Below are 72,089 nucleotides of genomic sequence, written 5' to 3'. Positions count from 1 at the left end.
TCTTGCTTCTCTAAGCCTCCTTGGCCAGACATCTCTCCCAGGGTGGGTATTACAGCCTCCTGACCCCCACCAATATCCACGCTGAGGGCCAGGCCATCTGTGGTTCATCCTTGGGACCTCCGTGTTGATAAAGGTGAAACCAGGAGAGCAGCAGCAGGGACAAGCTGGAGAAGGGAGCATCCCTGAGCCAAACCTGGGGACTGAGTGGGGAGGTGGCCTTGGTGCCCCAGAGGGAGGTTTAGGAGAGGGGTGATGCTATCACAAGGATGGCTGTGTTTAAGCAGGCATTAGTAGACCACAGGAGCAAGGAAAGCCTTCTGGAAAACAAGAGTAATGCCATTTGCAAGGCTATCCTTGGTTCCCTCCTGACTGGGCTTGTTCCCCACGGGGTGCTAACAGCAGCACCAGGACTCAGCATGGGGCTCAGCCCCCCAAACTCTTTCTCCTGGCTCTCCTCTGCCCCTGCTCCAGCTCCTCTGACGGTGTCCCACCAGTAGATGGCAAGACAAGCCCACATTTTGGGGTGACAGCCGCACTGAGCCCCAGGAAGAGAGCTCTGTGCCAGGGAGGGACTTCTCTGGTGTCTAATATGGGGTTCAGCTCACCTTGGGGCATATCTCTCTCACTCCTTCAAGCTGTCCTGGCCCCAAAATTTCTACAGACTTGGCATTTTTTGTCTCCCTAGCCCTCAGTGCAGCCTGGCTGAAATTAATCATGGGATGTATGGAATGCTGGGGGAGCGCTGATGGGCAGACAGACAAGCAGTCAGGCATGTAATGTTTGGTTTCCTTAGGGAGTGGTAGGTAATGACTTTAAACTAAAAGAAGGTCAATTTAGACTAGATATAAGGAAGAAGTTTTTCATGACGAGGGTGATGAAACCCTGTCCCAAGCTGCCCAGAATGGTGGTCAATGCCCCATCCCTGGAAACACCCCAGGTCAGGTTGGACGGGGCTCTGAGCAACCTGCTCTGGTTGAAGATGTCCCTGCTCGCTGCAGGGGTGGGACTAGATGACCTTGAAAGATCCCTTCCCACCCAAACTATTTTAGGATTCTGTGAATCTAAGTAGGCTAAAAAAAAAACCCTATGGCACTGGAGCTTTGGGAGGAGCAAGGGGGAATGGCCAGATTGTAAATCCTTTAGAAAAATAACAGAAAGAGCAATTCTGGCCCCATGCAAACACCCTTGCAGGTCACCTGGCTGCGTTCCCTGCTTGAATTTGGCCTTCTCAGGGGAGATTTGGTTCACACACCCCCAGTTCCCACTTTTAATACTTCTGGGTTTTATTCCAGGAACCACTTTCCTCTCTCTCCATAAGCTTCCCATCCTGTCCTCCTTACTTACAGGGCCACGAGGTATCATGCACGGTTTAGGGCAGGAAATCTCCTCTCCCCAGGGCTGGGGACCACGGCTGCTAACCTCTCCCGGCTGCTGCCATAGGTTCGGCAGCAGCGTGGCACTTGCTTTTCTCCAACGGTGCCTGGAGCCACTTTGGGGGTTGCAAAAGCCGCAGCGTGACTGGGGGTCCCCAAGTTATCACTGTGCACACGGACCTTATCAGACACCTAAGTTTAACATATGGAAGAGATAAAGGGGAAAATGAAAGCTTAAAGCAAAACGCATCATGTTGCAGAGTAACTGCACTGCTCAGGTTATAGAGTAACGTTAGATTCACCCTGAAATGTTGATCCACAGCTGGACAGGGAAAAAAGGCAAGGAAAACAGTGACAACGTTTGCTTAAAAAAGTTATTGGGAAAAGGAGAGCTGGTTTCACATAAATGTGTGTATCCCAGCTGTGCACAATCATCACTTTCCCTTAAAAAACACAAACAAACAAACAAAATCCAGTATTTGGGAAGTTTTGCATCATCAGTCTCTGCAATACATCATGCAACAAGGCCTTCAAAATCCAGGGTGGAGAGAGGAGAGGACGTGGCAATGCAAAGCAGCTTTTTTGGCGTGGGCTGTCTGTCTGAGGATGGAGAATGTCCCACCTCCCCGCTTCTCTGAAATCGCTCCTTGAGCAACTCCCCTGAGGTCACAGAAGAAACCTGGACCAGGTGTACCTCCGACACCAGCCTGGGCCATGAAAAAGCCTTTTCCAAAGACTACTGCTCCAGCAGTGTTGCTTGCCCCACGCACGCCCCAAATCGAGGCACTCGCTGCACACCCAAGTGTCTTCCGCGCCCAGAGGAGCAGCAGTACTCGCCACCTCCACTTCTGCCTCCCGACCAAAGACAGCGCTAATTAATTAATGGCTTCTGGGGAGAGGACAAGTCAAGCCTTAAATTAAACTTCCACTTCAACAGGCGTCTCAGCAGGGATGGAGACCCTTGCCCTGGCCAAATGACCAATAAAGCTGCAACAGGCTCCACGTGTCTCAGAAGAGATGGAGACGTGGCTCATGGTGTGGCAGGTGGCTACGATGGGAAGGGATTTGGAAACTAGCATGGAAGCAGCTCAGGCCTTGGGCTCAGCAAATATCTAATCACCATCCCTGGAAAAAAAATCCATCATGAAGAAATGTCGGCCAGAGCAATGAGCAGAAATTTCTTGGCAATAACTGCAAGGTGTTGGAAGAGCATCTGGGCTTTGAGTTCCCCAATGGAGCTGCCAGCAGCATGGCTGCCAGTGTAAGTGGCACTCCTCTCACTATCTTTTTATCACTCAGAAGGTTTAAAGAGGGCTTTTCTTTCAAAAATGCTGCCTGGCCCTGAATAAAGAGTGTGTACTTTTAAGAAAGAAAATGATCCCTGAAAATTTTTACGTATTAAAACTCTGCAATTTGGTTAAAAGAAAATAACTTTATTTATTTATTTCAATTACAATTTTTAATGTAAACATATAACACCAGAAGATTGAAGAGAAAAAAAGAAACAACCCAGCGTCAATGTCATAAACAATTTTTTCCCTCCTTTGATGATGGAGAGTGCTGGGAGTGGGAAGAAATTTGGAAAAATCTTCCCAACTAAAGCTGAATCCAACCATGTTACCTTTGGTTTGCACTCCCTGCAAAGGTGAGAGGGTGGAGGGCACCACCAGTGCTCCCACTGATGTGTTTGTAGTGGAGCTGGGACACTGAAAGGGAGTTGTGGTGAGGTGGGGATTGGTCTCTTCTCCCAAGTAACCAGTGATAGGACGAGAGGAAATGGCGTCAAGTTGTGCCAGGGGAGGTTTAGATTAAATATTAGGAAAAATTTCTTCACCGAGAGAGTGGTCAAGCATTGGAACAGGCTGCCCAGGGAGGTGGTGGAGTCACCATCACTGGAAGTGTTCAAAAGATGTGTGGATGTGGCACTTCAGGACATGGTTTAGTGGGCATGGTGGTGTTGGGTTAACAGTTGGACTTGATGATCTTGAAGGTCCTTTCCAACCTTAGTGATTCTGTGATTCTGTGACTGTGTGTGCTTAGTTTTTTGGGAAGGACAGCTGGCAGAGAGCTCTGATCACCCCATATCACTGGTTACCCCAACTCCCATAAACCCTCTGGGAAGGTCTCAAGTTCTTATGTTCTATCTAGACAACATTTTTATGGAAATCCAAAACACCAGGGCAGAGGCTGACAGCCAAATTTCATGTCTTCCTCCTCCCACCTCTTTGCCTTCCTCTCTGGGCTCCCCATTGCACACCCATTTCAGCTGTGGCCAACTCCAGGACCCCCCAGTGTCCCAGCTACATGTGGCCTTCACACCTTCTCCACTTGGCCTCTTTAGATGGTCCACAGAGTATTATTGAATGGTTTAGGGAGAGAGACACAGAGAGATTGAAGTAGGGACAAGCAATAGGGAGACTTTGGTTTCTGTGTTTCTACCAAATGAGATGGCAGAGGGATGCACGTCAAGGTCATGTCCGAGCCCCAAAACGGCCAGCCAAGGGAAATCCAATGGTGGCGGGTCACAGCCTCCAGCAGATAGTTTAGGGGCTATGGTTCAGGGTCCCTCCTCCTCCCTGGGTTCCCAACCCAATGACACCTTTTTCCTCTTGTGCATGGTGCAACTGCCCTTCCCCATCACAACTCCCTTCACCATGGTGGCTGTAGCTCTGTTGCAATCTTTGGAGATTCAAAACCCCTCCGAATTGCCTTGGACCCTTGCACAGACACACACTGGATGGGGCCACGGTGTGTCCCCAGGGACTGAGGTACAACCATTCCCATGCAATGAGGATCTTGCTGGCCCCACTCTCCTGCCAGTTGAGGACCTGTGGGGTCACTGGCAGACGTACATGCCTGGGGTTGGGTGGGAGACATCCCCCTCCTCTCTCCCAAAGGCTCAGTGTCATCTTGGGCAAATGTCCCAGGCCCTGTTGCCAGGCAGGGAGGCTGGAGGTGGAAAATCAGCTCCTGGCACTGATCCCAGGACATGCTGACAACAGAGCAAATACCTCAGGCAGCCACGGGTCATTGGCAGCTCAAACATCTGCTCTGTCATCTCTGGCGTGTCTCAAGTGAGACCCTGCTGCTCTTCTGCAATGGATGGGGCAGTTTTTCCACCCTGAAAGAAGACAGCAAGCCTGAGGGTCAGCCAGATGAAGAAATACAGGTATTCTGGGCAGCTCAGCAGGGAAAGCAGCTGAACAAGACTCTGGGTAGGTCCTGTCCTCTGCTCAGTGTCATCACAAGGCTTTGCGAGTCCTTTGCCATTAGTGGAGGAGGAGATACTAATGGAAAAGTGCTGAAAGAGGGGTGGTGCCACGGTGCTCCAGGAAGGCTGCTTCATGGTCTGGTGGGAAAACTAGAGGACCAGCTGTCCTGGGCTTGGACGAGCAGGATCTGCACCTCATCGACTCCTTCTCCTGCTCTCAGCACTGGTAAAGATGGCTGTTATCTGAGCAGGGATTTTTTTGTTATATATATCAGGTTTCATACCACCTTCAAATGGAGAAGAGATTGCAAGAGGAATTGGGATTATTCCCAGTTTCCAAAGCGTGTTTGACTTCAGCAGGGCCAGCTGTGACAGCTACTGGGCCTTGGCACAACTTCAAGTCTGCTTAATCCACATATAACCATGGAAAAAAAGAAGTAGATGTAGGAGGAGAGATGACATAAAAAAGGAATAATATGAAGAAAGAGAAACTTCTCATTTATTGACCTTTCCTCCCTTCGCATTCATCAAAGGCGAGTGCAATGGGGAAGAGTGTGGAGGGACACGTGTGTCTGGCCGTGAGGGGGCTGGACTCAGGCAGAGGGAGGAGATGTCTATTTGCAAAAGGAGCATTTTTTATTTTATTATTAGACAGAATCACAGAATCACAGAATCACTAGGTTGGAAAGGACCTTCAAGATCATCAAGTCCAACCATTAATCCAGCGCCACCATGTCCCCTAAACCATGTCCTGAAGTGCCACATCCACACGTTTTTTGAACACCTCCAGTGATGGTGACTCCACCACCTCCCTGGGCAGCCTGACCATCCTTTCAGTGAAGAAATTTTTCCTAATATCCAATCTAAACCTCCCCGCTGCAAGACACAAATCCATACCAAACCATGTTTCCCTAGTGCTGGAACTCAATATACCACTTATTCCATGAAACGGCATCCTTGGGGTGATGTTTCTGTGTAACTAAGGACACTCCAACACTCTGTGATGAGCTCCCTATAAGGCACTCTACAGAAAATGTCATTTTAGCAGTTCATCAGGATTTAGGAAATGGTGGCAAACCATATCTGAGCAATAGCAGTGTAATTCCTCTATTTACCAAAGGAATGTATGAATATTGCTGTGGCCATACAGTAAAAAACTGTGAGTCCACAAAATTGAGATAATTAAAATATAAACAATGTTTATAAATAAAATATCGCTTAAATATTAAATGACTGCACTACTTAAATTAATCACAGATTTTTGAGCTCATACAATTCATACTAATTTTCAGAAGATTTTTTTCTTGAAATTATAAGGGTTAGAAAAATAAGGATTGTTTCTAAACCTCAGAGCCTCTCAGAATCACAAGACTCCAAGAGGCAGGCCTTTAAAAATGCACCAAAACTCATGAATCTTGGGCTTCAGATGCAAAGAACCGGCAGCACCGGTTGAAGGGAAAGCGGATGGTCAGCCCGTGAACTCTGGACTTTGCTTTCTCTGCTCTGACATGTTGCTTTTGCAATAGCTCTGCTGATGACGGGTCTTTACCCTGAGATTACGGAAAGGCTGAGAGATTAAGGACCTATTGCACCAGATGGGTAAGGAAAGCTCATCCTTGCAGCAATGCTCCTTTCTTGCCAAAAAATGATTGGCTTGCTGGTGTCCTTGGAGCTGCACTCTGACATCCCCTGCCAAAAACCTCCTCTGTTGAGGATTGGTCTAAAGGTCATCCCACCCATCCAGGAACACAGCGTGACCTCACTGCAGGAGAGAAATTCCTGGGGCTAGGTTTATCCTGCCAGGAGCATGGTCTCAGCCTTTTCCCCTGGGCAAGGAGGGGGCTGTGGAGGCCCACAGGACCGGGAACAAAGGCAGGGACATGCCAAGCAACCAGCAGCAAGGTAGAAGATACATCTGTTGAGCTTGAGGGCCAGGGGACATATGTTTTGGTTAGGGGAAGATATTCAAGAGCCTTCTCATGATTCTTCCCAAGTGTGGTTGGATGGCCAAGTCCCAGGACCTTGGTGGAAAGGCTAAACTACGGATGGCCAAGCCTGTTGATGTGAGGCCCCAAGGTGGCACATCCCAATCTTCACTGCTGTGCCAGATCCCCTTTCTCCTGCTTCTTGGCTCCCCATGCTGGACACTGAGACACCCGCACAGAGAGTGCAAGACTAACCTGAGCAGAGCCTGGGCCCTCTCTGGCTGGCACAGTCTTGCTATAACCATATATTGGACTTGTATTTGCCCTCCAACACAAGGTCACTGCATCAAAATTGCCTGCTGGGTATGGTTCTTGCTCTGGACTAATCACAGAATCATAGAATCATGGAATTTTTGGATTGGAAGGGACCTTTAAAAGCCATCTAGTTTAACCCCCTGCAGTGAGCAGGGACATCTTCACCCAGAGCAGGTTGCTCAGAGCCCCGTCCAGCCTGACCTGGGCTGTTTCCAGGGATGGGGCATCTACCACCTCTCTGGGCAACCTGGGACAGGGGTTCACCACCCTCATTGCGAAAAATTCCTTCCTTCTATCTAGTCTGAATCTGCCCTCTTTTAGTTTAAAACCGTTACCCCTTGTCCTGTCGCTACAGGCCCTGCTAAACAGTCTGTCCCCATCTTTCTCCTCAGCCCCTCCAAGCCCTGGCAGCTGCACTAAGGTCTCCCCGGAGCCTTCTCTGCTCCAGGCTGAGCCCCCCCAGCTCTCCCAGCCTGTCCTCCCAGCAGAGCTGTTCCAGCCCTCGGAGCGTTGCTGGGGCCTCCTCTGGCCCCGCTCCAACAGGTCCATGTCTCTCCTGTGCCGAGGGCTCCAGAGCTGGACGCAGCACTGCAGGGGGGTCTCCCCAGAGTGGGGCAGAGGGGCAGAATCCCCTCCCTCGCCCTGCTGGCCACGCTGCTTTGGGGGCAGCCCAGGACATGGGTGGCTTCTGGGCTGTGAGCGCACATTGCCGGCTCCTGTCCAGTTTTTCACCCACCAGGACCCCCAAGTGCTTCTCCATGGGGCTGCTCTCCATCTCTTCATCCCCCAGCCTGTGCTGATACCTGGAGTTGCCCCAACCCAGGTGCAGGACCCCGTACTTGGCCTTGTTGTACCTCATGATGTCCACATGAGGTTCCTGACCTAATCCCTAACCTATTCCCAGGAATGGGGTTGGCAGGTAATGTGATGAGAACAGACATCAGCTGTCATCTGGGTTAAACAGTGCTGTTCCTCCCAGTCCCAAATCCCCTTCTTACCCCAGGGCTATTTTCTTCACTCCCAAACTGACAGGGATTCGGACCCTCAGCTGCTTTCTTCCTCAGAAGAGCGGCAGATGGTGTCACTCAAAGCCATGGATCCACAGACACCCACAACCATGCACAGTCTGGGAGCTAACTCACAGGAAGGGTCTCATTTGCTCCTCTGGGAAAGCTTGGCTGAGAAACCTGAGGTTACAGCTGTGCTAAGAAATAACCCCTCCTGCAGCTGTTTTCCATTCAGCTTTATCTAAACCTTCAGAAGAGCTGAGGAGACGTACAGAGTTGTCTTCTAACCAACCAGGCCTATCTGACTCCAACCAGGATTCCAAGCCTGTTTTCCTTTCCTCTTCCATCTGTCCCTATCCACCTCTCATGTGGGGATCGCTCTGTATTTAAAGACCAGAGTGACTACAATAATATAGAGGAACAAGAAGACCTTCAAGCACTGACATCTGTAAGGGGTTTCTGCTTTTCCTGGTGCTCAGATAAGGTGTGCCCAAGCAGCCTGGGAAGATGTGACAGTTAGAGAAATTAGTGTTTCTGTGCTGGGGAAATGCTTTCTGGATCAGGAAAGGAGTGAAATTTCTCACATCTGAAATCCTCTGAGGCGAAACACATTTCAAAATAAAAGGCTGCTCTGGAAAAATAAAATTGAACATCCTGTCCTACTTCTATAGGGGAATTTTCTGAGTTCACACAAAAAAATGTCATTTATAGGAGATCTATACATTTTCCACATGAAATGACACTGAAACCAGCACTTTTCCATATTTTTTAAGATTGGCACTTTCATCTAGAAAAACACTTAGCAGTGAGGGCCTGCAGCAGCTCCAAGAAGATCTTAGTGGGCCCTTGAACTGGCTGGAGAATCTCACACCTCCATTGGAAGAATGAGAGATAAGCAGGGTGGCACCAGGCTTTACAGGGAGGCTAAAGGGAGAGAGAAGCAGAATAGAAATACTGAATGGCTTGTAGGACTTTGCTTCGCGTGATATAGGACCTCTACTTGAGGTCAGAAGAAATATTATCATGCCCTTTAGGTCTTCTCTGCTGTGGGGACCCATCTGAGAGAGGGCAGCACCGTGTGTAGATGGCACTCTGCCATTTATATTTTTTGGCAAGGAGATGAAATCCCCTCAAAGCTGAACGCTAACCTGGGCGCTGCACCTTCTCAGGAGCTTCAGTTTGCCTCTTTAGGAAGACTGCAGAAATGACATCTACTGGAAGATATTAAATGTATAGAAGCAACCCCTGGGTCAGGATGGATGGTGGTTGTACTGGACAACCACCCCAGTACTAAACTGGATTTCAGTTGGCTTGAGTCCTCAAAAACACACAGATAGTCACTGCCAGTTTGAAGGAAAACATCCTAAACTGCTCTCATTTGCAGCGTCAGGCGCAGGAAACGAATTTCTTTTCTGGCTGAGCAATGCCCACCCTAGATTTGAGTTCCACAATGGCGCTGCTGAAGCATAAATGTCTCTTGAATCCTGTCTCCTGCGGCAAAAGCCAGCCGTGTGTGTGCCAACTCTCTTAGCTGCTGTATGGCGTTACTGTCATCTTTAAAAAACCCGGTTTTATTCCAGAAGCTGGCCCTGGCTTGAAGAGGTAGGCATCAGCACAGCCTTCCCAGTGCAACGTAAGCGAAGCACGCAGGAAGGACAGCAACAGAGTATTTCTTATGACGCTGCTACCCAGGGGGTATGCACGAGCCCACTCCTCCGCACCCCTGCACGTCCCCTCAGCCCCAGCGTGCCACAGGTGCTCAGACCCGCGGCGAATTCAGGATCACGGACAATTATGGTATGAAGTCAAAAATAGCCTGAAGAGCACTCGTCTGGCCTGAGCCTCCAGGAGAAGGGCAAAGGTTTCGCAACGCCAGCTACCATTCACCTCAAATAGAAACAACCTGCCCTGAGGGTGTCAGGAAAGCCCCCAACCCTGCCCAAAACGTGGGGTGTCATGAGTGAGGGGGGCTGCCAGGCAAGCGTCCCAGCCCTCAGAGCTCCTGCCCTCTGGCTAACCCTGGTGCTCTCCTCTCTCCAGCTCCCCAGAGGCACGCAGGGCTCGCCAGAAATGGTATGTTAGAGCCTGACTCCCACCCGAGGAGCAAAAGGAGGGGTTTTCCAAAAGCACAGAGGTTAATCACCTGCAGCCCTCACGCTGTGTCACTGAGGGAAGAAGATTCCTCCTCTTCTGCAGCTCTCCAATGTCTTAAGCAGCTAAGAGCGGAAAGCAGCTACGTCTGTATGGGCTGAAACAAAGGAATTAAGTTTAACATCTTAGGAATTAATCATTGCAACAGGACCCAGACCCAGGCAGGATTTGCATTTTTATCCAAGGCTTGGGCAGTGACTTTGGGGATGAGAGAAAGAGCCTTTCCCTGGGTCCGGTTTCAAATTCAGCAGTCTGGGTATTAATAGTGCATCGCTACAGCAGCACATTAGTTCAGTCCCGACTTCAAAACCAAGGGGAAGCTGAACAAACACGCTCTGTCGGCACCCACACCTTGAGGAGCAGAGCTCCTTCCTTTAAAGCTTTTTAGTGTACGCCTGCCGATAACCACGGTGTCAGCGTTGCTTCAGCTCTGCGCGTTCCCTCTTATATGGGAACAGCGAAGTGAGGACAAGGAAGCCAGTCGCTGGCTCCAAGGCAAGCCAGCAAAGGAAATCTGAGAATTAAAAGCAAAAACGTTTGGAAGACTTTTGGTTTCGCTGCATGAATCTGATTATAGGGTTAAATATTCTTAAATCGCTGAAGAACAGGGTGAAGAGAAAAGGAGAACAATGGAGTAGTTGTTGTATAGAAGCCAGACTGAGCATGTGTAAAGAGTCAAACTAATGATCAAAGTGAAGTAGCTGGAAAGAGCACGGTGCTGCAACACCGGCACCTGTTCTGCAAGAAACTTAATGGGTGCATGAGTCATTAAGTCATGGGCAAGCGGAATGCTTCCTCCACAAGAAGTTCCCATCATTAGAAAGTTGAGGCGTAGGAGGAGGGAAAGGCCTTGTTCAACCTGAAGGGCATGTTTATCCATTGATTAACGAGGCAGGGTGGGCCCACAGTACGTTATTTGGAGCACACTCATTCTCACTGGTGTCTGCACAAACTTCTCCGGGTGACCAACACCACTGGTTGTGCAGCAGCTGGAGTCAGGCCCTGCACAGAAGCAGAAACGAGGACCCTACGGTCTTAAATTCTTGGCCTGTGTTTTTTAAAGCACCATTGCTCTTTTCTTGCTGTTTCAAAGCTGCACGTATCTAAAGAGCAACAGAAACACGGCTGAAGACGGAGCAGCTGGCTTCTCAACACGAGAAAGGGCTAAGAAATCTAGAAGCAACAGAGGAATATTTGAAACCCGGCGCCTTCTGGACAGCTGCCATTTACAAGCACAGCCCATACACCTGCCTACCAGCTCACTGAAGATGAAAGGGTAACCATGCTGTATCTGCCTGCGAGCAGCGGTCTGCTACACCAAGCAACTGGAATATTCAGCAGAAAGTTAAACGTACATACAAATGTTTGAGAGTCCCTGCACAGGCTGGGGGGGCTGTATCTTCCTCTGTGCCTCAAATCACGCATCGCTCTGCAGCTGAAGAAAAGGCTTCAGCACTAACCAGAATCCATCATCACTGCTCTTACATGCTCTAAACAAGGATGACAAAACAAGGATACATCTGCATAGGATTTTATTAAAGTAGGCATCATCCACAACTTACAATATTTGAAAAAATATTCTTTAACAACTTTTTTTTTCCCCCGAACAGGTAATTTAACAGCTACAATGCTCAAATGTCATGAGAGAAGTCTCTGCCCAGAAGTCAAACAGGTAGCAAAAGTTATGACATTTTGTACCACATCAAATTGGTTTAATACAGAAAATACTGTAACATAGTTACAACATAAGGTAATGGTGAAGATATGGAAAGAAACACATGCATCATTGGTCACAGGTTGAAAACTAGAATTTCAAACAGGACTCAGACCTTGTAGACATCTCTAATCACATTCCCTGACTATCACCACCTTGTTACCTCCAAACTCCTCTCTGTTGCCATATGGTTTATTTCAGATTTTACAAAATATAAGTTTCTTAAATGGCAGCTCCTAAAATGGTCAGCAACTTTTGGCAGGGGGAAAAAAAGAAAAAAAAAGAAAATTTTGTTGAAAATGCCATAGGTTTGAATTTTACCTTCACTGTAACACCTTATCCAAAGTTTTTGGCAACACCGCAACCAAGGACAGCGTGTTTCAAAAGAACATTCTTGCTCATCACTGGGGAGCTCTGAACAAGGGTGAGGGGAGCAGAGCCCCTGACTTTGATGGAAGTAAAGAAATGGAGTGAGACCCGTCAACAGCTCTTTATTTTAGATGTCTCATGGAACGGAGGCAATGAGGAGTCTCCAGGGTCTGAATTATGGGAGACTGTAACGGATGAGACACTTCAGCTCGTATTAAAGCCCTTCATCTGACAGCTCAGTATAACAGTTTACTAGGAGATAATCCTGGTTTGGCAGGGCAGAGGACAAAACCCAAGCCAGTCTCTCCTTGGAGGGTATGAATGGAGGGACAACTTTGCTGGCCCATTGGGCCAAATATTACACTTGAACAATGTGATAGTTACAACAGCGGCCAAAGGTTAAAAACTTCTCTTTTCACAAATGTAAACAATAAAAAAAAAGTTTCAATAACAGGCCACAACCTTAGAGGTTTTTGGGCTTAAATACCTGGGAAACGCATACTTTGCCAACGGATGAAACAATAAGATACATACAAAACCAGGAGATACAAGTTTAACAAGTGTTTAAAATAACTGGGTTTCACCACAGAATCTTCATTTGAAGGTTACTTTCATGAGAAAACATATTCCCTGCAGCATGTAGACTCCTTCACAAAGAGACAGAAATCTGGTCATGTCAGTTATCCACTTACTGAGGAAACACCACAAGGTTACAGAGTGTAACAGACTCGCAACTACCAAAGCATCACCACAGAAAACATAGCAGAAGTGTTGCAGGCAAAAAAATAAAATACTTGAATGTGTTCACCTACACACACTATTGGAGTATACAAGACAAAAAAGATGGAGAGCTTCATATAGGGAGTTTCCAGTCATTTTGAAAATGAAAGATATTTTTTCTTTGGAAAAAAACCAAACAAACAAACAAAAAAACCCCAAAAGTCCCCAGATGTTGTTTCTCAAGGCATGGTATAGCTATAGTAGCTGATGGCGCAGATTCACATCCATGGAAACTTGATATTTTACCTAAAATGGCTTTCCTGTCTCTCCTATTTGTCATTTCTCAAAGTCTCCTAAGTAGCTTTTGAATAGACATATCTTCTTTGCATGCATCTACTAAGACTCCCTTGTTAATCCCAGAATGTCTTGTGCATGAAACTCCATGAGCAGAACAGCCCTTAACTGTAGCTAGAAGATGGTTTCAGCTTCTGGATCCCTCTCTAAAGAATAAAAGCGTATGACAGTTACACATATATAGCATCTACAAATATACTTCCAGCACGTGTGGAAAATGCAGTGAATGTGAACAGATTTCAAAGGCTGACTTGACTCTACCATAAGGCTCCATCACCAGCCCACCTTTAAAACTTGCTCCAGGCAGTATGTCATTGTGCTAGCACAGGAAACAACTGGGATAACCAAAAGTAGTGCTAATTAACAATAAACCCATACCTGGGCATCACCTTCTTGAAATATGCCCCAGATTCACGTACATGTTACAGCTCTTCAGATTTCAGATCTACCTCCGAGGTTAAACCAAAGGCAGCAGCACTTTCAAAGAACAGGACAAAGCTTACCTTGTAAACTCTGTTTTTTTTAAAGCATAATAAGAATTCAAGTCCTATTCCCCTTCACATTTACAAGCATTATAAGAATAATGCTACTTTGTACGCCCTATGTTTAGAAAAGTGGATGTTTATACAGCACTATATATATACATACACATATAGGAACTATCGACCAAAGTTTGATTTCAAACCAGAATTGCAATGACCCCTGCAATTTGGGAACATGAAGTAGCTCTTCTGATCTCTCTTTTGTAAGCAAAGAGTAGAAAGGATCATATCTTACTACAATCTAACATCCTCCCACCAGGAAAACGAAAAACGTATCGTTAACTTTCTAGGATATGCCCAAAACACCAAGTTTGACAATATTGCCCCATGTTGTTTGCCAAAGAAGAGGCAGGCAGCAGGAATGACTGGAGAGTCATCAGCCAGGAGTAAGTGCTTTTTTTTTTCCTAGCTGTTTAAGTGTGAAAGTTCAAGAATTCTGTGTTTGTCATCAGTGCTGTGCTTAAGGACAGTACCAAATGATGTTGTTTACAGCTACAGTATGTTTCTGCCCAACTCTATTGCTACTTACGCAAATTAATAACTGACATGCTCTAAGACTTAAAAAATTATAAACTAATTTAGCCATTTCTTCCTGGTCCTCTGTGGAAATCTGGAAACATCTTACAAAGTACTTCAGTTAGCTTGAGCAATCCTGGAGTCAGACCCAAGGAAGCTAAACATCGTAGTCACCAACTCAGGGAGATCATAATCATGTTTCCAACCCCAATCCCTCCGGGCGTTCCCATCATCAAAGTTCATTGGCCAGCTGTCAGCTGCAGTGAATAGAGAGAAGAAACAAAGAGCATGTGGTTTAAGACAAATTTCTTTAAACTTCAAGATGCATCATCAGTGGCTATCTGAACTACTAAACCTGAATTTCAAACTTTAAGATTTGAACTGTACAGGAGCAGTTTGAAAGTGCCTAAAAAGAAAAGAAACTTTATTTTGCCCTTAACTCATAGCAATCTAAGTTCTTTTTCTTCCCCACTCCCAAGGAAGCTGATACTAACCTATGGCTTGCCTGACTGCATCCACATTGTAGGTCACCTGGAGCTCAGGAACATGCTTCTGCACCTCTTGCACCAGCTCTTCAGGAGTGAAGCTCATGGCACTGATGTTGTATGTCCTCATGCTCAGTGCCTCTGCAGGGGCCTCCATGACGTCTAGAGTCGCTTTCAGACAGTCATCAATATACATCATAGGGAGACGAGTGTCTGGCTTTAAGTTGCATTGAAATTTGCCAGTCTTTATGGCATCATGGAAAATCTGGACAGCATAATCTGTAGAAAAGAACAATGGATGCGTTTACTCATCTGCCTCAATCTGTTGTTTACTTCGTGACACCCAGCAATCCTCAGACCACCCCCCGAAGTCTCCTGTCTAAAATCTAGCAGCAGAACCCTGTGTTATTTATGCTGTATAGCAGGAGTGCAAGTCATTTTGAACTATTGCGATGCTATTCTAGCATTTGCACATTGCAGCAAGACAGCAGAGTTTAAAATGTTTTTAAAGGAAATGGTCTCAACGAGTGTAATTAATCCAAAATCTCTCAGATACTCTTTAAAGGCAAAGACTATGAAATTATGCCTTAGGCTGGAGTGGACAAAGTATTGTTCTAACACTGTTGAGAGTGCATCTCCACACTGATGCTCTATACTGCCACGGATTAGATTTCTACAAACACATTAAAAATTACTGTATTGGCTTATATTTTTGTTGTTCTTGCCTGCAATACTGAGACCAATGCACAAGTCGCTTACCAGTTGTTCCCCCACCAGGCTGAGAGTCAGCAGATATAATTCCTGGATACCTCAGGCAGCGGAAGTCTAGGCCATAGCGGTAATGGTAGTACTATGGAGGGAGGAGAGAAACATAGCATTACACATCAAGACTAGGCCACCCAACAAATTGATTTCATAGGAAAAATCTGCCACAGGATGAACCTTCATTCTGTAGCTGCTCCATGGCATGGATGAAAGAAAAGGAACTCCTGAACAGTCGCCATTCCCCACCAGGCAGCTGATCTCCCTGTTTGCCCTTTTCTAGTTTACATCCACATCAGTAGACATGGATTCTTGATATGGACTGGCTTCTAACATAGGGTCTAGATCTAGTGTTCAGAAACTGAAAATTCCTAAGTTTGTGAGATATTTCATGTTAATACAGTCTTCAGACCTGCCACTGATCTTCATAAATTTCAAGTGTGAGGAAATTGTATGTAAAAATATCAGCTTTAACAATGTTATGTTTATAAAAAACTACAAAGCCAAAAGAGAACCTGTGCATGTGCAGACTCCCATGGCTTTGACTTCAGCCTTTTTTTATTTGGGGGGGGGGGGGGGGCGGACCATGGGAGGGAGAGCAAAAGTCGTCATTGTCTAGCATGCTTTCGCAAGGCTTTGTATACTGTCATTTATGCAATGCCATTCATACTGGCAGATGAGGCAGACAGGCCAAAGTCAAAAGAACCAGGGAAAGAAATGATATTGAAAGTTAGATGTTTCCCAGCTTTCAATTCTTTGTACTTTTCCCCAGAAAACTCAAAAGAAGATATTTGTCCTTAAGAGCTGCCTCAGACTACTATTGAGTACTAAAGCCTGAAGGACGGAAAGAATGGGGAAAAGAACACTGCAGTGAGGAATCTTACAAAAGCAATGAAGTTCTCCCAGAACTTTCATGAAACAAAACAAAAAATTCTCACTTCTCCCATGAGCTCAGCGTGAACCTTGGAGACTCCATAGATTGTCCTTGGTCTCTGAATGCAGAGATCAGGAGTTGGATCTCGAGGAGAGGTGGGTCCAAAGGCTCCAATAGTGCTCGGAACAAAGAGTCTCAAATTATGCTCAGCTGCAATATCCAGAACATTGTGTAAACCTGGAACAAAAGGATTTATCAGAACATACACTGCACTTTCTCAAGCCTCTGTAGGAGTCATGAACTTGAAACCCTTGTCACATACCGGTAATATTTACAGCTCTGGCCAAAGGGACATTTGCTTCCCCAACAGCACTGAGCAAAGCACTATAGTGGAACAGCCAAGTTATCCGATTATTCACCACTATCTCACGTAAATTCTTGTAATCCAAGATATCCGCGAAGATAAAAGGACCTAGAAGAAATGGAACCAGTAGGGAATTGAATGCCAAGAAGAATGGATGTAAAAAAGTCCTACATGAAACTCAAATTGCTGCTTCTTGACCATACCTATATTCAGGATTTGACTGCATGGCAGAATGCACACCTAACAGCAGTGGTCAATAAATTAGTAAATAAACAGGAGAAATGAAGGGAAACTGCTGCCTTTACTTCAGCAACAGACTGATGCAAGAATGCCTGTTTTATCCAGTCAACAGCATGAAAACATGGAACATCTAGTATACACTATTCAAATGACTAAATACATCATTAAACAGTAATGACGAAGAAAAAGTTATGTAAGTTTCTAATGAACATAAAAGAATCCAAAAATCCTACTCTACATCCATCTTACCATAAAAATTGCCTGAGCATGGAAAAAACAAAGCACAAAATTAATTTCCAATTTGTTCCTTTCAAAAGAATAAATGCATCTCTTTTTACAGCAGGAGCACAACAGCCAAGCTCAACTTGACTCAAGTAGTTATTCTGGTCAACAAAGTGGCAAAGCAACAGTGGCAAAATATTTAGGAAAAGGGAAAAATAGACAGTAGAAATCAATGTACTGACAAGGTTTCAAAGCAGGAAGGCATTATCCAGAAGTTTAGAACAGGTTCAGTTTCCTCCACTTATCATTTAGACTTGGTAATTAGTCTATCAACGTCAGAGGTAAAGTCAAGATTTTTCTTCCATATGCTTCCCCAGTCACTTACCACTATAAAAAACATTATCCGCAGGCTTTCTAATGTCAGACAAGATCACATTGTTCTTTCCAAAGCGTTTCCTGTGTAAAAATACCCACATGGTATAATGAGTCCACAGTCTTCAACATAATTCCTAAGTTGCTATGCTGCTATTTTGTTTTGCAGGAGCAGTATCAGAAGAACAGTAATTTCTGCAATGAAATCATTTATTACACTAAAAAAACCCCCACTGATCCTTTAAATGTCAACGTAGCATCTTAGAAAATTAGTAAACTACTAGTAGCAGTGAAAGACTGTATAAGGAGAGGGAAATCCTGTAGAAAATGAAAATACATTAAGAAAGACCTTTCTACCCTCTTCTTTCTGAAAATATTACCGAAGAGATAACCTCCTCCCCTGCAGACAACAAAAAGCCACTGGGCTCTCTGTAACTGTAGCTACTTTTATATCAAAGTAAATACAACAGAGCAATCTCTGCCTTGTGCTTTTCTAATCAACAGAAGGCTGTCACAGAGAGCAAGTCTGACAGCATTGGAGTACATTCCAGCCTTCCATTATTTGGATGATTTTTAAACATATCATAGCAATGGTAGAAAACATTCAAACTGCAACACACTGTTGAATGCAGTGAGTTTGCTCACATTTGGTCATAGTCCAAATCCTCTGCAACAAACACTGCCTATGTGCAAACGATACTGTGGAGCTGAGTAGGCATGGATATGGGCCAGGGAGAGCTGTCGGAGCATTTTACATTTCTTGAAAAGATACCACGGAAAAAATAAGGTAACTGTGTACGTGAGGCAAGGGGAACAGAAAGTGACAAAAGAAATATGTTTTCTATTTACTCCTTTTGCTGCATCAGTCCATCTTTCACCAAATTATAAAAAACTTCAAGATCTTGTACCCTAATCTCTATTTTTGTTTGTACTTTACTAAATAGGACACCTTACTCCTGCAGTTACTTAACTGAAATTCTCAGAGATATAAAAGTCAGCAGCTGCAAAGCCAGGCAGCTGGGTAGTTAACAAAGGAATATGTATATTTTCAAGTGGATGTTTGTACTTTTTTCTCTCCCATAGAACCTGCACAAAATCACAGCCTTTGCCTCTCTATCAAGCACTCAAATCCAGCCTTATTTGGCTAGATCTAAAAAAAGAAAAGGGAAACTGACCACCCTCTGAGGATTCCGATTCTGAATACTTCCATTTAACTGGAAGCAAACTCAGCTCAGTGTCTAGTCTCTTAGACAAAATCATGTTATTTCGGGAATCATGACCAATGTACACACAGAAAGCATGTCAGTGAACCTAAACCAAGCACAGGAGTAAAAAATAAGATGATGGTGAAAATCTGAAATTATTTACAAAATTAAGAGGCAAAAAAAGAATCTGCAATCATCACTAGGATTCTTTTATAAAACAACTTTCCTGAAAATTATTGCTTCGAGAAGTGGTGGCTAAAGCTTGAATTCCCCACTAATAGCAAACCAGAGAATCCTGACATACCTCAGAAGCTTAGCAAGTCCCACTCCAAGCTGGCCAAGACCACCTAAAAGGCAACGCACAAGAGACAAAAATCATAGAAAATGTGGTATCAAAATACAGAGTTCCATTATTGCATGTGTCACGTCACAAATGAGTGCTATTTTTCTCAGCGAGTCAGAAAGCTTTTATATTTTTCCCAAGAAAAACCCAATGAACTCATTTTAGTAGATTTCCACAATAAAAACAGTAGGAAAGTTCACATGGCATTCTGATCTTGTCATCATACGGGGAAGATCATCATAATTCCAGAGTATCTGGCATATTTTTGCTTCCAGTATTCTGCTCACAAGGGAGGGAGGAGGGGAGTGGAAGACTCAATTGAGAAGCTGGAGCAGGAATACAGTTATGACAGGAATGCTGACCTGTAATTAGCACCCGAGGATGATCAGATTCGGAAAAAGAAACGGAGTGAAAGCTAGCATCGGAGGCCACCTGGCGGGGCGAGACTCCAATGCATCGAACAGGCACAATGGAAATCCCACATCCACAACCAGAGCTCTGAAGCAGCTGGCTGACAGCTCTGCTCACGTTTTTGACAATTGGCATCTTCCTCCTTCAGATATGCTGTCAGAATGAGAGAAAAGAGTCGTCACAAGTGACACAGCCATATTAAACGTTTTAAACACTCTCTTAGAAAACTCTGAAGGGTTTCAGAGAAGTGTGATGCAATCCAAGTCCTAGCTGACGTGCCAACCGAGAGCCACGTCTACTAAAAGCAGCCTGTGAAGTAACATGACTAGGGGTAATGCATTCACCAGAGTGAGCTCAGGAAAATAGCCCCAGCCCCAGCACAGAGTCCAGTATAATGAACAGTGAGAATATAGCTCAAGTTTAAGCCTTTTTAAAACAGTCACTAGAAACCTTGATTCCAAGCACAACAGACAGCAAATACGGAATTCAGTGGCTATGATTACACAGCTTCACTGTAGGTACTTCTGAGTGAAAGTCTTGCAGACTGCCATGAATAAGCAAACCTTCTTAGTATTGCATCAGCAAGATGCAGCTAAGCCAACACAGGCAGCAGTAAATCTCCTTAAAGAGCACTGCTTTGCTCAAACTTAATATGCATGATGGAAAGTACCCAGGAAGCAAACAAAGAAGCAGCAGTATTTATCCAGGACTCATGAAAATGTCCTAATTATTTCATAAAAAAAAAAAAAGACAAAAAGACATGATTCACTCATAATAACACACTGCAAAATATCCCTAAGTTACTCTGAGCTACATGAAAGTTTGGGTTTCCGTCTCTCCAAATCTTTCATATGGGGGAAGGAAATGGAGAATGTACCCCAAATAAATCCCACATGCATCCACAAATGGCCTTTTCCGAGGTTCCGGTTTACTTCTCTCAAATACAATTCTCAAAGGTTCCTCCTCATCCCCCTTCAAACAGCTTTTAACTCTCTTTCCCAAAGTGCTGGAATAAGTAAATTGACAGACAAAAACATATTTAAAATTAGCTTGTTCAAGATTACCCTGTCAACTACTTTCTTGTACATGTTCTTGCTGCATATATTATAAAAAGAGTCAAGGAGAAAGAAGACCACAACAAGAAATTACAGCAGCTAATTGCTGCAGATGAATTCCAGCACAACCAATTCTACTATGCATAGAAAAGCAAACAAGTAATTAATGTGGGTGTTCCTTTCACTTACGGCAACACACAAAGGTTGAGAATTTTCTGATACTTCAGGGAGTCCTGCTATTTAAGTACAGAAGACTTGCTCAACTACCTATCACATGCTTAATAAGATACCCCCCCACACACTGTGCATTATTAAAAAGCATATTTGCATATTTAAACTGAGCAAAGAGACTTATTCTGAGATGCATCCTGCTCCCCCTCTCAGACTCGTTTGCTCACTTGTTTATTGCCTTGAGAAGCATGGTCAATTAGTATCCTGATGAATTAGCCAAGCCTTTGCTGCAGCTCATAGCCACAAACCCATTAGAGGGATCAGTCTCCCCGATTACAGGCTTGATCTATTAAAGCTGTAGCTCTCCTGTCACAGCACTAGAGAAGCAATCACTCTGTCTTCTCTAGGCTTTGCACAAGTCTCTTGCAATTCCTTGTTATACACCAACATCTAACTCCACCTACAAAACAAGCTACTCCTTGAGCAGGGAAAGTGAAGTACAGGTCAGCTTATATTCAGCTTGTATTGCTGTTGGGCTACGAAGGTGATGAAGGGGACTGGAGCACCTCTCCTGTGAGCACAGGCTGAGAGAGCTGGGGCTGCACAGCCTGGAGAAGAGAAGGCTCTGGCAGGGGGAGGATCTTATCAATGTCTATAGATACCTGAAGGGAGGGTGCAAAGAGGACGGAGCCAGGCTCTTTTCAGTGGTGCCCAGTGCCAGGAGCAGAGGCCACGGGCACACAAAGAAACACAGGAGGTTCTCCTCTGAACATCAGAAAACACTTTACTGTGAGGGCGACCAAACACTGTCACAGGTTGCCCAGAGAGCTGGAAAAGTCACCATCTTTGGAGATCTTCAACAGCCATCTGGACACGGTCCTAGGCAACTGGCTTTGAGTGGCCCTGCTAGAGCAGGGGGTTGGACCAGATGACCTCCAGGTCCCTTCCAAACTCAACCATTCTCTGACATTCCACCAAGGCACTAATGAGATTTCGCTCCCCTGCAAGCCCACCTTCACAAAATAGACATACTCCTGCTATTTTTGAGACTCGGTCCCTGTCAAGCTTACTTGAAATTAGCCAATAGGTGCAAAAATAGGTAGCTGTGCAGGGGAAGAAGGCAACAGGCAGACATATCCAGACCATTCAATCTAGTAAGACATGTTTCTCCCTAGGAGACCAATGTTAAGAGTTAAAGGGCAGTGTCAGCCCTTTAAAGAGTTGTGACAATCCCTTCTTGTTTCAGAATGGGATAATAAACAACTCTTACAGCACTAAGAGAGACTCGCTGGTCTCTGTTGCAGAAAACTTCCCTTTTAAAGTACCTGAAAAGGCATTTTGAGCTCTTTAAACAAAGTACAAACTAAAATTAGTTGCTACTAAAAATGCCACGCTGGGATCAAATTCGTTTCCCACCCACTGGACTGGTTTCTCCAAATGCACCTGGAGTGAAACCACACAGGCTTAAGCTGAGATTTTACTTGCAAGTCCAGGCTGACTCAAAAGAACAGTAAACACGCTTTATACCAGACACTGAAAAAACCCTGGTTCACCAAGCAGCACAGCTGCCTGTAAAGATCATACCTACGACATGCATTTATTTCTATTTCAAGTATGAAGAGGGAAAAAAAATGGTGTAACTAGCTATTAAATTCTAAAATTGCCAACAAATGCACAGATATATAAAGAAATTACTAGTACACCTTAAAAACACTTCCCCAAACCAAGCATGAGATAAAGGTAGCCCTAACACACTGATTAACTCAAAAAAGCAGCTTGGACAGAAAAGCCCATTCTGCTAGATCAGAGTTTCCCATTTTAAATAACTTCAAGGAGATATTAACAGCTCTGAACACAAAAAGTATTCATTTAACTGATGCAAAAAGCCTTAAATTTTTTGATAGGTCTCTCTTTCTTACTATCCCAGAGAGGAATACTTCTGTACCGTTAGGAACCAAAGAGAAAAAAAAATTATACATATATACATATTTTCAGCACACACACACCCCCCCTCCCCCTTACCTTCTGACTAGTTTCTCAGTCTCTGGTTTTACTCATCAACCCAAACTGGTATCAGAAACCAGCTCTTTTGTTTTCTAGGTCAAGTAAAATGAGGAAGTTTTATTCTGAAACAGGGAAGTTACTTCCCCCACCCCACTAATTTAAATTAACAGCCAACGCTAATTTAAAGGATTAAGCAATACATGCGGGAATTTTTACTCTTCTGTACTCACCTGTCCCTCAGCTGGTGATAGAGCAGAAGAAGAGGGGAGATGGCAATTTATAGGACACTGCCTCTTTTGAAAGCCAATCAAAACCCGACAGAAAGTAGGAGTTGTCTCACACCTTAAAAAAAAAAAAAAAGGAGAAAAAAAAAAAAGCGTGCGCGTGAGAGCGGCAGCAGCCAGGGATATCACTTAGTTCACATTTGCTTGATTTTGAAATGTCTGTAACTTTGTGATAGACAGATGGCTCTGAAGCTATGCAACCAGCTCCTTTAACTGACAGAACCATACAACCTAGGGTCATCTCTGAAGGACGGGGTTTACACTGCATTGGTGGCAGGGCAAAGGATTAGCATACAGCAAACGCGTGTTCAAATGTAAAGCAAGAATGTCCCTCAGATAGCAGGAAATTTCTGAGTTTTATATGAAGATTAAAGCACGGGGAGAGAGAAAAGAGAGGGGGAAAGAAACAGGTTCCTGAAATGACTTTAGCAAGTTAACTGCCAGCTGCTGTTCCTTTGCAAGATTTCCAAAGTGTTACATAAGCAGCAAGCACCTGTTGCTCATGTAAAAGACAAAATCATGTTTATAGAAGCTAGTAGTTTCTTATGTATTAGTTATTAATAGAACATTACAGTGATAAGAAAGATAAGAAACTCATGGGTTTGGTCTGGAAAATCCCACAACAGTAAGCTTCAAAAAAATAGGAAAGAGGGAGGAGAGAGCGAGGTCAGAACCAAACTCCAAATCTCCCACTGCATTTCTGGGGGCTGCAGAGCTGCCAAGATGCCAGGGGATGCTCCCCCACAGAGCTAACAAAAGTCCAAACCCTGCTGCTTTCAAGGAACGATAGGATACTCTCTAGGGCACAGGATCTCGCAGATTCCCAGCTATCATTCTCAAATCACCTTCGTCTCCAAAACCATACAGTTTCTGCTTCAGACCTGAAGAAGGGCTTACGCACTTGGAAAGCTCCTCTACTTTTTCCAACTATATCAAGAAGAGCTCCAGTGGAACGATACCGCCCGCCTTGGGCATCCAGAAGATGTGGCACATGCCACCTTGCCTGTCCCTTGGTAAAGCCTCACTCCCTGGTGCCCAACTGCTGCCAAATGGAAAGTCCATCAGATCACCGCACTTGGGAGCGCTCAAGCTGCAACAACTAGGAGATACTCTCAGCTCAACCAACAATTAACGCAGCCTGGGTAGCTGGACAGACCAAAACCATCACGCATCCCATGCTGGCATTTCCTCTGGTTCGGAGAGCCCCGAAATGGGGTAAGGGGAGCCTGCGGCCCTCCCTGTGTCCCCTGGCATGGCAGATGGGCCAGGTCAGGGCAGAGGGGTGGCCAGGCTTGTGCTGTTCTCTCTGGCAGGCAGCTGTTGAGCTGTTGGCTAACCTCTGTTAAAATAACCTTGACGCACAGGCACAACCTCCGCGGCTCGCTTTACAGAGGTGACGCGCGCTGCCGCCGTACCCCTCGCAAAGCCCGCCAAGAAACGACGTCAGCCTGAAACAACCATGGGACGGACCAGACATCTGACCTCAGCAACCAAAAAAAAAAAAAAACCAACCCCAAAACGTCAGATCATACCAGCGCCTGAGCAGGGTGACGCTCTTGGAACAGCGTGATGCTCTTGGAGCGGGTAAGGAAAGACCTACTTCACACCGATGAAGCCAAGAGGCAGGTGCGAGTTACACGCGTGAAGAAAACCTGTTAAGCCCACGTCAGGCCTCTGGCGAGACGCAAAGGGGCCAAAGAAGGGCCTGAAGGCCAGCGCACCACTCCCAACCCGGCCCCAAGCCGCCGGCGGCACCCCACGCCGCCGCCCCTGGAGGAGACGGGGTGGCGGGGGGGCGGCCGGCTCCCTCCCCGGGCAGAGCCCTCTCGCCGCTCCCCGAGACGAGGCGGTGCAGGGCGGGAAGCGGCGCCCGCCGCCCCCTCAGGCGAGCGGCCGTTACGGCCGTTGATGGAGCGGCGCGCGCGCGCCCGCCCGCCTCCCCCCACCTCATGCATTCGGTCACGGGCCGGGGAGCGGGGCGGCCCCATGCTCACCCGCGGACCCCGCCGAGCTCCCGCCGCCGCTCCCCGCCGCCGGCCCCGGGTGCCGCTCGCCCGGCGCCGCGCCCCCAGAGGCCCAGGGGTGGCGGGGAGGCGGGGCCGAGGTCAGACGTCACTGCCTGCCGGGGAGGAGATTGGGGAGTGGAGTGATGTGACGTCAGAACGACGCCACGCGGGCGTGACGTCATGCCCCGTGAGGCGCGTGGCTTCCAGTGAGGAGGGTGGTCCTCCTTCAGGCCTGGCCCCAGCGGGGCACCGTGGGCCTGGAGGAGGCGGCAGCGGAGCCTCCTTGGCCTTGGTGAAGCGCAAACACACGAGGTCCCCTAAGATGTGAGGTCAGCGGTATGACCACATGGCGCTGGCTGAGGCCAGGTTTGCAAGGGACGTGGGCCGGTACGAAGGTCTGAAGCCAGGAGAGCCTCGGCGGCCCCTTTGCAAATGCCACCGAAAATAGTATTTCTAACTGCAAAGCATCCTCCGTACGGGGCTGCAAGGTAAGAATGTCGCAAAGCCTGTCTGGCTGTGAAGAGGGTAGGGCTCATTCAAGATGGAGGAAACTTCTGAAGAAGTGAAGAAACTTCTCTTGGGGATGGGGTGACCTGTTGCTCAAGTCCTTGTGCAGGATGAGTGCTGCTGCTGCTGATCCCTCCGGGTGAGAGGAAGGACCAGCAACCTGCGTATTTTGCCGAAGAAAACCTTTGGATTAAACAACTGTTGAGGAGGCTGTGGCAAATCATTGAGTTCTGCAGGATCTGTATACTTGGGAATAAGATTGTTTGATGATCAGCATGCAGATAGAAAATTCTTCTACCTCCATGAGGAGTTCATACAGATGCTCAAAAGCAGGTTCATTTATCAGAGTTAAAAGGCCACAAAAGCTTTTGAGTATTCAAAAAAAAAAAAAAAATCAGGCGCTCCATCATGAAGACAATAGAAGGAGAAAGTCCTCTAAGACCATGGTAACTATCTTCTGTGGTAATTAATGGCAGAACCAAGGTGGCCAGACTTCAGGAATAAATAATCTATTAGATATTTGTCTTTCTACATGGATGAAGATGAAAAAGCAAAAGCTGGAAGGTGTTTTATCTTCCTGCTTCCCCACTGTGAACAGTTTAAGACCTGTTTACAGGCAGAAACTAGGCAAGATGGAAAGACTATAATCTGCAAAACACTGTGAAATACAACAGACTTCAGAAAAGATAGGTAATGTTTCAAAAAGATACGTTTAAATGTGAAATGCAGCTCAAAAGAGGACGTCGGTTTGCCTTCAGGAGCACCTTCAAACACAGAAAGTAAGTACTGCTGAGAGCGAGGGTAAACACGACTCAAGCACTAATCATTTTTAAAACAGAAACTGATAAGCTCAACACCACACAAAAATGACTCCATTGTATGAATAACAATCAAGAGGGTCCAGCCAACAGAAAGGACTCATACTTAACACAGGTAATTACTGCACTTAGTTTCCTTATGCCTCAATGTTCTGCTTATAATAAATGGCCTTGAAAAATAACATTTTTATAAAGAATGGTTAGTTTGCAAAGCTCTGTGGGGTCCTTATCTGCTCCTTATGTGGCTAGGCAGGTATTGCTCATCACTCTGTGAAAAGAACTAAAGAACATAAAAGCAAACACAGGAAATCAAGCAAAGATCATCCTAGTTCAGTTTTCTTGTCTCTAACAGCAGCTTTTTCCCCACAATACTCTCACGGACCTCTGTGATCTACAGCTGAAGGACTTTCTGAACCAGACATGGTATCTTCACATTTCATATCTTTACAGTCACTCATCATTAATGTTTTTCTCCTCCACAAACTCTCCCATATGCTTTTCAAACTCTGGTAAGCTTGTAGTATCCACACTGGATAATATGCCTGCTTCACATGTAATTTTGTGCTCTCTAATTATATGTAGCTAAGCTGTTACATAACGATCCCCAACCTGCCTGCCAAGGGGTGAAATTCATAAGCAGGAGGGAAAAAGTCTTACAAACATCTCTGTGGCAAGCTAATCTTATCTCAAAGCCTTTGTTCTTCAAGATTGCTTGGGGAGTTGATGCTGTTTATGGTTGTGAAAGATAGAAGTGTTTGGAATAAGGGGAAAAAAAAGTAGTAATGTTGTTGCTAGAAGTAAAGTTCAGCAGAAGAAAGGAGGAGAAGGGTCTGGAGCTGTGGGAGCTCTTTGGACAAATGCTGCTGGTAATGAGAAGTCTTGTGAGGCGCGGCTCAGGGAAAGGAGAATTCAATCAACTTCCTTCTGAAAGCGGGCATTGCAGACTGCATCCCCTGTTCAAGAATTGCCATGGACCATCAAATCAGTGATCTATCAAACACGATATCCTGTTTGCCAGCAGCTTGTCTCCTTTGTCCTTCAGAGGCCATCCTACTGATCCACATACTCACAATGTTCCCCTGAGAAGGGGAACAACACACAAGCTTCCCCTGCTGGCAGCACCTTATGCTGTCAGAAGTCACCTACTCCCTCAGCCAGGAACAGCCAGAGAACCTTCATTTAGGAGTGAGATTCCCAGATCGAGCTCTGCTTCCTAGGCTGGGAAAACCTAGCACACCAGGACGCTGCTAAGCGTTTTAGAAAGTGTGACACGGGATCAGATTTAAGTCCAAATACTTTGCACAAACTGCTCCAGGCTCTCTAATCCCTTCTGGTTACTCATTAAGAACTTCCTGGTACATACAGCTTTACCAGTTGTCTAGGGAATGCCTGGACTGCATCTAACCATGTCATGCTACTGGATTTCTGCAGTTTCGGCCAAGTGAGGCCCCTCTCTAGAAGGATGTTCAGCCAGTACTTCGCCAAGAAATGTGCAGCGTTGTCCTTGCCACCTCCATACAGTGTTGCGGTATTATCACATCGATTTGGGGAGTGTCTGTGTATCAGCCCCAACAGATGGGATTGCCCTTCAGTGGGCTGTCTGCAAACAAGTACAGTTCAGGACATTTGCTTTAAGTAAGCCAGGCAGAGGTGGGTCAGGGAGAAGTACAACAGATGAGGGCAACAAATAGGATGTGACGGGCTGAGGAACAGAAGAGAAGGAGACTCACGGCCCTGAGGCAGGCAAAGGAGCGCAGAGAAGCTCTGAAGAGACCGAGTGAAGGAGACCATTGGAGAAAATGGGCAGAACTAGTGTACAGAGGTCCCAGATGACTGTATGAGCTGGCTGGTGTGTGCAGTCACTTCTTACCGGAGACTCAGGCAGCCTTTCCAGGATTGTTCACTGTAGGCTTCACTTCATTGCATTCCTACTAGGCTACCAGTTGGAGGCACCAGCAGGGATCCTGGTAACTAGAGACACCAGTCTCAGGTAACACACCTCCTTTGTGCAGTCCGAGGCCAGCAGGCATTCACAGGGCAGCCTTCTGGGCTCTCATTTTACCCCCAAGAGATCCCTTTGCTCCAGCTACCTGTGCGCCTCCCAGTCACGTGGAAAGAAGAAACACCGGTGCAAAAGTGCAAAGGAGATCAGCATTGCATGATGCAAACTGTAACCTGAGACAAGGGAGACAGTCCAGAAGCCTTGCACACAGATGGCTATCTACGCGGGGCTGACTCGGAAGGCATCTGACACCCCAGATCCCAGTTTACAGTGGGAGTAAGAAAAGGATTTGTAGAAGTTGCTTTCTCTGTTGTTGATGTAAAATACCCACACAGGTGCTTCAAATGAAGCACAGCTCCAAAACCTCAGCACAAAATCTTTGGAGGACATGGGAAGGGAAAATTTTCTTCAGAAGGTATGTCAGCTCATGGGACGTATTCCTGTGATTGAGATCCAAAAACGTTGAACCTAGGTTAACAACCCATGAAGCATTCAGTTTTGCACTCTTGTCCTGTATAGAAATTTACTAGTCGTGTTCCAAAACAACATAAAAAGAAATGTCTCCAATGGAAAGTGCCATCCTATCCCAGCTCAATATACCTGATATCAAGCAAATTCCCTTTCTAAGACTATTTTAGTTTTCACTTGTAGAATCTAACAGTATCTGAGTGTTAGCCTTACCCCAGAGTCTTAACAGTGGGTTCCTTGCTGTGGACGTGCAGCTCCACTAGCTTTATTCTCTACATGGCCTCCTACTTAGAAGAGCAAGTATGTTGATAGGATGACTTTTCTTCCTGGAATAGCTACGCCCATCTGCACAAAATCAGCCAGCAGACTCCTGTTGATATGCTAGAAGCTGCACAGGAGTTGGCTGAACAGCTGTAAATGTGAGTGTGTGTACTGATAGGGTGTATCTCCAGTTTTGAAGCATGGTGTCACAACTGTTAGGCTGTGCAGATAGATAGCATGAACATAATGACTCCTACAGTCCCTGTTCCAGTGAAGATCCTCTTGACTGAACAAAGTCCCCTCTATGCTGGTTTCTGCACCAAAGACCAACCAGGTGACTCATTCTTCTGGGCTGAGGCCTCAGTTAGGAAAGCCAGTTAAGACTTTGCATATACATGAGGCACTGGCCTTGATGGGGAAGGGGGAGACATCTCCTTGTATTGTTCTTTTAGAAAGCACAGCCTTGCTCAGAAACCCTGTAGAACTTAACGGGTCCTACTGTGCCACTGGGCTGGTGACCTCAGTAAGAGTGGGAACACTAGAAACCACAGTCTAACAAAAGAAGAGTACTTCTTAGCAGCTGTTCACGCAAAATAGCCACTGGAAGGATGCAAAGTCAGGAAAGGCAGCAGTGGAAGTTTGAAATGCGACAGTGATGATTAGCTACTGAAAGGTCAGTTAGGTACTACAGCCCTCTCCAATGTCGGGGCAGTCAAGGACCCAGTGATACAGCCTAGGAGAGAGGAGAGCCAATCGTATCTGTAATGAGCTGCAGTCCTGACCAGGAGTGTGGATGGTGCAGAAAAGCCCTTGAGCACACGGGCTGAAGCAGGCAAGGCTCATGGGAAGCAGAAAGAACAAGCTATAGCTTTTCAGCAAGAAACTGGATCCAAGTCTCACAATTAAGATGCTAGCAGATTCTTCCATGACCAGATCACTTACTTGGGTAAACCTATAAAGCCATACTGATCTGCACTCACTGAGAATGGCAGGTGCTCCACCATATTTATGGATGAATATGGATTTGGACCCCATTTCTGCCCTCGGACAAGTATACGTAATTCCTGTAAGAGGCAATGTATGCAGCAGTTTAGGACTATAACATGTATCTTTGGAAGAAAAAGAAAACAGCTCAGATGTCAGGGGAAGGAAGCTGTAGAATCTCCACACAAGGAAAAAGTGGTATAGCCCAATTCATTTTATTTCTCCTAAAAATTTTCATAGAAAATGTGTTGTTGAGGATATCAGTATGGGATCATACTGATCTGGAAGTAGTGCTGAGAGGTTGGCTCAGAGGAACCACAGGAACTGGAGAACATAACAAGGGGTAACAGTTTTAAACTAAGACAGGGCAGATTTAGCCTAGATACAAGGAAGAAATTTTTCACGCTGAGGGTGGTGAAATCCTGGCCCCAGTTGCCCAGAGAGGTGGTCAATGCCCCATCCCTGGAAACATCCCAGGTCAGGTTGGACAGGGCTCTGTGCAAACTGCTCTAATTGAAGATGTCCCTGCTAATGGCAGGGGGTTGGACTAGATGACCTTGAAAGGTCCCTTCCAACCCAAACCATTCTGTGATTCTGTTCTGTGCTCATGAGAACACAGAGGCAGGTAGTACTGTAAGATCACTGTATGCCAGGTTGTGTTCTAACATTTTTTTTTCTACAAGCTTTTGCCACTGCCCACTGTCAAGAGACAGGTTAATAAGGAGGTGGGCTTTTGCCTTGACTTCATATGGTCTTATGTCCCTCAGACCATAGCAGCCAGCCTTAATGCGTAAACTGGCAATTCTAGATAAAAGTTCCTGTTGTGTTCAAATGTGCCATGGTAGCCACAAAGGGAGACAAAGGAGGGAGACTGAACTTCACTTTGATGACAGTTCAGACACACAGAATGTGAAAAAGAGAAACATCATCTCCCTGTGGCACTGAACTGGTTTAATCCTGATGTTCATCATCCCCAGCAAATCTGAAACAGGCTGTGCTTGTGCACGAGGAGGTGTCACCTTCTGTTGGCAAGCAAAGGAGAACCTCTTACTGGTCAAAGTCAGTTATAATTGTTGCTCTGTGAGTGACTGGGCATCACACTGTCTTGCCACGGCTTTGGAGGAGAATAGATGGAGAAGATTTTATTTAGAAGTCAATCTTTTTGATTAAAACAAGGAGCTTGATGCTCTTTGGCTCAATTAGGTTTACCTTGGTTGTTTTTTGTTTTGGTTTGGTTTTTTAAGTGAGAGGTGAAGTGCTGTGTGAACCATGGATGCCTTGTTTTTAAGATCATTCACCTGGCATCATTCCAATTCTTGTGAGCTCCTGCAAAGTGAAAACACAGGTGTTAGCCCTTGAGGGAGGCTGAGAAGGAGGCATGCTGCTTCTGATAGCATCTTTCAGCCTGGCTGTTCAACACTCTGGGTAAAATCACTGCCTGAAGGGTGACATTTTCTCCAGGCAGGCTGGTCAGAGAAAGCAGGAGTTTCTGCAGCAGGTTTTATGCCAGTGCTGGGTGCACACATCCTAGGGACTGCAACGGCTGCAGCCACATTTCTCTGTGTAAGGGGAGTGTATGGCATCTCGCACTATAATGGACCAGGATAAAGCCTTCAGTGCTCCCCAGTTGCTTTTGTGTTGATGCCTTCTGATAAACAACATCTTATTGTGAACACAGGGTAGCAATCCTGCATGGGCAGCTCCCGTTAGAGACAGACGTTTCTCCTCCACAACATGAGACACATGAATACTGCTAATGCACTGATGGCAGATACTTTATCTGGTTTCTTTTATATCCACGATGTTAATCACCACCCACATGGTGACGGGTTTTATGAGAGGTGAGACACAATTAATGACAGTCTAGAGCAACACAAATTATAAAAAAAAAGGGAAAAGAGGAAGGGAACAGAGACAGTTCTGTGAAGAGCAGGAGTGGCTGGAGGAGACAAGGGGCCAATCTTACAGTGCAAAGCACTACCACCACCACAAAAAAAAAAAATTGCTTTTGAAGCCACATACTCAAATAGCAGCAAGATTATTCATTAGGACAAATTTTTAGCTGTAAGTCCTGGAAAAGATCACTTGGGGAGGGAGCAGAATTTCTGTTGCAAAGAGATTTAAGAGCAGGTTAGATAAGCCCCATCAGCAAAGATGTACATTTAGTGGATCCTGTCTCAGTGCAAAGAGAGGCTTAACAACCTCCTCTCTTCAAATTTAGCATCCAAGTCTCTCCTCATTGCTCACTACTTCTGTAGCTCTGAAGCCTTCGCAGTTTAGCTGTGGTTGCATATAGAGCGATCCTCCAGTTCTGTGTCACCCATAGAACTGTTTATGATTTATTTAATATCCAAGAAACATGTAAAATAGCAAGGGAACAGTTGTTTATCCTGAGAATGTATCAAAAAGGCCACTGATTAAAGTTTTGAATGTTACACAATCCCCCAGAAACCCTGATCTGCACTGCAACCGGCTAGTAGAAATTCCTAGATCTCAGAAAGAGAAGTGTGTGTTATTTTGGGGAAGGAAACAGCTTCATTTGTTCCCTGAAGACATTCCTATACACGGCCATTTTACCCACTGTCTTGCAGCTTCACATCTAAGCAAACAACAAGGATGAAGGATACATCCCAAATACAAGAATAATGATTTGAGATATATTTGCATGTATAGGTAACAAGCCAGGCAGGGAAAAATCAGGCCCTTCATGAACACTTGCCTGTACAGAGGCCATAATGTTGCTAAGAAATCCACAGCAAGTTGATGCTTGCCGTTAAGCAGGGTTTTCCTACCTCAGCGTGGATACGCAGAGCTCACGAGGGGCAGGCAAGTGCTCTAATTCAAAGGGAGTCTCGCTTCTCTTTGGCCAACTTTCTCGGTTTTCCAGCAGAGCTCCTGTAGCACACTGAGAACGTCACATGGAGGGCTCAGAACAGAAACAGTTAAGTCCCAACCAACCTCCCTGCCCTTCAACAGCTTCTATAAAGGCCAAATACATTCATCCTGTAACAAACAGGAGTAACCACAGCCAAAAACAAAAGCAGAAGGGAAATGTTATATACCCTGAGCAGTTGTTTTTGCAGAACTAGATCCACCAGTGGTGTCTGGGGTGCACACAGCATCCCTTTTTCTTCTTTGCTGGCCGTGACAGTACAGGTTTCCACACAGGCATTCATTTCAAGTAGGCTATGGAAATAAGATGGATAATTAGTGCAGCTAATGAGGACGAGTTTCCAGTCTAAGCAGGAGCAGCGTATCAAAGAGCTCTCAGGCCAGTAGAAGAGAGTTTGTTCACAGTAAGCCTTCTCTGTCCAGTAAATCATGGCCTGCTTTCCCCAAGGTCTGTAACCTTCTAAACAACACACAACCTGCTATGAAAACAAGCTCATACAGGTCTTTGAGGTGAGCAGATGTTGCAATACAGTAAGGGTTAAGGAATGTACCCTGTGAGACGTGAAAACCAGAATATCTTAAAAATTCAGACAAAGCCTCACACAAAGTTTATTACACACCACAAAGAACAATGGTCATTCATGCAATTAATTTAATTGTCCTCCTCTATCAAGATTCATCTGGATCTGGCCTTCCAGATATTCCACTGAATAACTGGGCTGTTAGTGTGTACCTGAGCTAGTGAATACCCGAAAACACAGCAAGGTTTCAGGCTCCATGAGAAAGGAGAGGCTTTAAGGGAGAGGAAGGCAAGCTTAATCCTTTACTTAGTTACAGTAAGAGAGAAAAGCCTTGAGTTTTCCCTTAGAGAAGATACTCCATAGTCACAGAAAGTCACCTTTTCCGTTCACATATCCAACAATACTAATTCTCTGATAACTTTCCAATCCAAACAGTGTCCATCTGAGGCTGGCAGCATCTGCTGTACCATTCTGAGGCAACTGCTGCTGTTGCTGGGATGCTCAGCTAAACAGAATCAGGCCACTCTAGGAACCTTTGTGTATGGATGGTTCCCTTGATGCTGAGGAAGAGAATGTTTGGAAGCCACAAGGCAAATCAGAAAGTTTTGGAAAAACATCTTTGATCCATGGTTTTTATAACTTTTTTTTCCCACTGCATTTAATGTCAACGCAGCCATGCAGCTTCCTAAGAAGCTCAGAACCCAAGAAAATGGGAAGTGACCATCTGATCCAAAATGAGTGGTCTACCATGGTCTACCTGGTGGTTTAGTCTCCTTGGAATGCTGATTGATTACAGAGCTTCTTGATAAATGCTTTTACCCAGTAAACACACAGATATCAGATGAATAGGGCAACGAATATACTCCTTTATAATTACAGTCTACGTTTATTGAGCAGGAAAGGTTCTGCATCACTCCAGTCCCTTCCTCATTGTCACAGACAGCCAGAGAGGAGTGGCAAGAGCATCCCTTATCTTACAGCAGCAGAGATAGTGATGTCATCCTAGTGCAAGTGACATCACAGGCCCCCTGTAACCATGGTCTCTCTGGACTATTTCACTAGTCCGTGCAAAACAGCCTCTGTAATTAGCAGAAACACACAGTATTGCCACACAGAGACGATCCCATCTCCAGTGCTCTTGTGGTAAGAAGCAGCTGGGCTCAGCAGCATGGCAGAAGCAAGTATCAAACACGGTGGTGGAAGAATAAGCCATAATGATGGCTCTGACCAAGGTGGGCGCTCTGAGAGAAGAAGGGTAGAAGATCACCTCCCCCTGCCCAAGAGATGGAAACTTGTCGAATGCCAAATGGCAGCCTTGAAACACTGAATACTCAAAATGGTGTACTGTGGAATACTCAGATGTTCACGACTCTGACATCATTGTTTCTTCCCCCTCTCTTCCCACTGCCATAGCTGGCCAAGAAGAGGCCTCAGGTAGGGTTGGCTGGAGCCATTACATCCTGAGATGTGCCATTCATCAGAGTCATTTTCCACAAGGGAACAAAGCAGAGGAGGAAAACCCTGTAATTAACTTAAAGCCACTTTCCCAACTCTATTTACTGAGCACATTTGTTAAATAGCCTTCAGAAAATAAAAAGTGGGTTTAGGAAAAGCACTCAGGTTTCATCTGATAATGTAACATAAAGCTTCCCTGTGAAGGGCTCAAACCCTGTAAGATCTATGACTTTCTGGTCTGGGAGTAGATGCGCAACTGCTCAGTGTAGCCAGTTTAGTGCATTATGGTCCAGGGAACCACTGGGTTTCATTGTTCTTGAAGAGTGTAACCTCCATGAACTGACCTGAGAAAAGCATGCTAAAAACATATCAGTGCATTTTATGAAATCTGCAATGCCTCATGGACTTAAATTCTTCATCCCTGAAGTGCCCTGTTCAATTAACCTCAAAACTTTCACTCTAAAATAAAGCTGACTTTTAGCAAAAGACCCCAGAGGGAAACTTTAGGACAGAAAAGTTAAAATGCATTTAAAAATTAAATCTAGAATGGCCAACTCTGCAAAACAGAGCCATTACCACAGCTGCAAAATCATTTATCAAGTGCTAGGAGCATGCTTGATGCATCCAAGAACAGGCAGACACCTTTCCCACAGACTCGCCAGCCTCTCACAGCTGTTAAGATGGAGCAGAGCAGCCAGCAGTAGCATGCAGACTGTCAGTGAAAAATCGGCTTAAGAATTTCTTGCCTTTGCTTGAGGGCAATAAGGCATTGCGTTACGAGCTAGGGAGAGGCAAAAGCATTTAAGAATTCCATTTTTCATGCAGAATTATTAGATAATCTTTATAATCTAGCACGATGAGTCTAAGAACTTTGCTCTTGAAGTTTAATAGTCCTCTTATTGAAATAAAGGCAGTTTATTCCTTCCTCTCAGTTGACATCTCTCAGGCAATGGGTGCTGTAGATGAACTTTTCAGGATCTTTCTGCATTTACAGTGATGTCCCCTGTAGGACAGATGAAAGAGTTGGAATTATATTTTCTTAATTAATATAATTTTGCTGTCATACCTGCAGACTGAACTGTAATTGACATTTTTCCATCCTGCCCACTGGCAATATGAGGACTGTTGGAATGGGGAAGGGAACTGCATGCTGCCTTCAACTCTATTTATCCACAGCTTTTTGCTGGAGCAAGATACAAACATACATCAGCATATGCTTTAGCTAAAAACATAAGCTTGCCAACTCAAGTAGGTTGGGAATTTTCCATCTACAGAAAAAGCAATCGCAGCAAAGAAAAAAAAGAGAATTGTCCTTGGGGGCAAAAAGGGGATTTTGCCTAAATCATTCGTTTTCTTTCCATTCCCTTAAATCAAAAGTCAACACTTTCTTGAACTAAATCCAAAGGGTTTCAAGTCATCTCAGCATTAAGTTGCATGACTTCAGGCCACTGTTTGCCTGCTGGGACTGCAGCTTTGGGTGCCATACATTCGTAGCCTTTCCAAAATAAACAGGAGAGCCAAGTGCTTGATCACCAAGTCCCAAAGGCAACATGGATTCAAGAGGCAATTTGCAGAGTATAGCTCCATAGTGAGTATTAAAAATGACAATCCAGATATAACTTCTGCCTCAAGAAATCGTTGAGCCGCTTATGACTGAAGTCTGGGAAATATCCCATTCCCTATATTCTCTCCTTAAACATCCACTGTTGACGGTTGCTGGAGACCAAGCAGGGAGATGCTTGTACCTTCTCTGACCAACACGGTCATTCTTACACACTTGCGTTAAGCCAGCTCAGCTCTGTTTCTCATGGCAGTGTCCTGCTCTGGGGACACATTGTCTGGGCATGAGTCCAGAGCATGAAAATATGACATATAAAATATCCCAAGCCCCTGTGAGCATACAGCTCAGTGTGCTGGAACCTTTAGCTCAGCAACCCAAAAAGGAATCCTGAAATATTAAAGGACTTTTGTTAAAGGTACCTAAAGGAAATAATCCAGCAAGCTTAACTAAATATAGAAAAAGTGTCATACAAAAACATGCATTGTATACTTTATTTTTTTCAAGGTCTTAATTTTCAGTCAGGACGAAGACCAACATTAAACTATCAGAAACAATTTCCTGGGAGGGAAACCTTTCACAGAGCTCTGCTAGCAAAATAAAACCCTGCACTGCACACCCAGATCTCCCCAGCCTTGAGATCAGAGGCAGAGTCAACCACATGTGACAGCTATTAATCACATCACTTAATGCCTGGCTGGGCAGTACATGGGCACAGCTACAGGGCATGAGCAGAAGACCCTGCACAAAATACTGCACCCTGATATGCACTTAACAAAAGGAAGAAGCACTTCAGTGTCACTGTCCAGCCATTTCAAATGGAAGAATGGTTTGTCATCAAGTCTGCCAAAAAAATCCCCAGCCTTTGTTGTAGATACAAGATTCAAGTCAGTTCAAGGTTGGGACAGAGCCTGACTTAAAAAAAAAATGGTTTTTTTTTCTTTTTTTTTTTTTCCCCTTCTTAAAAGGAGAGTGATGAATGAAATTGGTTTCAGAGCATTTCAAAGTTAGAAGAGCAAAAAAAGCAGGACTGGCCACTATTTCCAAGGCTTTCAGACACTAACAAATGGCCACTTTTTAAAACCTCAGCTCACAAAGTGTAGACATCTTGGAAAATCATGATATAATAAGCTGCAGTGGGGAAAATCTTTTGCTTGCTGTAGAAGCCAAGCGCTCCCAATGCCAGGCTCCCAAGTGCCTAATTGAGTTTGAAAGAACTGTTAAGTACCATTCACAAAACCAGCTGTCTCTCTTTTAAAGAGGAAAAGCTACAGTAGGAAAATAAAGACAAAGAACTCTCCTGTTGGACTGCAGAGCCTTGAAAAAATGCATTTAGAGCCCCTGGGGAAGCTAATCTGTGGGAGTATCAGCAGTATCGTTCCATCTGCTATAGACCGTGCAGTACCTTCAGCAAACTGAGTCAAACTAAACGGTCATCCGAGTCCTGTATGCCGTCTCAAAGGCCACCAGCAACCAGCCAGGGCATAGTACATGGAGAAAGATATAACAGCTATGCTTCCGTGGCATCCTGATAACCATATTGTTCAGGGACTACAAGTGACAGCTAACATCTTTGTATTAAATAACCCTTAATGGATGTCTCTTTCCCGTATTTAGCTGCTTTTTGAATGCATATCATGTTTTGATCTACAATGTCCCATGGGCACGAGCTCCTCAGGTGAACCACATGGCCTACCAAACACCACCTCCTTTTTGTTTCAAGTGCCACACAGTAATTTCATCTGGTGCGCCTTAATTCCTGTATGAGGCAGAGCAAATCGTTGTTCCTTACCTTCTCCATGCCAGTATTTCATAGACCTCCATCATATCATCACATCAGCAATCACTTTTCTGGGCTGAGAAGTCTGCCACCAAATAAAAAAGGGAAGAACAGAGCCTCTAGCATGACTCCATGGCTGCTCTCAGGAAGGGCACCATGGATCCAGCCTTGCCGTGAGGGCAAACAGACCTTACCTAGCACGCTGCAGAGGTAGAAAGAAAAGATCCTGTTGTCTCCAGGGCCCTGCATCCTACACATGCAGTTGTGCATGTGTAGGACTTTTTCTGCTTGGGAAGGATGATGCGTGGAGCACCTGAAGTTGCCCACTGGTGGTTTTACTGTATCTGCTAGCCTGACTCATTGTAAAGTTCTCTTCTACACCAGTATCATGCCAGGATGGCAGATCCCCAGACTGACAAAGAAGCAGGAGTGATTTAATAACCCAGTTGCCTCCTTCAGCAGTGAGGCAACCATCTGGAGCATTGAACTGGCATGAACACAAGCTAAATGGAGCTTGCAGTAAGCTGGCCCTGAAACTGCCCCGTCCTCCAGGTTCAGCTGCGATCCAAGGCCTCCCCAATATGGCCCAGCTGGATAACCCTGCCTCTGAGAGCCGAGGAGATTGCCAAACTGTGAGAAAGAGCACAGAGGCCTGCACGATAAGAAAGGTAAAACCGAGGACAGAGGTAGGATTCTCGAGATGTGATAGGTAGCAGCTCAAAAGGTGCAAGAGGAAAAACCTCAACATGGGAAGACAGAAATTCCTGAAGGGGAGAAAACCCAACCCTAGATGGATGATGGCATCTCAGCAGTGTGGATGACACATTCCAGCCAGCAGCAAAAGGCCAATCCTCGCACCCAATGGGTGCCCATCTGGGCAGCAAAGACACTTTGGGTGTCTCTCTTGGTGGTCAGCACAGCCTTGTAGCTCACTCGTCCTTGCTTGTGTGTATCCTGCTCACAGAGTCTCTGTGCAGAGCAAAAGGTGCCCCCAAAAGTGCTCCAGAGAGAGAAGGAGGGTTACAAACTAGCAAGAAGCTTGTATGTTTTATATTTTTCATCTTATCTGGATTTTAAGGTTATGTGGGTTTGGGGTTTTTTTGTTGTGGGGTTTTTTTTGTTTTTTTTTTGTTTTTTTTTTTTTTAATCCATATCTGAGAGACTGCAAACAAGAAAAGCTAGTCTGAAGTTCAGAAACACGCTAACGGAGGAATATTGGAAATGCAAAGTAAAAGAGCCAAGGGGAAGAGAATAAGACATGTTCCAACAAGCTACTCTGCCTCTCAAGGCCATGATGACAGGGAAGTCAGATCTGGGCCAGGTGTTAAGGCAACATTCTCATCAGAAAGAAATCCAGGGAGCTGAAGAGAGAGAGGACATCAAAAGGTTGATTTTAACTCAGGAAGGGGGACAGCATGATCCTCGTATCACAGCACCCTTTCTTCCTCACTCATAGAGGGGGTGCCATCCTGTAACAGCAGTTGTAGATTTAAGGATGCTCCTGATTTGGAGTAATATAAGCAGCCAACATCTACAATGATCTGATTTTTTTAGTAGTTAATCCTATTTCTTCTCTTCTCCCCCTCCCCAAATGGTTCCAAAACAGCAACAGTTTTAACACTGTGTCACTCAGGCACAACACAAGCCCAAGCAATGGCACTGTACAGACCATTCCCTTCTTCTAGGAGGGGCAGATTATTAAAACATAGTAAGCTGGAAAACTCCAGAGCATCTTTTGCACAGTGTGTAGTGAGGCACTCCTCTGAGCTGGGACTTACGCATAGCACTGCCAAAAGAGCCAGAGTAACGACCAGAGCTGCTGGAATGACTTCTGCTGTTGGGAGTCTCCAGCAGCAGAGGAGAACCGTCCATCCTCTCGTAAGCAGCATGGTGCCAGAGAGCTGATGTCTACAAGAGTGCTCTTGCCACTCTCACCACTCTGCTTTACACCACTGCCTTTCAGGACACCTCCTGGAGACACAACAGAGCTCTTGCCATAGAGACATGCTATCCCTTTGGTTTGCTGCTCTTCACAGTACCGTACTTTGTGGGCATGAGCCTTGTATTTCTGTAGACCAGTTATTTTTAGTCCTGTTGATAACTGTGCAGATGTTAAAGTGCATGGCTTTCTGTAATGTTAGCAGTGGGCAAGGATCGAGGTGTACCCTCTCTTCTCCCCTTGTAGCTCCACTACATGCTTGAGAGCTCAGACCTGGGTTAGTGCCTAGAGCTTTGATCAAAGATATACAATAGCTAAGCAGTCTCTGTCCCAAACAGCAAACAAGAGGCACATGAAAACAGGGAATTTCATCTGGACTCACTCAGAAAGTGCACTTCTTTGGCCAAGACTGATGCAGATGAAAGTAACCCACCTGAGATGACAGCAGTCTGTGGCAGTGGCAAGAGCAGGACTTCAGTCTCCCAAACCCCAGCCCAGTGCCTAAAAAAAAAAAAAATAATTAAAAAAACTAGTTGTCCTCCAGTCTACATGAGGATCCAGTTGCAGTGACAGAGCCTTAGATGACAGATCATTAATCCACGTGGGCTTTCACCTTATAAATATTCTCTGTGACTTAACTGTTAAAAGCATCATTGCAATATTTAATAGCACAGATGCTGACTCAGGCTGCAGGGCTTTTCCCTTTTGGCTGGGTTACTTTTCCTTACCAGTTTTTCGAATCCAGTGTGCCACGTGGAATCAAACACAGCTGGACCAGCACAAGTGAAGAGGAAAAAGAGGTGGAGGAAGCATTTTAATTCAGCATTGCCAAAGCCTTCCCCATTGTGAAATGGCAGCCTTGCCAACTGCTGGCAGCACAGCCAGGATACTTTATGTATCTGATGTTTCGCAAGTGTCCCTTAAGGATCTGTGGAAGAAAAACATTTTCCCAGCATGAGAAAGCCTTCCCCTTGCCCCTCCAAACCTAGGGAGCTACAGGGCGCTGGTTTCTACACTTAGCCCACTGCAGTCCAAATTACTCTTTTCTCCCTGACAAAACTGATTAAATGAGAAACAGAGAATCCTCTTCACTCCAGCAGCAATGTCATTGAGTCTTCAGGGAAAAGAGGTTCAGGTCAAGTGTAGGTCTGAGTCTAGTACACCAAGCACTGCACTTACTCAAAGCCACTCCTACACCACATCTAATCCACTGGTTAACACAGGCTTCAAGACTCCACGACCATGGAGGATATGGCCACAGTAGCTTAGATTCTCCAAGCACCACAAAAAAATGGCAGCTGATGAGATGAAGCACAGTACAGAAAAGGCAAGCAGTTCTCTGCTCAAAAAAGCCCTAACTCTGAAACAACCCTTATTCCTGCCAGAAAGTTTTTGACAAATAAGTTTTTATTTCATACCATCAAGGAATTATAAGCCAAAAGCAAATGGCTGAAACAGAAAATACCCTGTAGAATTGTTGCACTTACCTTGCTGGGGCATCACAATGAATTTTTTTCATGTCAGGAAAGAGACACCAAGAAGCAAATTCCCTGTATCTCTTGTACTTTTGAATTAGCCGCTTACCAAAAGGATGAGGGCCTTTTTCCCTACACACAGCAGTCACAGGCTACACCCTTCAACCCTGAAACCATTGCCCTGTACGGTACCGCTACAGATTGGGATGTACCTAGTGCAGCCAGTACAGTGCAAACCCTGGGTCAGCATCTTCCCAACACATGTCCCCTGGACACTTGAATATCCACCTCCTCGCAGAAGGCTCTCCTCTTCCCACACACACTCCTTGTGTGAAGATTTACAACCTAGACACACATACCAAGCTCAGACTATCAGAATAATTTCAAAAAAGACATCCCAAGTGCAGAACTGCGTGAAAAAGTAAGTGCTAGAAACTCCTGGAGCTGAAGGTGGCTGGGGAGATAGCCTCTGGCAAGCTCCAAGGCTAGGGACTGTAGTTATGTCTCCTTTTAAATCAGCATAAGTGATCCAGTCCACTAGCTTTTGCTTTAGGCTTCGGCAAGTAATGAATCAGCTTTTAGCTACTCGGATCAAGTACTCAAAATTACACAGCGTTGGAGTGCAGCAATCAGGCCCCCGAACAAATATGCAACGTGCTTTATTTCTCATCCTACAGTTCAAAGGGAATATTGCTGTCGGCACTGTGGTACAGCTACGAATCAAATGGATCCTCTACATACAATGACAGTTCCTGTAAACTGTTACAACCTAACTGTACAAGCTGTAACAAACCTGATTTTAGTAACTACACCCAGTGTCTTTAAGACTGACAGAACGTGCGTTTTACCACAGTAAGTCAAACAGTCCGTTTAATGGACATTTTGTTCTTACGGCATCCCTCATTTGCAGAGCTGCAGCCCTCACGCACACTGCACCGCCACATAAAAGCCTTCAGCATGTGCAGCAGAGTGCCTTACCTGCACAGCCATGACCCACGATGCTTCAGACTGGCTAAAAGGGAAATGGTAGTACAAAGAAGAAAGAGCTTCAACTCATTTTGTGTTAACAGGCACAGAAGTACGTTTTCCCTAAAAAGCAGCAGGAGCAAACACTGAATTTATGCAACCAACCTGCTGAATTCCCATAGGAACTTTGGAAACTTTGTCTTTTTTTCCCCTGATAATTTTATCCCAAGCAAAAGTTTTACTCACTAGATTAGCAACTTGAAGTTGTCCAAAACCCACAATATTTATATGAGAAACAGGTTTTCTTCTCTTCCGTGTAGTGACCGGGTTGTCTGCCAGTACTTTAAGATACTGAGGAAGCAGATTTTGAGCTTTAAGAGTAAACCCTCCATTAGCATGACCTGCAGCATCAGATAAAGCGATTTAAAGCCACCAGCAACACTCTTGCAACTGAACATCAAAGAATCATCATCTCCGGCTCTGAAAGACAAATGCCACAGGCTTGTCTTGACATTTACACAGCAGGAAAAACTGTGAGCAACCCAACACAGGCCAGCATCCTTAAGTTACATTTAATGCACAATAGTAGATCCTCCTCATTGTTTTCTTTCATTGCTTGGGGAAAAGCCAACAGCATGGAAGAGAGCCCTGCAATGGCACTAAACAGAAACACTTGGGTTTTTGAAAAGGACATGCCAAGAGCCTCAATCTGCTGAGTTTTAGCTTTCTCAAGATCTATTCATGCCACAGTATGTACAAGATACTAGGATTTGGATGCTGCACAGTCACCATCAGCCAGAGGAACCTGATATTTAATTGAGTGAGCTCATGGACGTCCCATCCACAGGTGTTAACTGGTGCCTTACCAGGCTGCTGCCTTTCATGATGCTTGTAGGAACATAATCGCCTTCTTATTCCCTACCCTGCAAAGCCTCATCAAAGTTGGTGAGCAGCTTAAAGGGGTGAGATGGGACAGATCTGATGCCAGACGACTTAAGAAAGGGTGGCTTGGAAAGCCAGGCTAGAGTTCAAGTGGGTCACAGATCGGGCACCAAGCAGAGTCTACCTCTGTCTTCTCCAGTCCGTCCCATCAGTGTTTCTACACATTGAATCAAAACATTGTGTATTACATGCAGATAACATGGGCTAAAGAAATCCATCACAGCTGCCCTGAACAGCCTGTTTGCACAGTGCAAGTTCTTTAAAGGCATCATGTTTTCATGAGTGGTATCTCAATTGTAGTTTGAATCCAACACATGGCTTTATATCCTTTTGAATGTTCCAGAACCTCTATGTATTTGGTTTTACACCATTAGGCTAATGATGCCCTCTTACCCATGCTCAAATAAAAACATAACTGAGGAAAGTTAAATAAAAAGAAATTTCAACACTTGATCAGACAGTTATTTTCTCCCCTCCAAAAAGCAAGCTTAAACCAAATCACACTGCCTGATTATAGCTAAAAATATTTTAAAATAGATCCCAGATGAAATAGAGTGGACTTTTGCAAACATTTTGTACAACTAGGGTCTTAATATCAATCTTTTCACATCAAAACTTTCAGCACCCTTCACTGTGTTATCATACGGGACTGCACAAGCTGCAGGGCAGCATACACACCCACAGTCTCCATCTGCTGAAATGCCAAAAGCCACAAAAATTCTTCACCTTCCCAAGGAGTTGCAAAGACCACGAATGATGCCGTAGGGAAACAGACAGCCCGGTGGTTCACAGCCTACTGAACCACCAGGCAGAAGAGATCCCGGAGTTTCCATGGTTCACAAACCTCTGTTTCCCAAGAGCTGTTTGTCCTTTTTTTGCTCCTTCTCCTGGCAAGTACACCAAAGCACCCCGTCTCCCTTAAAAAACAATAGGTAACCGTGACCCCAGGTCCACTAATGGACTTCTTGCAAGGTTTTGCTTCAGTCCCAACCACTCTCCCTTGGAAGACACCTGCCTGCCTTCCTTTAGGTTCATACAAGCATAAAATCTTAGTGAATTGAATTGTTTATCCATCATGTGTGGAGCTAGTGCCAAAGGACCAAAACCATGGGAGCAGAGCTCTGTAAGCCACACACAGACTCAGGGACTCAATCTTCTCCTTTCCATGCAGCCCTGCAGCACAAACCCCTCTTCTACCATCACAGTGTGTGCTCAGCTGTAAAAGAAAACATGTGTGAGCTGAAAAGAACCAAAGTTTCAGGCAAGAACTTACATCCAAGTCACACACACGCATCCCTCCAATGGAAAGTGAAGGCAGCACTAATAAGATTCAACATGTAATTAAAGAACTTTTTAGTCTTCAAGGTTTTAATTTGAACAGACATTTCTACTATGTTCTCAACATATCTACAGCAAAGTTTACAGCCACTTTGTATCTGGTTTTTTTGCCCCCCAAATGGCTAAGCAATTTGAGCCATGATAGTTTTTCTCAGATTTGTTACTTATTTTTTTTTTTTTTCAATATATTCAACACCACAGCAGCTGGGATTCTGTACACATACAGCATACATCTAACAATAGCACACAACTCCCAGCCCTGTTACTTGTTTCATTAAAAAAAAAAAAAAGACTGATGCAGTAGCCAAGTCCAATTAACAGTTCCAGATGTTTGGACAGAAGTGCACTCATCACTTAAATTTGTACTAGATAACAGATACATAGCACACATCACACAGTGCTATTCAAGGTCACACAGTTACCAAAAAAAAAAAAAAAAAGGAGTGCTAGTAGAGACATTTTCCCCTCGTACAGGAACCTGGACACGATAGCACTTTCCAAAGCTTTAGCAAAGCATACATTAGATGCCAATATGCTGTACAGTGCAATTTAAGTTATATCATATGCAACATGGACAATAGTGCACTTAAACTGGTCGCCACATTCAAGAGTTAGATCAATACAATCAAAATATTGAAGGTACATATCTTCCCTTATGAAAACTGTACAAGTTGGTTCCTTTTCCCTTTTGTTTTTTTTTGGGTAAATAGCAGAGTGTCCACATTGATTGACCCCGGAGTTTGCGGGGGGGGGGGGCCCTCAGTTTCCAACTTATTACACAAATATCTATGTGCAAAATAGCAGAAGCAGGGGTGTCAGCAAGAGCATAAGGCAGTGTCAGACTGAAGAGCCAGAGCTGGGCACTGCCACAGTGCTTACAGCTCGGGAAGACGCAGGTAACCTGCAAACAGGACATCAGCAACTTCAGGGGGAAGAGTCCAGCAGATATCCCCCCCTAAGAGGAAGCAAGACAATCACTGAAATTAAATATGTAAATAAATACAGTGGACATGCAGGTAAGCAAAGAACTGGAGTGCTCCACTGTGTATTACACCAGTAGCCACCAGACTGAAGCCTGGGAAGTACTGGGAATGAAAAGGGGAATGTGCAAGTAGCCTGACACAAGAGGTCTGTGAACTGTCTTCTCCCAGGAGGACCTGCAAGGGTCCACACATTGTGTCCACTTCCATCACGTGCAATACCTTGCAGGACTGCTCCAGGTAACGTCTCATTAAGGCTATTATTGGCAGGTTGACTTAAGCCTCCAGCTCCTGCTGTTTGCAGCGATTACAACGTGATGCATGGCAGAGGAATCAGGGAAGAAATCACATGATTTCACATGAAGGCAGTGACCCACGCTACCACCAAGCCAAGGCAAGCACACAGCACCCGGGTGTGGATTCAGTCCTGATACACGAGTCGAAGATGAAATGCCAGCTCAGAATTTTCTGCCTTTTGTTAGCTGTCACAGCTGGTTACCCAATTTCCTCGGATGCCTGCAGTTTGCATGAGACTAGAGCAGCCAGGCAATTAGATCAAAAAAAACCACTCCTCTTTGCTTCTCTATTATTTAGATCAATATATAATTACTATGTTAGGAAATTGCATAACCTTTAAGTGTGATTTATGTATAGTCTATTATGGGGAAAAAAGTGCCTTCTGAATCCTTCCCATCTGGCTAGTGATAATGTGTTCGGATGTACAGGAACAGCAGAAATTCTGAATTGGACAGGGATACAACATCCAAGCAGGCGCAGATCCCATAGACATAGTTTTAAAGGGTGAGCAACAATTTTAAGGGCTTACATTTGCAATATGCCCAGCAGTTAGCTCCAGAAGCCAGAGTTTGGAGGTGGGAGAAAGGCACGGCCAACTTGTGCCTCCCCTGTTACACAGTACGGGTCACTGGCCACCCTGAGAAGCATTCCCTATGTCAGACTTGATTTAGTGAACAAGACTGTTGCTCTCCAAACCTAAAAAGAAACTGATATTACAAGTAGGGGGAATTATTCTTCTGCCTTAAATGAAGAACTGTTTAAAGGGGATCTTTTTTTTTTTTTTTTAAGATGACTTTAGGGCTAAGTTTAGGTTAGTCAAGAAGAAAATTCAGGAAATAAGGACTGAAGCAAAAGGCATTAAGGTAGCACTTGATCACTACCACATAACTTTATACAGCTTCCTTGGTTATAGAACTTTTCTTAGAATATATTTAGTGGTTACATGATTTTTGCAGAAGATTACTCTCCAGATACTTCTCTAACAACAAAAGATCCTACATTTTCACACATATCTATCTTTATGTGAAGTGGCTTTTAAATAAGGGCAGCTTCATTCCAAAACAGCGTAAAATGTCATGGAAGCTCAACAGTTTCCAAAGAGATCAACACCAACCTAACACAGCTCCATTCATCTCAGTAGAAATGGGCTAACAGCAAGTGCCTTTTAAGATAATCCCAGCCACATGCACTGTTGTTAATTCAAGTCTTCTCAGTCATGTACTGCTACCAATGGAATCAAGCTGAACAAATGCTGAGGTGAGTTAATATTTCAGACCCACTCTTATCTGTCTTTATAAAGGAGAAAAAAAGTAATCTCTAGCGAGAACTCTGATTTTATAAAAGCAGATTGCAGTCACAGAAACACAAAGATCAGCTACAAAATACAAAGTTGCTTGGAAAAAAGCTTATCCCTAAAGCCTTTAAGCAGTTTTAGCAGCTACAAATGATCTAAACTATTAGCATTTTTGTAGTGTGGCGGCCTCCTAATCTGCAGCAGCTACCTGATATTTTAGATCCCCTTGACTTCCAACTTCTGCTTTTGATGTTTCATGAAACATATAGTAAGAACATGAGAGGAAGAAGTGCACCAGGTGGAGAAAAAGCGTTTTGTTGAGCTGTAGATTAAGTGCTACTCTTGCACCCCAGCAATGCTGTAAACCTGTTCAAGTGTACAAAACCAGCCAGTGAAGTCTGAAGTTTCAAGGGGGCAGCTTGACTTTTGCAAGTGAACACCTCTGCCAACTACTTAACCTTTACGTTTTCCAAGTAGAATAAAAAAGTTTGTTATTCCTTAGGAGATATTTGTCCATGAGGGACAATTCCACCTGAAGGTCATGGCTTAAACATTAGCAGCAGAATCCCTACTTCACTTCTGTATTGCACTGAAATTTCTTGCTCTGGTTTGGTATTCAACTTACTGCTCCCAAGCCAATGCTTAACACAAAAAACCCCAAGTGTTAGATGTGAAGGCTACTGAGAGTATCATATAAACTGGTAGAACCAATAGTTAGATTACACCATTTTCTAGTTTTTCTAGGAAACCAAAGGACTAAGCTGCCTGCCTTACTCTTGGAGAGAAAAGGTGCTTTCAGACAAAATGCCTTTACCTATCTATACGTAATTTTGTATTTTAATCCTGCCAAGTGTTTAGAGTTCAACAAAACCAGAAAAAGTCCAAAATAAATTTGAAACATCCCGCCTCTTGGCTCATCCTGGTCATCCATACAGCTGGGTGCAGGTAAGAGTTCCAGCTTCTACTGACACTGTACACAATTTTGAGACAGAAAGGCTGCCAAGAGAAAACACTATGCCCAGTTGGGTATGTCTTCTGTAAACAAAACAAAAATGCCTCCCAGAAAGCAGGGAGGTACATAGTGAAGTGAAGGTTTCAGCAGCAGGAGGACTGAGGGTCAGCTGTACCCAGAGGGCTCTGCAATACATGCACTTTCCATGTTTAGTCTTTAATGTGAAGGGGACTGGAAAGGAACGACCTGAGGCAAAGCCCTGCCAGCTCACAGGTTCTCCTGCATCCTATCATCTGTTTCCATCTCTGCTAGCTGCCTCCTCAATGCATTAACCTTTGCCTGAAGTTCTTTGTTGTATCTTATGATGTTGATCATTTCTTCATGGGCTTCGTCTAGAAACTTGGAAGGCCTGTTCCACCGAAGAAAGACACCTGAAAGCCCAGAGACAGCACAAGACAGAAGGGTTTCTTGTTAAAAGAAAGAACTGTTATTGATATACCATCAGCTCTCAAGTAACGTGCACACAGTTTATGCATTTTTTTTTTTTCTTACCCTCCCCCCTAAACAGCACTTAGAAATACTGACCCTCCTCTCCAAGTTCACCATCTATTAAACAAGGTTAATAAAATGAGGGGCATTGATTCCTTTCTTACATACAGATCAGAGCAACTCATATTCAGTCTACCCTGCCAAGACAGATAGTGGGATTGAGTGCACCCTCAGCCAGTTTGCAGATGACACCAAGCTGAGTAGTGTGGCTGACACGCCTGAGGGATGAGATGCCATCCAGAGGGACCTGGACAAGCTTGAGGAATGGGCCCAAGTGAACCTCATGAGGTTCAACAAGGCCAAGTGCAGGGTCCTGCCCCTGGGTCAGGGCAACCCCCGGTATCAGCACAGGCTGGGGGGTGGAGATGGAGAGCAGCCCCAGGGAGAAGGGCTTGGGGGTCCCGATGGGTGAAAAGCTGGACATGAGCCAGCAATGTGCGCTCACAGCCCAGAAACCACCTGTGTCCTGGGCTGCCCCCAAAGCCGCGTGGCCAGCAGGGCGAGGGAGGGGATTCTGCCCCTCTGCCCCGCTCTGGGGAGACCCCTCTGCAGTGCTGTGTCCAGCTCTGGAGCCCTCGGCACAGGAGAGACATGGACCTGCTGGAGCGGGGCCAGAGGAGGCCCCAGCGATGCTCCGAGGGCTGGAACAGCTCTGCTGGGAGGACAGGCTGGGAGAGCTGGGGGGGCTCAGCCTGGAGCAGAGAAGGCTCCGGGGAGACCTTAGTGCAGCTGCCAGGGCTTAAAGGGGGCTGATAAGAATGATGGGGACAGACTGTTTAGCAGGGCCTGTAGCAACAGGACAAGGGGTAACGGTTTTAAACTAAAAGAGGGGAGATTCAGACTAGATATAGGGAAGACATTTTCCATAATGTGGGTGTTGAACCCCTGGCCCAGGTTGCCCAGAGAGGTGGTCGATGCCCCATCCCTGGAAACAGCCCAGGTCAGGCTGGACAGGGCTCCGAGCAACCTGCTCTGGGTAAAGATGTCCCTGCTCGCTGCAGGGGGGTGGACTAGATGACCTTGAAAGGTCCCTTCCCACCCAAACTATTCTATCATTCTATGACAGCCTGCTTGCTTCACTGTAATTAACTCTTCAGTGTTGGATGGAGAACATATTGTACACAGGTTATCCTGACCAACATGGCCAACAATGGAAAAACAAAAGTCTTGGTTGATATGAACAAAAGCCCAAGGACTGAAGAACATCTATAGATTAAGCTATGTCACTGCAGAAATACTGTGCTGAGAAGTTAAATGGTACTAGTATGGCTCCCTGGCAAAGTAGCGTGTCACCAATCCTCAGAAGGAGAAAGCATTATGCCTCTGGGGATGGCACATGCCAAAAATATTTTGAAACAGTGTTCAAAGGGAGTGAGATCACCATCAGCTGAGACAGACTAGGCACAGAGCAGAGACAACAGGAGTGAACACTTAAAAAGCTTTACAAGTAGCCACAAAAATATATATTGTCTGTAACAGAAAAAGCAAGCCTGGCTTACCTTCCCAGAGCTGCAGGCTCTGTGGGGCAACAGAAGGCCAGATGACAAGGCTGTTGGCCTCAAAAAGAGGATTCTGGAATTTGCTCAGCTCTTCAGACCTGTTCACCCAGGACCACAGGGACATCGTCTTTTGTGGCAGCTTCAGTTTAGACCTAAAAAACCCATAGGAACAAGTTAGCTTTCACTTTTATACTGTAAAGACTCATTTTGTTTTGTCAGAACCCCACAGACTAGAATGCCACAAGCTTTCCCACCAGCCCAGACAATTCAGGCTAATCCCTTCAATACCTCTCATCAACATGGCACAGGGTACAAACCTAAAGCAATTTACTCAACCTGGCCAATTACAATTAATTTTGAAGAAAAGATGGGGAAATAACATTTATAAGTTGGGTGAAAGCTAGCTGCCTTCTGTCTAGATGAAGAATCAGTCACCTCCCCAAAACAATTCGACTGCCAGGCTTTGAAAAGGATCGAATGCCTGTGTTAAGATAGAGCTGGGAGGTGTGGTAGGTCTGCATCAAGGGAGGATCGTAGTGTGATTCTCAGCGTTCATTAAAGCAGTGTTATTGCTGGAATTGTGCAATGGGCACGTCTGATTAGGTCCCTCTGGTGGCAGGAAGCATCAGAGCACAGAGGGAGAGTGCTGTGTTCCTGGGTCAAACCCACCTCCAGGAGTTACACAGGGGTCTGTATTCCTTAGATTCTGGCAAACTTCATTCTGCTTGCACTAGCAAATTGAACTGCCACCCTGGCAGGGAATTCACCATCCCTGTGAATGCTTCAGGCAGTACAAGCTTAACATCAGACTTCAAACATTTTCTGTGCTCACAAGCTGACATGTTCAGATGTGACAGGCGGGTTATTACATGTAACATTCAATACTCTTTCAAATTTCATCTTATTAGTTTCAAGTCTAACTTGGTTTCACAGATGACCAGTTCAGCAGCCCTACAGAAGACAGAAGAGTCTCTTCTAAGCAAAGATTACTTTAAGGGCAGAGAGGTTTATAGGAAGCTTTAATTTGCCTTCCTTATCTATAATATCAGTTCTATTTTTCCCTTCTACTCATTCAGTGGTCTTTAGGTAAGCAGGAGACCATCAGACACGGTCCTACTGGAGTCAGGAGTCCTGAGAACAGAGCTGCCAAGTTCAAAACAGGAATCCAGACCTCTCCAGCAGCTGCCATCTGCCATGGGAGGCTCCAGTCCTCCAGGTCTCCACCCTGTTTACTACTCCCAGCAGCCCTACTCGGGGCATGCCTAGAGCTGCCCCACTGGTACAGCACAGCATCTAACCCAGGCTAGGATTCAGAAGCTAGGTGCTGGTCTGCTCAAGTACCTTAAACACCACAGGCTTGTAAGCAAGCTCAGCACAGGACCATCATTACCTGACAAGTTAAGACTCCAGCAGAACGCAGTCCTGGCTGCTTGCTTTCAAAGTTGCACGAGCATCCATCTGAGAGCTCATAGCATTTGCTCAAAATCTCAGCCAGGGCAGACTGCCAATTCACATTTCTCCGAGTCACAGGTTACGGCTGGAGTGATTTGTGGTCCTTCTGTTGAAGTTGTATTACTCCATGGCCAGAAAGAGCTCAAACCTAAATCAAGACTCTCATAGCTAAACAAGCAAAACTTTTGCCAAGGTTTAACTGTGAGGCAGATCCTTCTGGGAGAACCTCCTCCATGTTTTCCACTTTCAGCTGTTAGCAGATGATGCAAAAAACAAAGCCTTCCCTTCCTGGGGGTGTCAGGACCACCAGGCTACAGAGTCACGTTCCTCTCTGACAGTTAAGGTAAGAACCAGACTTTCCAGCTTCGGCCTCTGACTGCCTTGACCTTCTCTTCCAGGCCTGCAGAGACAAGTTTGCTTCCACAGCTATGACTCACGTCATTGTTAACTCTAGCTGTTTATTCTTTTATGGAAAGAGTTTCTGCGTAAGAGACTATATAAACTGGTGAAGGGGTGGAGATTTTTCAAGGCCACACAGGGAAACAGAAAAGACAGTCTAAGGTATTTGCTTGGACTTGGAGAAGACTAGTTCAACTCCCTGACCAAGCCACAGATTTCTTTAGTCACAGTGTCTCATTTGTCAGGGACAAGATCCCTCACATTGCAGCAGACTACGTAACTGCAACAAGAGCTCACCTGTGCTAGCAGAAACCACACAAGCACCTTCATCCTTTTTGAAAGAAAGACTTTTTTCCAGATACAGCCTGATATTTAAAGGGTTCAAAGCAAGCATCCTCACCAACCTTTCATTTTCGTTGTTTCCCAGGAAAGTCCCAAACTGTGAAGCGTAAGCATGTTCAAAGAGCATAATGAGGAACTGTTCGTTGAATTCAAAAGAGCAAGGGAACTGACGAAGGATTTGCCACACACAGTCCAAAAAGAGGAGAAACACTGGGGCCTCCCATTTCTGCTTGCTATTTGAATAGGCTGATTGGGCACAGCGCTGCTGAAAAGGGTGACCAGCCTATACATAAGAATCAGAGAGAGCATCACACACAAAGTAATGGGCTGTGAGTACATGTAGCAAAAAGACTTCAGAGCCAGTTCTGTCCATGCAACTATACTATTACTACTCTTTTCTACAACCGTAACTTCATCAAGCATCCAGTAACAAACTGCTAGCCACCATGACCAACTTTGCTGCCTTTTTCAGGCTATGTAAATAGCCCTGTATTTGATCAGAGAATTTTATCAAGAACAAACTGGTGTAGGTGCACTGAAAGACCACGCTGAGGATATTAGCTGCAAAGAGTACAAAGACTGCAACTAAGATTTTGTCTTTTAGTCTGAACTGTGTTCTCTAAAGAGATGTTCACCCTGAGCACACAAAATAGGCAGTTCCCCAAACCCCCAAAAAACTACCATGACAGGCAGAGACTCCAGTGGAGTACCAGAGGTACAAATGACTCAGTAATGATGTTGCTCTTAGGACAAAGGCTGTTCACACTAATCGGGACTGCACAAGGCCCAACCTGTTTGCTGCCTCTCAGGCTATTTCTCAATAGAAGTGTCATGGGAACAGATTGCCGTTTTGTCAACAGGCATTTCTTACCTGTAGCCACTCCCTCACCACAAGAGATTCAAAGCCACGTATGGTCCTGCACCTTGGATCCAAGATAATCTGTGCCAGAGAAGTTACCTGGAGTGTTGAATCAGTTCCTTCAGTCCCATGCACTAGCACTGATGCACCTTCCCTGTGAGAAAGGTAGAAAGGAACGGAAAGAGTGTGAATGAGCACAACACATCCCAAGGATGTATGCATCCCAGCGGATGCCAGCGCATCCCATGGACCCCAGTGTTGTTACCCTGACAATGCTGAGGTTTTGCTGGCTCTTTACCCCTTTATCTCTCCCATAAGCTTACTCCCCACCCCACATGGAAGCATACCACTTTCTCCATCTCAATCCTCACCAACACTAACTAGAGATCTGCATCACTTAAGGTTTAGTTTCTTGCTAAACGTTATGGAAATCCAGAGCCTTTGTCACGTTGACTGAAGATGCACAGTGAGATCTCTTTTGTGGTTCTCACTATTTTGAATTGGTACCCCTGTGAGATATAGCATGGAAATGCATCTCAAAATTTGCTTGTGTCATTTACTGTTTTGCTAAGCACTCCAAAATCTCCCCATGAGCACTGCAGTGAAGACATATCATCCTCCCAGATGCTCTGCAAAAACAATACTATGAGATTCTTACTCAACCCTGGGCTTATTTGCATTTGGGTTTCAACTGGGGTTTACTGCAAGAACAGTAAGTCAATAAGCCAGTTCAGGAGAAAGAAAGAAAGAGGAAAAAAAGCAGCAAAGCTTGGCCTCCAGAAAGGCAGCGGAGTTACTCTGCTGAGCAAGGAAGCTTGTCAAAGAGCCAAGCACAAAGGCTTCTCACTCACCAGCCAGCACAAGTGAATCAGCTGAATGATGTGAAGAGCAGAGGGAGCTCGGAGAGTTTGGGGCAGGAAGGTTTTGCACGTTGACTTAGCACACACAGCCCACATGCTGTCACTCTCCATATCCAGTGGGGACTGTCCAGGACAGCCAATTCCCTGCCTTCTTCCTCCACCCTAGGCTGTGTTTGGATACAATATCAGGATCTCATCCATGTGCTTCTGAAGGAAGGACTGGATGGTATTAAATGACATTAATTCCCCTTACTCTTCCCAAGCTTTGATGCAATATCTCATTTCTGCCAACATCCTTGCATTCAGAAAGATAATTAAATGCAGGTTTTAGTTCTTTCTGTGCAGAGACCCAGGCTAAACAACAAAGCATGGGTAAGAAAGATCAATCTAGAAAGCAAGTAACCCTGTAGATATTACTTGCTTTTTGAAGTGAAAAGCATTAAAATCTGTACCTTAAACACTGCAACATCTTTGTCTATAGTCCTATGTCTAAAACAAACCAAGTGCCTTTATGGTACAGATAATCTGCAGATACTTTCTCTCCTCCTCCCCCAGGCAGTGGCATATAAAGAGTCTGCATAACAGCCAAGCACAACTGCAAAGGCTAACTGCAATGCACTCCTCAAAGTGGGGCACACCAGGATAACGCTATTTTCACCTTTCATCTTTCAGGTCCCAGACCTTTAAGATGCTGCAAGATCTGCCCCAACCATTCCCTTCCTATGGCCAATATAACTGAACCATCCTTGTCAGCTCAGCTCTGATCTCCAGGCTTTGAATGAGATGGGCCAGGCACCCATGCTGAGCTGGCCTGCCACAGCTCCAGGTAAACAGAAAAAGCAAAGCTAAGGTTAAAAATGATGAAATTGTCCACTGTCCCAACAAGCCAGAAGAGTTTCATCATCAATCTTTCTCATTATACACATGCGGGAAAGAGTTACAGATAAAACTACTGATCAAGAGCAATCCTTTTCTGGCACAGTCAATAACTAAACAGGCACCGCCAGTGCTTTTAAAAAGCACAGCAGCTCATATTTTAATGCAGCAATGCTCTTTTACCAATGAGACGGCATTTCAGCCTACTTGTTTATCTGTATAACACGTCCCCTAGCTAGTAGGAAAAGCTAGGTTTTCCCTGTTTTGAGAAGGGTTTTCCTCTGAGCCACAAAGAAATCACATTTAGACCCATGCATTTCATCTTACAAACCTTGGCACCTGAGGTCTGAACACATTTTGATGACAAGTTAGCCACGTCAGCAGTATTTATTAAAGAAATGTCAGGTTAAAAGAGGTCACAGGCACTTAAAAGGGATGAATAGGATTGCTTACATAAAGCTATGGGGATAAAACTTTCAGAAGGAAAAAGCACTGGACCACTTCCTGGAGGAAACAAGAAAATGCCATTGTTTTAATCTCTAGAAGCAAGATGGGGTATTGGAAACTTTCAACTAAAAAAAGGACTTTAAAAAAAAGCAAACCTCTGTGTTCTCACTTTACTAGGCTACCAAACAACATTTTAGATGGGCGCATTCTAACCTAAACCTCCAATAAAAATAACTAAATCAGATTGGTCACATCAGACATAGGAATATACCTTAACTAGATGATCTAGTCCCTATTCTCTGTCAAGGTTTCCTCTCTCAGGCTTGCACTTCTCAAAATGCAAGCATGATTTATTGGAGGAACACTCCTTAACCATGATGAAACAGTATCTTGCATGGATACAAGAATGCCAGTTCACAGCAGCCAGCCACTAATACTGAAAGTGGAAATAGAGGTATTTAACAAGCAACCCGTAACCAGGGAATGAGAAACTCAAGGCTTTCTGAAAAAGATTTACCTGTCAATACACTGAGCAGCTAGACAAGCTGCAGTTAGTATCTCCTTGATGTGAGTCAGCCAGTTGGAAGCTTCCAGTTTACTGAGCCAGCGGTCCATATTGTGCGACTGGTCATTACAAGCTTCCACAAGTTTGATGAGGCTTTCTTGCAGAATATTGAACCTTTGGGAAAAGCAAAATATTATTGAAAACATAAGCAGTAACACAGCAACCAGGACAACACACTTACAGAAATATACTGATCTGAAAATAAAGCACTATGATTTATATGCAGTTATTTTAAAAAGTACAACCCTATAGAAGTCACATCTCCTCAACCAGCAAAACTGTTTCCACCAGGAACCCCAAGCCAGGGCTAACTGCTGGCAGAATACCACTCTTTGGATGTAAGTAGTCTTTTACCTTTCAAAACAAATTGCTTTGTAAGGCATTACAACAGTATGGCCTTTTCCTTACCTCACCTGAACTCTGTGTGTGTTGAGTGATATCTTACACTTTCCATGTAAAATGTGTTTCAGTCATCTCACTCCCATTACCAAATACAAGTGTGACTACAACCTAGCACAGACATTAGCAAGTGTCAGCCAAGCTTCAAGTGCTGCACCTTCATTCTCTGTACTACAGCAGAAGTTTTGGGGGAGTTTTAACCTGTACAGCTGCAACATTCATCTGAAAGCCACCCCCCACAAGGACACAACTCCACTGTAACACAGAAAAGTTTAAACTAGACTAAACTTCTCAATGTAGAACCACACTAAGATTAGTTTGGCTAATTTCTTAAGAATGCAAGAAAAACAGGGGGGAGGGAACACATTTCGTATCACTTCTGCATTTGTTGCATTACGTCCTCAAGCCCTGGAAAGCTGGTATTCAGCATGCAGCTAATAAAACCAGATGCTTCTCTGGTTTTGTTTCACACTATGCCTTCCAGGAGCACCAAACTACTGATGGATCAAATGCCTCTTAATGGTGATTCCAGCAGGTGCTCAGGTCTAATAGAGGATGCAGCTAGCAGACTAGATCTCAGAGAAGCCGACAAAGCCAAAGAGCATGAGATACTTAGTCTTTATATATTTTGTTTTATTCATTCCTCTCTGATGCTTATATCCACCTGTAAAATAATCAACATCAAAATCAAGTCCACATAAAATTTTTAGACACAAAACCAAATAGTTCAAAGCAACAGCCAGGAAATTCCTTATATTAGCTCCTCAAGACTGGCTTGAGGATGAGGGGAGGGACTGCTTCTCAATAGCTCCAGTTACATTACTGCAAGCCCACGTAGAAGGATTGCCAAAAGCTAAGGCTTAAGAGCAGTTGAACAACGCTGGACCAACAGTCTATTTAACTTAATAACTTGTCTCCAAATGACCAAACGGTATTAGATGTCCAGAGAAGAGTACTGGATAAGAGGACTGCGACTGCCACAGAACAAATCCTCACCTGCAGAAGTTTTCTGTCAAGGGACATGCTCATTCCTGTGCACTACTACAAAGGGGAGCACAGGAAGGCTGGAGTGCGGTTACAGACGGTCAGAGAAGGAGATGGCACAGGGAGGCTGCCTGATGTCTGAAACCTGCAGCAGGTTGTTCAGAACATGTAACCAAACACAGCTTTCAAAAGCCAAATATCTGTATCATCCACATACCCTGATTGTGCCAAAAAAGGAACACAACCCTGCTGACAAGAACCAGGATACTCAGCCACTTCTTACAGAAGCAAATACTTTATGGAGCTAACATGGCTCTGACAATGCAACCCTACAAAGCCAAGCACAGAGGAGAGCCTGTGTGATTTCACCCACCTCTCAATACATTTGTGAATCCTCCTCCACTGGGGATAGTGCACTTCTTGTTCAAAGCCCCCTCCTTTGGCTCTGGCCTGCTGGGCAACATTCAAGGACCTCGTATCAATGATGTAACCACGCTTGCCAGGCCGTAGCGTAGCGTTAATAAGCTTCTCATCTTCTTTACATCGTCTTCCATTCGTACCTGTAAGAGGCTGGCTACTTCGCATCATGACCTGTGGAGACAGATAACCATGAATTAGGCACTGGAAATGAGAGATTTAAGACTGAAAGCCACTGATCACTTCAGCTCCAAGCCAAGAATGGAGATTTAAACTCACTACGCAAAGGACACCCCTTCACTAGAGGATTTCTTAGGGGTCTGTAAATGTGGATTGCAAACCGATGCATTAGGTAACTGGGTCTCAATGCCAGGCACGGAGAATGGCTCTCTAGAGAAGCGTGCTGCTGAAACCCACACAAGGATGCTCCTGTTTTTCTTTAGAACTCAGGTCATTGTGACAATGCTTATAGGAGTGAGATAGCTCAGCCTTAAAAAGCTTCCTTTATCAGCTCAGGGGTAAAATTCAAGAGGAAGCCAGCTCTTCTCTGTGGAGTTGAACCAGCAAGCACAGCTCTCGCCCCACCTGACTTTCTACTTCTGTCTGCCTCAAGTTTGATCCATCGCATCTGGCCACAGATGTCCTCATCTGTACTGCCTGATGCACAGAAACATCTCTCCAGTTCTTTCTACAGCTGCTGTTCTCCCTTGCCCCGAATACTTCAGTTCTTTTAAGTGCAATCCCTTGCAGGGACTGAATTAATTTAAAAACAACCAAACAAATTAGAAATCCTTGAATTGAGCAATCACTTGGCAGGCCACTTTCTAAATCACAGGTGTCTTCTTCAAGGCTTTAACCCTTTAATTATTTCTGTAGTACCATCTCTGTGAGCCACTGAACTGGCTTGCTGTTGATGGCTCTTGTATAAACCAAAATTTTCAGGATTGTCATTCAGGCCTCTTCCCAACTGTTTTTCAAACACTCAAGTCATTCATGTGTTAAAGATGCCTATTAGGTACAGTATTATGCGGTGGCTAGACCAATAAACCCTAGGTCCACAGATTTATTAGCTGAGATTTCTCTTTAGTAAATGCCTTTCAATTCAGCAGGCACCCCACCAGCTCAAATGATAAGTAAAATGCAAGGGCAGCCAGTCAGCAACCCCAGCCACACTCAAGAACTCAGAGCCAGGAGAGCAACATGACAGACAGCATTACTGTCACAAGTTCAAGCACTCTGAGCCAAACTATTATATTCCTCACACTTGAAACATGCACAATTTGGAGAGATAATTGAACAAACTTTCTTTCAAGGGTTTTCAGTCAAGCTGAGAAAAAGCAGAAAGCACAACTGTTATGAAGTTGGTGGACGGCTGATTTTAAAGCAAAGCAAAAAACCCAAAGGTACTAAGTTGAACTAGACATCCTCTAATGAAGGGCTTACAAATCTTGGCTGCAGGAGGTGAGAACACATTAGAGCATTTGACTCAGAAGCCTGCATCAAGTTTACAAGCTGGAGGTTGGATATGCCAACATCCTCAGAACTGGTTACATCAGCAAGAGATGCAAGGTATTACTCAAAAATTTCATAAAGTGCATTTCTTAATTATAGCGTATCAGTCACTCAATTAGATTTTGGCTCATCAAAAGGTGGTAAAGTCTGCGCAACACCAAGAATTTGCTACTCCTGAAACATGTTATACTGACAGGCTCAGAGAACAGATTGTTCCAATCGCTTGTTCGACAGTTACACAGCAGAAGTGGTGCTGGCGCTGGGCACGCTTGCTGTCATCATGACTATTATGAAGGAGACAGCCCACCACCCAGAGACAAGACAATGCGGTTTCTGCCATCCTTTCAGCATGAGGCCTCTTGGCAGACAAAGCAAGTAAGGGTGCCAGCAGTAGCTTTACAAGTCTCATCTTGCTCTTACCGCTGTGAGCAAGCTCATGCCACATACGCGCCAAACAAGCGGATTAATAGCTATTTCTAGGATGGAGATTACTCATTCCATCACCCAGAACCAGTTTCACTGCATACACTTAATAAGTTGGAAAATAAAACAAGCAAACATCTCATGAACTGTATTAAATCTAGAGCACAAGTTGTTTTTTCATTAAACAAACAGATTCACAGACTTCCCTCAGGTACAACCATTACACAAATACAGCTTACCATCCCATTCTTCTTATGATAATAGCTGAGAACTGGGAAGCGACTGCCATGGCGAAACATGGCAACTTTCCGAAGCGCTTCATCATCAATGGATTTGGGGACAATGACAACTGGAGGGTAGGAGGGACAGACAGAGAATTCCTTATTGACGCAGCTGAGACGCCATTCATCTGTCTGAAAAAAGATAAGACCATAGAGGCTTTGGGTTACAAAACAGTAACGCCGTAACATACTAGGGAAGAGGAACTTCCATATTCAGAACAAAGCACGCACCGAGTAACATTGGTGATTTATTCTGTTTGCACCACAGATGAAAGTTCAGTTGTCGCTATTGGCATAATCACTTTTGTTCATCTGGGAATATGGATTCCCTGTAATAGCATAACTACACTAATGGGTCAGATCAAATCCAGTACCGTATCTTGCGTCCACCAAAACCAACATGGTGAAAGAGATGCTATTCAAGAAAAGCAAACAAACCTGGCCAACTGTCTGCAGCACACTCCTCATCCCCTACCTCTCAGATGTTGTATTACAGACATTAGAAGGTATATCCCTGCCTAGTCCTTTTAATACTCATTTATAGGTCTGCTGAGCAATTTTTCCCCACACACACACCCCTCAATGCTGCCTGCAATCATAATATCTTGTTGTAGAAGCTCCCCGAAGCTCATTACACAGCATGCAGATAAAGCTTATAGGCAATGGAAGAAATTACCAGGCGACTCTGATTCTTGAGGTGCAGGACTTGAACAATGGTTCCCCATCTGGTTTATCCACATCCTCAGCGAACGGCACAAAATAAGTCCACGTGGTCAGAAATGGGCAATTGTGGCTTTTAATTATTTCACAGGCATAGCAGACAGCATGTCTGCAGTATGCACTACAATATAACTTACTGCATTTGCAGATAGCTTCAATCTCATAGGAAGGAACAGCATGGTATGTCTCTCAGGGAGACCCCAGAACAGAAGTGTATTCCTACATCAACAGATTTAGGGAAAAAAAGGTTTAGATGCAGGTGACATAGGCTCAAACCTCTATCTGTGCTGACAGAGTTATTAACACTGTCCACAAGACAAAGGTGGCCAAGGGAGGCAAGAATGCCCACTAACTCCAGACGGTGAAGCTGCTTTGAGGTTAAAAATCAATTTAACATTTCCAACTTGGTTCTTTTCTATGGGCTCTGCTTTACATAAAGCAGTACAACTCTTCCACCAAAAGCACCTCCCGGAACCGGCACAGCATCTAAGCACAAAGGTCTCACCATGAACTCCTGTTACATAGTTTTTCAGCTTCCAACAGCCAAACACTTATGAAAGAAGTGCTGAAGATTGGCAGCCTGCACCCTCGCAGGCACTTGGCATGAGAACTCAGGCTACCTGATACCCCCTGGGTCAGACACAGGATTTGGCTCTATCTCAGGCAAAACTAAAGGTCAATGAACTGCCTCACTGACAAGGAGTCCTGGCTTACTGCAGTCCCAACTGGAACAGCTGACTCTGCCCTAACTGCAGCCTCAGATAAGTCCAGCCTTCATGGAGGGCTTGCTGCTTGCGGGCTAGTACCACACCACTGCCTGCTGCATTAAGGACATCATCCAGGTACATCAAATGGCCACGAGGCATATATTTTCCCCAGAGGCACACAGCAGAACCTTGCCTTAAGCTTGGCAGGGAACCGAATTCATGGTCCTCGACAGCAGGATGGGGGCTTGGCTGGGCTGTGTCTTCAGTCATTGCATCCTTATCCTGTATTCCTTATGGCCAACAAAACCTGCTGGTAGAAGCCTCGGTGGGGAAAATGACCCAGAAGCATCTATAACATCTTCTGATTTTAACAGCAGCATTAAATTCTTAAAAGTAACAGCAGAACAGCAGTCAAATTTGCCTGTAAAAGCTCCAGACACAGAGAAATTAAAATGTAATATATAAACCTTTTGAAGAGGAACAGGCAGCTGCTATCAAGGTATCTTTTCCTATTTTTTTTTATTTTTTAGTTCCTGCGCACTGACATGACACAGGTATGAGAAAGCAAACAAGACCTTAAGTAACTCCTCAGCTGAGGTGTTTTCAGTACAGACTGGGAAGCATTTGCGTGCTTCTGCAGCAGGCAGGGACCTCATACAGATGCCACGAAAAACTCTGCTCCTTTGCGCTCAAAGAAAGCTTCAGCTAGACAAAAACTGTAGGGGGATAAAGTAGGTATCACAGGAAACAAGAGAAGAGCATGACAGTTAAATTAAGTAAGAGAACACACAAAAAACCAACATCAGTTCAGATAGGTTGGTTTAGCATGCATTAATTACACAGCTCTGATCAAAGTAGGTCTCTTCCTCTTTCCTTTCTGCCAGAGGCTTACTACCTCTTGCCTTACACCTCTGACTGGTACCTGGTTATACTGGTACGATGGAAAACTAGGATCGATTCAGAAAGGTTTTCTGGCAATGAAGCCTTTCCATCAAAGGCTGAACAAAGCTGAACCAATTCACAACACTATTTCATCATCAGTAGATCCAAGGCACAGAATGTGTGGCACAGGAAACAGCAAAATTGCCCCTTTTGGAAGCAACCCAAGAAAAAGATGCTGGGAAAGATACAGGTTGTGTGTATCACCATCTTTAAGAACAGCAGTCGCTACCTGTATTCAGTAGCCTATCTGGACAGTCTTGCACCAGCCCCATTGTAAGCTCTTTTCATTATTCATTAGCCTCAAAACAGCTCTTCTGAACATCTACATTTTATAAAAAGCAGAGGTTCTCCCAGATGCAAAGTTAAATTGCCTCCAGCAATCACATCATAGGCAGAGATGAAAGAAGGTCTGGATCACATACGGGAGGCTGACTGGTCACAGCTCATGCTTTTAATGCACCAACAACAATTTTTTTTTTTTTTTATAGCTTTTTGGGGTGTCTGTATTAAATTACAGCAGATTTCATATGACGGTGTGCAATTTGTTTACAATGAAAAAAATACGCATGGATATAAAATGGAACTGAGATACCTTACTGCCACATAGGACGTAGAGAAGGCAAAACCAGAACTCTGCGGTATGCTTTTTGAGAGACTGGCTGTCACCGATATCACTACTATGAAAAGGAATGGAAGAGTATTGACCTGATTTATCTCCCACTTTAGTAATTTAACTCTGCCCATAACCTCCTCTCCTCACCATTTATAACACGAGACAGATGATACTGTTATGTCACCCAGTTATAATTTACTGTTACATGGGAAGGAGTAGGAGCGAGGCAGCGGTTAGCACTGTTTGCCTTCTGTAGCATAGCTACTTCTGTAGAGATCCAGTTAACCTCTGCAATGCCAGCTTCAGACTGCTAAAATATACTCCAACATGAATCAGATCATAGTAACACTCAACAATGCAAGTCTTTTCTTGGCTTTTCCTTGGGGTATGTCTGCAATTTGGAAGGAAAAACTGCCATTACTAACTGGAAGAGCGAGGTAACAGCAATTCAACTATGGGCAGCAGCAAGTGCAGATACAGGAAGCAGTAAGGACTGCAGTGAAAAAGAAGAGGTGGACCTCATCTTCAGATGTCACCAGATAAGTATGCTGCGTGAAACTCTGAGAAAGTACATAATTAACAGTTACTTCTTCCAGGAAGAGATCTGTACTTTAAGGAAATCAGAAAAAGTTAATTCCAGTTAAAGCTAGAAGCAGCAAAGGATTGGGGGCTAAGCAGAAAGGAGAGAGGACTCCAAATTAAAAAAGAAGTTAGTCAGAAGTATTTTTTTAAACACAGTACAGGATTAACTCTTACATGTCTACTTTTCTGGTCCTAGCACTTGTTTACTAGGAGATAAGTAAAAGTGAAGAAGATACTAGTTTTCAAACGTTACCAAAAGGCTATAACAACAGTTATCCTTCCTCCCAATTGCTAGGAGAGGTCGTTTTCCACAAAATAACATGAAACAATTCAAGTTCTACTAATAAGCCTTAAAAGTCAAGGAACCTGCTGGACCTTGATGGAATCTACAAAGCAGCAATGATGGAGGCCATTCCCAAGAAACAGGCAGAAGGCAACAAGCCCTGTTAGGAACAGATTGTGCATGGACAAGAAAAGCAGTATAACAACAGATGCAGGCAAAGATTGATGCTTGTCTGATAAGAGCAAAATATGGGCTATCCACACCATTGCAAACTGAGCCCAAACCCAGAAAATACAGGGTTTTTTTAATCTGCTGCTGGATAATAGGTAAAGCACAGCTGAACTGTCCAGAACCCTGAGCTCTTTCCTACAATAAAAAGGAAAGAAAAAGACAATGAAGAAATTGTGTGGCAATGAAATACCTACATGTTAATTATGCTGTTATTGTATAAACTTCTCTTCACTTAAAAAGCTGATTTTCCAAAGTTACAGTTTGCAGTATCCTACAGGTGTAGAAGCTGGCAGAAGAGAAACCACTCCACCCTGACCTATTAGGTCTTCTCTGACTCCTCAGAAAAATATAAAAACCTTGCATATACTCTAATTCCATTCAGTCACTCACTACTTATGCAGTAGCACAGTGAAGAATAAAATTTCTTTAACACACATTTCACCCGACATACCTATAACCAGTCCAAATCTTGTGTACTACCCAGTGCTTCAAACAAAAACAACACAAAACTAAAAGCTGGATGAGCAAACATTAACTATCCTGTGCATCTTTTACTCCATTCATATATTTGTCTATAGTATCTTTAAAGTCTCATGTCACAGTACAAAAATTTGGAGCCTACAGGCACTGCGGAGTTTTTGCTGTGACATTTTAGTGAAATGTTGAGCCAATTTCTTCAGATGACTTAATTCTCAGCAGAACTACTTTGGTGATACGTTGCATTTATCAGAACCGCAGTTCATGGAAAGCCACTTGACAAAAGCCCCGCTGACCTGGGCTGTAGGTTATTCCCAAGAAAATAAACAGGTAGCACACATGGCAACAGCCCTCAGCAAGTTGCAGCCCACTGAAACTTAATTCCTCCAATTTCTTTAGATCAAATAAAGTCATTTGCCTTAAGAGTTCTTCCCTTAACACCTTCATGGACTAAAAGCAAGAACGTTGTGATAACAGAGCAGCCTCCCTAATCCTGGAGCTCAGCTGCAGGGGCAAAGTGCTTAAGACTTTGCTATCAAATTCTAGGGGCAATGCTAGATGACACTTTGTCAGATCAATGCAATGGAGTAAAATCACATGGGGGGAATGTGTCTTGGGAGAAAAACACCACATTTGGCACAACATATGCCAACAGATAAATTATACAGTATAACAACATGATATATTATCTAAGTTTTTTAATGTATTACCTAACTTTTTTTAATCTTAACTTTTGTAGTTCTACTTTGCCATTACAGAATGTGTCAGAGTTTTACAACAACTCTCCTGTAGCAGACAAATGTAGAATTAATACATTACTAGAGCTGCAGTGTGGGTGAAATGCAGTTTTTGACAAGTTGTTACCGTATTGGGGAAGGTAAGGCATAACAGATTTGTTGGAGAGGGATGTAACCTTCTGAATTCTACTCATTTGACTTATGAGAGGTGACAAAAAAATAGAATCAGCTATTTCCTTGTTCTAGCCTGTCACATAAGAAAAGTTAATTACAGAACAACCATCAGAAGTGATTTGATCCCTGAAAACTAAAAAGGGTTTCAGATATTCAGGAAATGCAAATCATTTGAACAAGACTTTTGTCATCATTTTGTTAAAAAGGGGTTACATCTGAAGTTTTGGGTTAAAAGCCAAGAATTAAATCAATAGCTGTTAGACATGCATATTTTAAAGAAATTAATTATTGCCCTTGAAATGTAGCACTATAAAGTAATTAGGTCTTTAAATGTAAGCCTTCCAAGGAGCATATGTTCAGAAAGCCAAGAAATTCACAAATAAGCCATCAATGCATTTTTAAATCTCTGAAAGAAAAAGAAAAAAAAAAAGCATATCAATGGATCCATGTTAGCACCTGTATCATGCTGGTAAATACAACCATGAGAAGTGATTTGATGCCTGAAATTTAAAAAGGATTTCAGCTACACACAGGAAGCAAAATGTGAACAAAAGTTGAACCATCTCCTGCGATCTTTCATTGAGCTCCAAAGGATTTCCTTCCGCTGCCTTCAGTCCTGCTCTCACACTCCTCCCTTCTCACCAGATTGCACTTCAGCTTCTGGCCTTTTAATTCACATCAAAATGCCTGTAAGTTTCCTCTGCTGAGCTGGGAAAGCATCTGCTGCTTTGCCTCCAAACAGGAGAACTCTGATCACACATTTGGCTTCCCCAGCTGAAATCAAAACCAAAACTGTGGTGCTATTTATTATAACAGGTCAGTTTGTATGTCTTTTGACAGCAGATGAAGATAGGACCTGTGAGAATACTCTAATTATGAAGAAAAAATAGAAAGATCTCTGAACTCCTGTAATTTTCTAGTGATTTCATCATATGAATCTGGTCAAGCTAATCATATTATTCAGTTATTAGTCATAAACAGGAAATGATAAATGCTGCAGACAAGCTGGGTTGCAGATAAACAAAAAAAAAAATCAATGTTCTATGATGCTGTACTAATGGATCTGGTCTCAGAAACCTAAGATGATGCAGCAAGTGCACACATTTAATGTGAAACAAAGACTTGGAATACAGAGATGCTAACCCAAGGCACTATTAAAACAGGTAGGCTCCTGCAACCATGCCAGTTCCCACTGTATCAAATTCAGCATCCTAAAATGAAGTCTGAATAACAGATAAAACAGGCAATGCCACGAGAACAATTCCTACCCTACAGGTACCAAAATAATATCAACATGTGCTCACAGCACCTGGAAGAATAGGACTGGAAATTTACTGGTCTCTACACCCTCCGAATATTTCCCCAGCATGAACTAGAGCTAAAAGAGTTTCAAACTGGGCATCTACTGTTATCATCCTAGAGAGCTAAAAAAATCCTTAGCAATTTAAGAACAGCCTCATTTCAATTAAGGGGTTGACAAAGATTCATCCCACTCCAGATGCAAAGTCAAGTACAACAAACCCAGGCAAAAGGTCTTAAATTTGTTCTTACGAAAAAAATTTCCTACCTTCATGTCCTCCCAGGTAACTTTTAAATAGGCCTCGAAACTCCATTTGTACAAGGTGAAACACAAGCGCTAAATAGGAATATTTAGCGAATAAACAGAAATGCCTAATGTTTATTGCCTGACTATTTGAACAACACTCACTTTTCACGCAGGCACCAGACAGCTATTTTTACCATCCAAGACTTCCAGTCCAGATACTACTGGGTGAAGTACTTCACAAACTACTTGCACAAGTATATCTGAGTGCCTGTGCAAATCCTTAAGATCCAACTTACCACTGAACTGAGGAGCTCAAATTCTTGGTCAGGCAGAAAAGAGCGCCAGCCATCTTCAACAATTTCAAACATGGGCCGGTAGAAGAAGGGATACATGAGAGTAACAGAATCCAGGGTGGAAAGCGCCTGTGCGGGCAAGAGAAATAAACAGCTACTTAATTCAAACTGCTACTCTATTCCAAAAAAAACATACAGCAAATAGTTGTTGTCCTCTAATATTGGTGATGCAAACTTAAGCCACCCAAAAATATACGGCCATTAAGCTTGAAATACTAAGTTACCTGCAGGGTAGTTTAACACACATAAAAACCCAGTAGCACAAATAACAGCAGACTGCAACAGGCAATCTAACTGAAACTCAGGGTTTGTAGAGAAAGTGTCATTTCTGCAGGCTACACTACGAAACAGCACACCAAAGGACAAGAAGGATGCACGGTGAACAGGTATAACTAACAGAGCACATCCTACATGGCATTTACCCGATCACTAACAACAGAGCTTAAACTCAAGAACATCACTGAAAAGCTTCCTAACTGGGGAAAAAAAAAAAGCTGTTAAGGTTGAGGTCAGATCAAGATCTGAGAATGCAAGTGTTATTTATCATTATGAATTCTTACCTCAATAGAGCTAGCAATGTTCAAACACTCCTCCATTCCAGGTATATCCAGTTGAATGATTCGCAGATCTTTGCATTTTATAATGATGGTACCCAACGAGCCCAGAAACCTACAGCAAGACATGAAGAAAGAATCTCTTAAGAACAGGATCTTCTAGGTATGAAGAGGTATTACAGCTCTTCCTACAACACATGCCTACAGGACAAAATTCCATTAGTATTACTAATTACCTGAAATATCATCTTTCAAAAAAGATAAACAAAGCCACCTCTTTATTTGGTATTAGCAAGTTGTGGCCCACTTCTTTTTTTAAATTACATCCTTGTGATATGGCAGTGAGTGGAAATAAGTGTTATGAGATAAAGAGAAGCTAGAAGGAAAACTTCTTTAAGAGATGAAAGAGAAAAGGTGTGTTCAGGTATTTTCTGATAGTACTGGAAGGTTCAGATGGAAGTCAATGCATTGAAACTTTGAGGATTGTTAAAAACATTTAATTTTTAAAATAACATTTTAGTCCCACTGCATTATACTCCCTTGTCTTTAACAAGAAAGTTTGGTTTCTGATACCTGTAGTGCCATGGAGCTATTTGCTCTGCAGACCTCAGAGAAGTTATGGTCTTATCACCACTGGTTGCAACTCAAGTCAACTCAGAAAAAAAAAAAACCCTCTACATCACAGAACACAGCTCACAGGCGCCCTCTCCAGCCTTCCTTTGCTACCCGAAAGCAGGATGATGCTTGAAGAGAAAGCAAGTGTTTTCTTTATGTTAACTAGCCACTAGTGTCCACAGGAATGATGCAGATTTTAGTTCACGGAGCAGTGAGCTAAGGAAAAGCAGCTGGGTCTCCTCATACACCACAGGAGGGCTTGCAGCAGCCAAAGGTGATGCAAGAAGCAGAAGCAGGCAAGACCCGAAGGACCAAGTTTCAGTCCCTCATGGCCTAACCCTCAGTCAGACCATGCATGAACAAGGGCAGAGCTGTCCATGCTCCAAGAGGAGACCTGTTGCTAAGCTTTGGGTTGCTTCACCTGTGCTACAAAAGGTGCCTGTAATTTATTTTAGAATTATTATTACAGCTGAAAGGTTATTATCTATTTCTTCTGTGACAAGAAAGGTTAACATGCAGAACCAATTATCATTTGAGTAATGCTGAAGGAAGAACTACAGACTTTTTGACAGAAAAGTTCTGTAACTCCAGCACAGCCAGTCTGTGCATCATTTGACCTCACAGATCCCCAACGTCATAACACAGTGCAGCTACGACACATCACCAGGGCTATGTTTCCTCTCCATGTTTCTCTAAGAAAAAAGACCACGGGAGATCACTAGAGACTGTTCCACTTCTCAACAAAATCTACAGGTCATACTGAAGTCACCTGAAAAGCTACAAAAATTTAAGCAGCAGTTTGATGACCATCTGATAATTACGGAAAACACTGTTACATACAAAAGACACTCATATCATAAAAGCGGAGGAAGAGATTTTACGAACATGGCACAGTGTCGTAGTTGTTGTACACTAATTGTAGAATCTTTGGGTGAGAAGGGACCTTTCAAGGCCATCTAGTCCAACCCGGTGCAGTGAGCAGGGACATCTTCAACCAGAGCAGGTTGCTCAGAGCCCCGTCCAACCTGACCTGGGGCGTTGCCAGGGATGGGGCATCAACCACCTCTCTGGGCAACCTGAGCCAGGGTTTCACCACCCTCGTTGTGAAAAATTTCTTCCTTAGATCTAGTCCAAATAACCTGAAGTAACGCCAAACTGGACCTTTCTACAACCTATATTGGCTTAAAAGTCTTGTTACTCTATTCTCTCTAGCACTGAGGACATAATAGTATCCTTTTATATGGCAGATTTTAATTGCCGTAACATTCACACAAAGCTACTCTCAGGGACAGAGGGGTTTACTCCAGAGACCTTCTAGAAACTAGGGCTGGCAATAAGGGCTGCAAGTATCTCCAGACATAGCTAACTGTAATAAATCATGTACAGAGCTAGCAATGCACTACTCCCTCACCATAACTTAAAACCTTCCTTGCTCATTTGGTATTAACTTACATTGTAACTGCAACTAAGCTCATTAAAAAGAAAGAAAGAAAAGCTTGCCTATAATAATTTTCAAAACGGAGCTACGGCTGGTTTAGTACAAGCAGTAGGAAGGAGATGAGGCCAAACCACCCTGATGACTGAGCAGTACTAGATGGGAACAGATTTCCCGAGGTTTCCACCAGTCGGTTTCTCTCCACCCTGAGGCCAAGATGCAGCATTTCTCAGAAACACTCAAAGAAATCAGGAATATGGGAAAAAACTTAAGCAGCATCCAATACTGCACCCATTCTCAGATTCTGAGGCAATCTGATATTTTTAATTGCTACTGCTTGATTTTCCGAGTCTTGCTGGCAGAGAGAAAAATCTATTCTTCCAGAGTACCTTAAAAGGCAAGGAAAACAGGGGGTGGACTTTGTAATTAACAAAAAAAAATATTCTGAGCAACCTGAAAAAAAGGCCAAGGTGAGGAAGCAGAAGACAATGACCAGGTGAGATGGGACTGCCACTCAACAAGGGAAACGTGACAGGGCAACGGTACACGTGAAGCAGACAGAAGTGACGGTGAGAAGATTAATCTCTGAAGTCCCTGCAACAAAAGGGGATGGGCAAGAGTAAAATGGAGTGCGGCAGCTGTAACTCAGCTCTACCACATCAGTCCCACAAGGAGTACGCTGCCAAAGCGTTACTTGGAGTAAGGGGATGATAGTGTCGAGCAGCAGGAGACTGATCTGGGACTGAGAAGGTCCTGAATCCACTTCTGCCATCAGCTCTGCTGGGTGACCCAAGACAAGTCATTTCATCAGTGCCCCAGCTTCCAGCTCACTTGAATGGTAGTAGAGATGCATCCTTTATAAAGTGTTTTAAGAGCTACTGATGTAATCCACTGAACAATTAACAGAGAATATTGTTGACAAAAGTGTTTAAACACAAAAAATCCAACTCTATATATGCCAAAAAAAAAAATCTTAAGATGCAACAGTCAAATATCGATATCCAAACAGAATGAGAATCAACCTGCCAGTGCCAATATTCTGCCCCAGGCTCTAACCGACTGTCCTTTCTCCTCTCCAGACCTGGATTTGGGACAGCTGAGGTGTGAGCCAGTCTTGGCAACCATTTTTCAACCCATCATGAAGCACAAACAATTAGCTATGGATAGGCAGCGAAATTAGGAGGCATACCTTTTCTCAATAGAATCAATATTGGAGTGCAGCAGCCACAGCTCCTCAGCATTATCTTGACGCCGTGAAGAAAAAATGAGATGATGGCCAGTCAAACACAGTGTCCCCTCCACGGCTGGGTAGAAAGGGCGGTGCAGGATGACATTGTCCGCTCGAGGGGTCTTGATCAACTCGGCAAATTCCATGCTTGCTTGCAGAACGGAATGGGCCTGGGGAGGCCTTCACCACAAAAACTGGAGAGGTGACCTCAGCAACGCCAACAGGAACGGGATGGAGAACCTGGGACAAGCTCGGGGTGGCCTACCACCGGCAGGCAGCCCCGTGCGATGCCACCGAAGGCAGGTGGGGGCATAAGCCAAGGGGAATCCCTGTCTCCCGGCACGCTGGAGAGAGCCAGCCCGATGCCGGGGCGACGGGGAGGGAAGGATGATGGGGGGAGAAGGGAGGAGCGGGGGGATACCACAACCCCCGCTCAGAGAAGGCCGACGCCCCTCGCAGGGCTCTCGCTCCCAGCGGGACTGCCAGGCCTGACCAAGGGACACACTCGGCGACTGACAGAGAGGAGACCGGGGGGCGGCGCAGGGAGACCTTGGTGCTTGACAAAGATTCAGGGAAGCGCGGGGGCCCGGCGCAGACGGCCGAG

The 72,089-nt window shown here is 44.5% G+C and overlaps 2 protein-coding genes across 2 annotated transcripts; both read right to left on the bottom strand.

Annotated features, from left to right (window-relative positions):
- Positions 1 to 14,314: 14,314 nt before the first annotated feature.
- On the bottom strand, positions 14,315 to 19,610 carry LOC309404262 (L-threonine 3-dehydrogenase, mitochondrial; the record flags this gene model as incomplete). Its single annotated transcript, XM_081998657.1, has 8 exons — positions 14,315 to 14,454; positions 14,692 to 14,961; positions 15,442 to 15,532; positions 16,383 to 16,555; positions 16,641 to 16,790; positions 17,530 to 17,600; positions 19,026 to 19,068; positions 19,427 to 19,610. 8 exons carry the CDS (start codon positions 19,608 to 19,610, stop codon positions 14,315 to 14,317), a joined length of 1,122 nt encoding a protein of 373 aa, XP_081854783.1.
- A 29,081-nt stretch (positions 19,611 to 48,691) lies between these two features.
- Positions 48,692 to 71,631, bottom strand: MTMR9 (myotubularin related protein 9; the record flags this gene model as incomplete). Its single annotated transcript, XM_081997082.1, has 10 exons — positions 48,692 to 48,855; positions 50,473 to 50,624; positions 52,728 to 52,948; positions 53,537 to 53,678; positions 56,225 to 56,386; positions 58,029 to 58,246; positions 60,247 to 60,420; positions 67,597 to 67,722; positions 68,214 to 68,322; positions 71,447 to 71,631. 10 exons carry the CDS (start codon positions 71,629 to 71,631, stop codon positions 48,692 to 48,694), a joined length of 1,653 nt encoding a protein of 550 aa, XP_081853208.1.
- Between the last annotated feature and the right edge of the window lie 458 nt (positions 71,632 to 72,089).

This window comes from Phaethon aethereus, assembly GCF_964289735.1.
Source record: "Phaethon aethereus genome assembly, chromosome: 3".
Classification (NCBI taxonomy): Eukaryota; Metazoa; Chordata; class Aves; order Phaethontiformes; family Phaethontidae; genus Phaethon; species Phaethon aethereus.
The sequence above is the reverse complement of the archived record's forward strand: the minus strand, read 5'-3'. Positions and strand labels throughout refer to the sequence as shown.